We start from the raw sequence: 72,089 nt of genomic DNA, 5'->3' as shown, positions 1-72,089 counted from the left end.
AACAAGCCCAAATGGAAGAAGTAGAAAAAGCTCTTACATGGACTTGTCAGAAATACTATGACAAGGGCAATAAGGCTGACAGACTTTTGGCGAGCAAACTAAGAGGTATACAGAAGCGTTCCCAGATCACAGCGATAAAAAATTAATCGTGAGAAATAATCTATAACGAACAGAAAATAGCGGAGGAATTTACCGCATTTTATATTAAACTTTATAACCTCAAGGCTCAGGGTGGGAACACGGGGACACCAAGTTCCAAAAGGCGCTATCAGGGAGACTTCCTGTGACGTCACGAGGAATGGCTGCCTGAGAGACTTGCTCCAGGGCCCCTCCAACGAATAAACTAAGATACAGCATTAAAATAAACAAACCCCCCCCCAAACCTCACAGCCCAGAACCCCAAAGACTAGCTGCGCACAGGACTCACCTTTTCGTGACATTTGGAGTGGGCTTGCCGGCGCTCTGAGAGGCCTCCTGGGAGCCCCGACCCCCGGTGGAAGTCTCCCCCTGCCCCACACACAAAATCGGAGGAGCCGTCGGGAGAAGTGGAGCGGGAGGTAGGAGGGGCGGTGGAGCTAAGCTCCGGGTGTCCCGCGGTGCCCGATCTCCCTGTGGTGTTCGGGGAAACCCCCCTCCCCTGTGAGCGGTGACTGAGGCGCGTCTGCGGCAGCCTCCCATAGCCCCACGAGGAAGCCTGAGCAGCAACACTCCGCTGCGGTGACCGCGTGCCCCCCCCCCCCCCCCCGAGACAATCAATAAATTTACCTCCATACCCCATCAGGCGATCCCGGCAGGGGAGAGCACAGGGAGAGTACCCTCTCACTGAAGGTACTGCTGGTCCCACCACGTGGCTGCAGAGGAGGAAGCGGCCATCTTAAAGGAATATCTCCCCTTAAAGGGGTACACGGCTGCCTGTCCCAATTGCCAAAAATTTGGCCCTACTGCCTGAGCCTCAGAGTGCCACAACCCACCATCCTCCGTGAATGGACGGGTAAAAGGAGAACTCCCGACACCCTCCCCAGAACGCTATTAGAACAGCACTCCAAACCGAACGAATTTCCCCCAAAAGTGTTTAACAGCCTCCCTAAGGTACCCAGGCATGACGGGGAGGAACCAAAGGAAATCGCAGAACCCCGTAACTAAGTTCTTCCACCCAGCACAGAGACAGATGGAGCTGGCAGCAAACATCAGGGATGGCGACGAAGAACACGAGGACGCCGCGGAGGCGGCCGATATGCCCCAGCACAGTCCTGCACAACAGCAAGAGCTCAACCCGGCTTTCTTTGAAGCCCTACTCCTCAGAATGCGGAAAGGTTTCACTCAAGACCTCGAGAAGGTTTTAAGGGACATTAGAGAGGATGTGAATAAATTGAACTCACGGGTAGACGAAGTGGAGGCGAAAATGGCAACGATAGCAGACTCCCACTCAAACTTGGAGGATGACATGGCGCGAATGGGCCACGAAATTGCCGAGCTAAAATCCACCATTGAAGACCACGAAAATAGGGACCGCAGGCAGAACCTGCGGTTCAGAGGTATCCCCGAGACGGTCCCCCCAGAATCACTACCAACTTACCTCAAAAACGTCTTCTTAAAGCTGGTACCTGACCTCACAGAACACGAGCTCCAACTCGACAGGGCGCACAGAGCCCTTGGCCCTAAATCGCCAGACCCAAAGCGCCCAAGGGATGTCATTATGAAGTTCCACACATACACGGCGAAAGAAAAGATCTCTGCAGCTGCGAGAAGGGACGGCGGCATCAAAATGGATACTTACACGATTCAAGTATTCAACGACCTCTCCAGATGGACCGTCCTGAAAAGACAAGGGATGAAACCCCTCACGGCAATTCTCAGGGATCGCGGAATCCCCTACCGCTGGGGCTTCCCCTTCAAGCTCGTTGTCCCGAGGAACGGGCGGTTCTTCACCATCACCGATCCTGACGACATCAAGGAGTTCCTCGAGGCGATAGGAGTCCCCAGCCGAAGAGACGGGGAGAGAGAGAGAAGCCCCCCCAGAGCACTACGAGCAGACCCGGCGGAAACACCAAGAGCGTCAGAACGAATCGCCAGCCAAAAGACCCAGGGAGCAACAAAGCCTGCCTCGCAAGAACAAGATGGCTGACCCGCGTGCTTCAACCAAACCTCCATACCACACTGACCTCTCGCCCCACTTAGTCTATCCCTCCAGCACTACCCTCTCTCAACCCTCCTTCCCACAAGCACCGGGAATTTCCCCCCCCCTCCCCCCCTAGAACCCAGTCCCCCCCGCCCCCCCCCCACTCTCCCACCCCTCCCCCCCCAAGCATCCCCTTCCCCCCACTCCCTATTGCCCTCCCCCCCACCCCTCACTCCCCCCCACCCCTCACTCCCCCCCCTCCCCTATCCTTACCTTGCCCGCCCCGAGCTGAGCCATCCGGAGCCCCAGCACAAGCCAGCAGATGACGGGCCTATCTCCGCTGAGATAGCAAAGTAGATTCATCCGCCAACGGGCCCACCATGGGACGGGGAGAAGTCGCTAACGTCATCAGCTCCGAGGAACGAGTCCCAAGATCAGGACGACAAGGCCCGCACGTGCGCAATGGCGCAATTCCACCAAGGGGGGGGGGGGAAAGGAGGGGGGAAAAAAAAAAAAGAGAAAAAGAAGCCCCCCCCTACCTCCCCCTCTCATACTATTTCTCCCCCCCGGCCATTCATCCCGAAAGCCAGGAGACCCAGCACCGAGGCGCCCGCGTGGACAGGGCCCCCGGCCCCCTGAACTCCTTTTGGGCAAGGGAATCCTCCCCCTCTCCTCCCTCCCAAGCTGAAACCACCGAGAGACAGGTCGTATGAAAATAACACCCTCACCTCCTCCCCCTCACTCCCCCCCCCCCCCGACAACCCCTAAAGGTACCGTGGATGTTCACCCAAGCACCCCTCTCCCCCTGTCCCCCCCCCAGATACACCTGGGACCCTAGAACTGCTGAGGCCCCGATCAATGGCAAGAACTCAATTAACCCCTCATGGGGTCGCGAACTGCCGCATATAGGAGATGCCCTAACAACGTGATATGCAAACCCAAATGTGTGTCCAGATATCTCCCCTTGCCCCCTCCCCCCCGCCCCCTGAAAGAACAGAATTCGCAACGGATATAATGCCTAGTAATGGGCGACAAAGACCCACAGTTGGTTAAAGAATGAGTAATAAACACTCATAACAAGGGTTTACAGCATTCACAAACGGCCAAAAAGATTTCCCATAAGTTGAAAAATTTACCTACGCCTAGAGAGATAAGCCAGCTCCCCCCCCCCCCCCCCACCTCCCCCCTTCCTTGCCTTTCCCCCCCCCTCCTACTCCCCCCGGTTCCCCTTTCAGGATAAGCATTCAGAGCAACGGGCTCTTAAATACAGCATATGCACACCCATACCCGGTCAAAATGTATTTCTCAAATATTGTGAGATTGAAGTTCCTCTCTGACAAAAAAAGAGAAATAACGAGGGAATGAGAGTCTGGAGATAAACATGGTGGTGATTTTCCTTTCTGCGCTTACCTGTGTCTAGCAATGTAACCCATTAGTCTGTACAGTGCACTGCAGTGAAATGTGTAGATGAAATGGAACAGGTCACTAAACCCCAAGCTCTCTCCTCCCCCCCCTCCAACCCCCTACCCCCCACCCAGCCCGCCTACTCCACATCCTCTCCCCCCTCCCTTCTCCCCCTCCCCCCCACACTCCTCCTCTTCCCCACTACCCCCCCATCACCCCCCACCCAGCCTGCCTACTTCACAACCTTTCCCCCCTCCCTCTACTCCCCCCCCCTACCCCCCGCCCCCCCCTTCCCCCCCTCCCCCCCCCCACCCCCCCCTTCCCCCCTCACACACACCCCCCTCCGCCCTAACCTCCCATCCCCCTCCCCTCAACCTCCTGCCCCTCCCCCACCCCCCCCCCGACTAACACACCGAAAAGAGAACCGCTCTCATTAAAGGTACCCATGATCTCCCCTAGCTTACAAAGAGGAATAACGAGGGAATGAATGTCTGGAGATACACACTGCTGTGATTTTCCTTTTTTCCTTAAGCCTTTGCCTAACAATGTAATCCAGTAATCTGTATATTGTACTGCAATGAAAAGTGTCGATGTAAAAAGACGGATCATTAAACCCAAAGCTCTCTTCTCCCCCCTTTCCAACCCCTCACTTCCCTCCCCCCCACCATTCCCCACCCAGCCTGCCTACTCCACATCCTCTCCCCCCTCCCTTCTCCCCCTCCCCCCGTTATCCCACCCCCTCCCCCCTTCCCTCCACGCATATACTCTACCCCCCCTGCCCAGATAAAGCACAGTAGAAAACCTACACACGCGCTTGGTACCCGAAATCTCACTCCATCGAGGCAATGGCTAAGACAGAGTGAAACAGGTGTCTGATAAGCACTTTAAACACAGGTGCCTAGTAAAGCAAACCTATAAAGGACATATCATTAATAAGGGAACTGCGAGGAAATCATGGGAGATATCCCTGATCTCCCCTGCACCCTAATGTCCCATTCCCCTGCCCCACCCTTCTCCTTCCCCTCCCCCCCACCCCACTTCCCCCCCCCCTCCTCCTCCCTCCCCCCCAACCATCTCACCTCCCCCACCCTTCCCTGTCCTCCCCCCCCCCACCTCCACAAAGCTCCTCAAACTAGAGAACACAAATCTCTTCCCAAGGCTATACCCAACCTCAATACCCCCCTTCCCCCCCCTCCTCACCCCCACCTGCCAATCTTTAAGTGGAGGGTGCCGGACCTCCAATCCTGGAAGTCTTCCACGACCGACGTCACGGAAAGATCTCCCGGGGACTCCCCCCTCAACCCCTGGACACGAAGGTGCCACAGGGAAAAACAAATGGGCCCTCAGAAAGCCCACTTCTTACTTTCCTCTTGTGTGCCCCCCCCCCTTCCCCCTTTCCTCCCCCCGTCCAACTCCCTCCCACCCAACCCCCCCCCGAGCTCCTCAGGACACAATGACTCACGAACCAAGCTGCGCCCCAACCAACCTCCCCCTCCCAATAATAAACAAACCAACCCCCGTCATGGGATAAATACGGGGTCCAGGCCTCTCAATCCTGGAAGCACGACCCCACAATAATGTCATCAATTAAAATCACTTCCCTAAATGTTAAAGGACTCAACTCAACTAAAAAACGTAAGTTAGCACTCCAGGAACTTAAAAAACTCCGGAGCGATATCATATGCTTACAAGAGACACATTTCAACTCTAATGATCCCCCAAACACATTCAAGCAGACCTTTCCCCAGGCCTACTACGCCTCCTCCCAGGTTAAAAAAAGAGGAGTAGCCATTCTAATAAGGAACAGTGTTTCATTTGCCCTCTCCAAGATTAACAGAGATCCAGATGGCCGATACCTGCACATTCAAGGTTCCCTCTCTGGAAACCCTATTTCTATAATAAATATATACGTCCCAAACGAAAATCAAGTTCAATTTATCCAGGTCCTGCTAGACTCCCTTGATCAATCAGCTCTAGCTTCGTTGCTCATAGTTGGCGATTTCAACATGGCCCTATCCCCCGATCAGGATAGAACCACCCAACCGTCCACCCAATATGTAGCCCAGACCCAACAAAAAGCGACAAAACTTAGAGAGGTCTTAAAAAGTTTCTCCCTCACAGATATTTGGAGGGCCCAGCACGTCGGCCAGAGGGACTATACGTTCTTCTCGGCCCCGCACCAATCATACTCGCGGATCGACTATTTCATAGGTTCCACAAATGTCCTCCAGGCGTCCTCCCACTCCAATATAGGACCAATAACGTGGTCTGACCATGCCCCGATAGATTTGACCCTAACTCTCCCGTTTGTGAAACACACCTCCTATAATTGGAAACTTAATGATACCTTACTGAACGACCCCCAAACAGTAGATACGATTCGACACAAACTAAATATGTTCTTTGAACAAAACAAAGGGTCAGTCCCCCTAGCGTCAACACTGTGGGAAGCCCACAAAGCTCAAATCAGAGGGGATCTAATCTCCCTAGCATCTTATAAAAAAAAGCAGAAACTAAAAATGCAAAAAGAGCTAACTGAAAAAATAACTACCTTGGAACACCAGCATAAAAAGTCACCCTCCAAGAAACTACTCAGAATACTTGAAAAAACTAGGACCGAACTAAGACAATCCCAATTAGAGGAGGTGGAGAGAAAACTTAAATGGTCCAACCAGAAGTTTTATGACAAAGGCAACAAAGCTGATAAACTATTAGCATCAAAACTTCGGGGCATAAAAACAAGGGGCCAAATTACTAGAATCCACACTAAAGGAGGCCACACCACTTACATCGAAAAAGAAATAGCCCAAGAATTTGCAAAATATTATACAGATCTCTACAATCTCCACCCCCCCAACCAAGACCCAGTAGACGTAGACTATATCTCGCAATTTTTAGCAAGATGTAATCTACCATCTCTCACGGAAGAGGAACTCAAAGCCCTAAATGGTAAGATCACCCAGGAGGAATTGGCACAAGCCATAAGAACCCTTAAGATAGCCAAAACCCCTGGTCCAGACGGTTTCTCAAACGCCTATTATAAAAAATTTAGCATGCCGCTCTCCCCCTTTCTACTCGATATGTTCAACTCTTTCCTAGAAGGAGCCCCGATCCCAGGCACAATTACAGCTGCCAACCTAGCAATTATACACAAGGAAGGAAGGGACCCGCTGCAATGCGGTAGCTACAGACCAATCTCCCTGCTTAACACAGACCTGAAACTCTTTAGCAAGATCCTAGCAAACCGGTTAAGCCCTATTCTCCCCAGACTAATTCATATAGACCAAGTGGGATTTGTGTCAGGAAGACAGGCCTCTGACAACACCCGCAAGATTATTAATATCATTGACCACGTGCATCTCAACAAACTTCAAGCCATGATCCTCAGTCTAGATGCCGAGAAGGCCTTTGATCGGATCAAATGGACCTTCCTAGACAAAACCCTGCTCAAATTCGGCTTCTCAGGCCCGTTTCTAGAGGGGGTCAGAGCACTCTACCAGAACCCCACGGCATATTTAAAATTACCAGGAGGACAATCCAGTCCGATCCACATTAGAAACGGAACCAGACAGGGCTGCCCCCTATCCCCCTTGCTATTCGCAATATCAATAGAACCTCTGGCGGCCCAAGTTAGAGCAGACCTGAACATCACAGGTGTTGTTCATCCTGGTTCGGCAGAATCGTCTCCGCTAAAATGAATATCCTTCCCCGACTGTTATACTATTTCCAAACCCTCCCAATCCCAATACCGTTAGCCGACCTAAAGGATATTCAAAAGCAAATAATGCAATTTATATGGAAGTATCGGAAACCCCGAGTCCCGAGGTCAGTGCTCTTAGCAGCTAAAACGAGGGGTGGACTAGGGGTACCAGATGTGGTCAGATATTACCACACGACCCAGCTCAGACAAGCAGTAGTCTGGAACAGCCCCCCGAGTACAACCTGCTGGTTAGAAATGGAGGCTAGCTACATATCCCCTCTCCCCCTCCCTATATTGCTATGGTCCCCAGAATATAAAGGAAAACCTCCCCAGAAATTTGAGTTAGGAGCAATGAAATGCACGTGGTCTATCTGGTCCAAAAACAGAGGGAAATATGGCCTAACTTCTCCCCCCTCCCAACTCACCCCCATACTTGGGAACCCTGAATTCCCTCCGGGATGCACCCAAGCCCAAATCGGTCTATTTCAGGAACTTCATATTAGCACGGTAGCGGATCTGCTGGAGAATAATGAAGCTCTGTCCTTCCAGGAGCTCAAAAACAAATTAGCGGCCCCCCACCTCCCCATTTTTGCATTCCTACAGCTACGACACTTTCTGAGAGCTCTGTCCGCCTCCTCAAAATTCCCCCCTATAACCAAATTTGAGTCCCTCTGCCAAGTGAGAGAATACCAGAAAGGACTAATTACGTCAATTTACAGAATAATCGAAAATTCCCTCCCCTCGCCCACACATGCCTATATGCAAAAATGGTGTATAGACCTGGGCATACCCCTAGACCTCGAGGAGTGGGAGGACATCTGGGAGGCAGCCCCCAAAACTTCAATCTGCACAGTAACAAAAGAAAACATATACAAAATACTATTTCAATGGTACCTGACCCCGAGTAGATTGAGCCAGATCTTCCCCGGCGCATCGGACCTGTGCTGGAGGGGATGTGGACAGAAAGGGGACATGGCCCACATATGGTGGACATGCCCCGAAATCCAGAAATTCTGGACTAGAATCCAGAGCTTGCTAGACGAGACCCTTGGCCTGGAGTTCCCGCTGGACCCTCTGACATACGTGCTGGGCAGCCCAATGGAGGACATCCCGGCCCCCGAGGCCAGACTGATGTCGGCCATACTCACGGCCGCGAGATGTACAGTTGCAGCAGCCTGGAAACAACTGAAAGCACCCTCACGAAGGACAGTAGTAAACAGAATAAACCTAGTCATGAGCATGGAAAGGCTAACAGCAATGCTCAGGCAAAAAATGCCACAATTCCACAACACCTGGGAACCATGGATAAGTCTAGGAATCTCGACACCAGACTAGACCCAACTACATACAATAACCCATCTCCCCTCACTTACCCCCCGGCACTGACAATAAGAGAGGAACTCCCCAACGCTCCCCCCCCCCCTCCTCCGACCCTCCCCGAAACTTGCCCCCCCAACCCATCTTTTGTCGTTCCCATCTATCCCCCCCCAACCTGAGTCTCCCCCTACCCATCTCTTTTTTGACATAAAACTGAGAAAAGGCTTTATTGAGACTGTCTCCATAGAACACAACCAAGTCAACTTAATCCTATCCGATTGTTAAATACTGTACTGATTGTAACCCCTGAATGTACCAACTTTTATCTGTCTCCAATAAAGGAAAAAAGATTGTTAAAAAAAAAAAAAAAAAGGCGCTATCAGACTTTGGAAAAATCTCTGGATATAAAATGAACAGCGACAAGTCACAGTCTTTTAATCTGAATCTTTCGGATCCAGAGATAAAATTACCAAAACTGAATTTCAGCTACAGATGGAGTTCCTCACATATTAAATATCTGGGAGTAAATGTGTCTAGGAACTACCACTCCCTATATCAAGGCAACTATCCACCATTGTTTGATAAGATTAAAAGGGATCTGGCAAAGTGGGAAGGATATCAGGTGTCATGGATTGGGAGAATAGTATCAGTCAAGATGAATATACTCCCTAGGTTATTATATCATTTCCAGACTCTCCCAGTCCGGATACCGGGATCCGAACTGAAAAATTTCCCAAATAGAATATTTAATTTTATTTGGAAAGGTAAAAGGCCTAGAACAGCTAGATCGGTGATGATGGCTTTAAAGACAAGAGGAGGTTTGGGTGTCCCAGATATCTCGAAATACTACCAAGCTGCCCAACTAAGGCAGGTGGTGATGTGGAACGCTGATCCAACACAATATTGTTGGTTAGCCATAGAATCCCAATATGCTAGAACGTCTTCTCTGCCAGTGTCCCTATGGGCACTGGCTAAGGAGGTGTACGCCAAAATGTTTGAGCTAGATCCGACGAGATTTACCTGGGAGAGTTGGAGCAAGTCTAAGGGCAAATTTAATCTTGTGTCTCCCGTTTCGCAACTCACTCCGCTTTTTAACAATCCCAATTTCCCCCCAGGCTGTGATTATAAACAATTCGACCAAATTAAAGCTAAACATATTAGAGTAGATGCCGACCTAGTGCATAAAGGAAAACTTTCTAGTTTCCAAGAGTTCCTAACTAGGTATGAGGCACCAGACCTTAGTATGTTTAAATATCTACAGATCAGAATTTTTTTCCAAAAATGTCCCCAAAATTAGAATTTACTCCCTTCACAAGTTTTGAAGCACTATGTAGGAGAGGTAAGTGGTGTTTATGGTGCATCACCATAGATGGCTCATTAGTATACTGATAATTCCATATACCATAATGGATCCAGGTTCAGGGACATAGAGTATAATCCACCTTGAGAGAGTCCTTTACGGACGAAACGCGTAGGTGCGCTCCTACCATTGTTCTGTTTTGCACTGACCATTAAAGTACTCTTTTAATACTCATCCCTGCTTGGAGTTACCCTCATTTTGGCGATCCACTAGCTGGTATGCTGCCAAGAAACGCTGCTGTGCTCCTCTACATCTCTGCTGCCTATGTAGGAGAGGTAGTTATCAAAAAGGTTTGATAACTAGAATAAAAGCCAGTTTGGAGGCCTTGGTCAATTCACATGATCATGACTGCATGCTCAAATGGGCAGCGGATTTGAAAATAGAAATTGACAGGGATGATTGGGAGGATATATGGGAGTTTGCTGCAAAAACTTCCATATGCACAGCAACTAAAGAAAATATATATAAAATTTTATTCATTGGTACCTCACGCCATGGAGGCTGAAGCAAATCTACCCTGTGGTGTCTGATCTGTGCTGGAGGGGTTGTGGGCAGAGAAGCGATATGGTCCACATTTGTTGAACGTGTCCGGCAATAGAAATATTGGATCGTTATCCAATCTATTAAAAAAAGAAATAACGGATGTGTCCATTTCTATGGACCCACTGACTATTTTGTTGGCTAAACCAGTTGAAGATATTGGCTGCCCGCCTTCTTGCGCCCTACCTGATCCCTCCTGAGCCTGCCTGCGCCCCCACTGTGAAGAGAGGGTCTGATCAGAGCTGTGGTCTGAATAAGAGCTTTCTGAGTAGGAGCTATCTTCATGTCATGTGTTTCAGCCTGCATTCCATCTGGATCCAAGATGGCCGCCTCCCGTTTCAGTTAAAGACACAGCTTCCCTAAAAAAAAAAACCACAGCCAGATCCTAAGTTGTCTATGACAATACTGAATGTTGATGATCCATTAAAAATGTGCTAAAGGGATGGGTTTCCGATGATGTCATCAGGAATGGGGGTGTAGGAGGGGAGCTCCGCAGACCCACCGGCTAAAACTTAATAAATAACGCTCCCAAACCAGAAATTCAAGGCTCAAAAACATACCCCCATTACTTGGAGAGATCGGAGCATGTCCAAACACACAAAGAAGCCCGCAGCACCGGCGGTGTCACGATTCTTCTCCCCGACACAGAAGAGTCCAGCAAACCAAGAGGGTGGCGGACCACGAGGCTCACAAGAGCCGCAAGCAGCTCTAAATATGGGTACGAAAGCCCATGCAACTCTTGAAATGGAGATAGAGGAACCGATCACCCGATCCTACCTGGAGAGCCTATTCTCCACCATGCATGTCAAGCTCCAAACATCCCTGCAGGCAGAAATCAAAGCAGCAGTAGCGGAGATTAAACAGGAGATGTCTGGCCTAACAGAGAGGACAACTACTCTGGAAAGTGGACTGGAGGAGTCCCTGGCAAGAGCAGCCGAGGAAGAAATCATCCGCCTAGGAGAGGAGATCTCCCGTCTCAAAGACGGGCAGGAAGACCAAGAAAATAGGGACAGGCGCCAGAATCTGCGCATAAGAAATGTACCGGAGACGGTCTTACCTGGCCAGCTTCGTCCCTATCTTGCGGAACTGTTCACATCGCTCTGCGGCCCGCTAGAGGACATGGACCTAGAGATGGATAGGGCCCACCGGGCGGTAGCTCCCAGATCAGAAGATCCCAACCGGCGACGCGATGTAATCATAAGATTACACAGCTATACAGTAAAGGAGAAGATCATCACCGCCTGCAGAGGGAAAGAGTCACTACCTTTCCAAAATGAAACTCTCCAAATTTTCAACGACCTGTCACGGATAACAGTCGACCGAAGGAGAGAAATGAAGCCCTTGACCTCATTCCTCCGGGAGGAGGTGAAGTACCGCTGGGGCTTTCCGTTCAAGCTTACGGTAAGCTATGACGGCAAATTCCTAACCATCCGACGCCCTGAGGACATGGCCCCATTCGTGAAAGCCCTGGGTCTGACCCCGCCGCTTTCCTGGACAGGACTACTACAAGCAACTACAAGACCCACCGCACCGGGAGGACGCGGAACCACGCAGCACCCGTCCCGCGAGGAGAACGGCGGCGCCAAGGCAGTCTAAGAACAGATGAGAAGCACCGTAGTCCACAGCGAAGACGGGAGCACATGACGGCTCAAGAACCACACCAGACCAATAGCTTCTGAATCCGACCCCTGACGATCGGAGGCAACCCACAGCTGAAGCTACTATAACTTTTGACGCTGACCGAATGGCAGTTGAAGAGTGCTGAGGTCCGGCTGGGCTTTAGGGGTTGGCGGGGGGAATAGGAGGGGAGCGCGATGCTCCGACAACAGCACTGCGATCTACTAACTGTAAGTAGCAAAATTTAATCTGTCTAAGGCCCGGATACAGGACTATGGACCCCAGGCTCGGTTCGCACGACTGTTGCTACCCTCCCCACCCCCCGGACTAGGAAATACTAGTTAACTGGGAAGCTGCCTAATGAGCCCTGCACAAGACAGGAAGCCCAAATGACTTCGATAATGGAAGCAGCGGCAGTGACACTATTACAGTAACTGGCAGTCTAGATTAGCAGGCCACATGGATCTAGTGCTAAGCCGTCCCTATGCCACAGTTGAGTTATGTAAAAAAAAAAAAACCTGTTCCTCAGTTGATGAATGTTGAAGTTGAGAAAAGTTGTATGTGTTATAATATAATGTACTCCCTTTTCTCTCCCCCCCTTCCCCCTCCCCCCCTCACGCTCCAAAGCCCATAAGCCTGCCTTCCGCCGCAGAAGATATGGCCGCACGGCCCCATACTAATGATGCTGCCTGCAGTAATAAAATACGTTGTCAAACCCTCTGAGGAAGGCACACGGCGGGCCACATAGATCAAATAGAAATGTCATAAGGATCCTCGGATATTAACTTCACTAAATGTAAGAGCCCCATCCCTCCCCCCCTCTTCCCCGACCAGCAAGCGTAGGAAGTATTCCGTTTATGTTCAGCATGATACCTAAAAACATTAATGCAATGTGCTGTTGTGTTACCTGTCAACCCAGGTCTCCCCCTCCCCCCTATCTCCCCCCCCCCCATCTCCCCCCCTTTTCCCAGGTCCAAAACCTATAAGCTTGACCGACTGACAAAAAGAGAGGTTATAATGCTTTTCATGTACTGAGCTTGTTAAGAGTTGTTCTCACGTTTATTACACTGGTTTTAAGGATTGTCAGAAAGATCTCCATGTTATGGCTATGCTAGGAGTTTTCCCTCCCCTCCCCACGCCTTCCCCATGTCCAAAACCTATAAGCTTGACCGTAGTGGGTGAGGGATATTATCCCAAAATTCAGGGCTCTGCTGTCCTAGGAACATACATGCATATTCAGAGTAATAAAATATGTAACCAAGGCATTAGAGCATGTATAAGAGCTAAGGAGACTCATTAGGATGATATAAACATAGGAGTGTACTAGTTACGCTGGACGGCTAACACAGATCTCTATATATACCATAAAGGTCCTGTATAGACCCCCAGCAAAACAAAAGTACATACCAATCAAACGATCAATGTGAGGAACTCCCTTGAAGAACAGCTCAGTCCTTGATTAGTGGGTGCGTCATGCCAAACGTAATTGCAGAGAGTAGTCCCATAGGGTACAGTGGCGGAGCACAACCGTGCAAACAATGGGGGCTGCAAACCAGTATCGGATATAAAAAGGTTTATTAAGTGGTCAAAAGGAGTACATAGTAACTCTGACGCGTTTCGGACCTGCGTCCCTTTGACCCCTTTCCCCCCCTCCCCCCCCTCTTAAACTAAGGTAGAGCTTACACTAAGCAAGTACAAGGGTCCGCACCTTCCCTGCACGCCCATGCCTGAACCATCGGATTCCCCCCCCATTGGGCCTTAAGCCCAAATGCCGGTAGCCAATCCCGGCCGTACTTATTGGAGGTCCTTAGCTGACCTCGTCCCACTTTGCCTCTTGCTGCTGACCCTGTCCCAGCAGCCTATTCCCCCCCCCCCCTCTCGACCTTCCCTGCCCTCCTCCCACCCAGCCCCTCGTCGGGCGGGCCTGACACCCATACTCAAACAGCACCATCAAGAAGCGTTAAAAAGGTTCTCTGAACCAACGAACCAGGATCTCCCCGGTGGGAAGGGCGAGACCCAGATGGACACTAAACTCTCTCACCCAAATGGCTAGTCAGTCCGCAATTAAACTTGTATCACTAAACGTAAAGGGCCTGAATAATAATAGAAAAAGACGACTGGCGCTCCAAGAGCTGAAAAAGTCCAAGGGAGATATTATCTTCCTCCAAGAGATGCACTTTACATCCCAAGAGCTGCCCAAATTGATTAGCAATGTATTCCCTACGGGTTTCTTCTCGTCATTTAACAGTAAAAAGCGGGGAGTAGCGTTCCTGCTCCGACAAGGAACCCCATTCAGTATCACCAAAACCACTTCAGACCCAGAGGGTAGATTTCTAATGGTATATGGCTCACTGGCTGGATTGCCGGTCGCTCTGATCAACATCTACGCGCCAAATGATAATCAAATGGAATTCCTGAAAGCAGTGTTAGAAAAGGTTGACCCTGCCTACATATCTTCGTTGATTGTGGGCGGAGACTTTAATATGGCCATAAACTCTGCGGAGGACAGAACCTCAGGCCAACAAGGCCAACACAGAGCTCCACCTCAGAGGAAGGAGAAACAATTTAAAACAATCACCAAGGAATATTCCTTAATGGACATCTGGAGAATCCAACACCAGGGCCAAAAAGATTACACATTCTATTCCGCACCCCACCAGTCATACTCTCGTATAGACTATTTTTTTGCTACCAAATATATCCTGGAAGCCTGCACAAATTCGGACTTAGGCCCCATTACATGGTCAGATCACGCCCCCATCACATTAACCCTATCCACCCCATTTCATAAATTAACCGCCTACACTTGGAAGCTGAACGACTCCCTACTGAACCACCCGGAGGTAGAAAAAGAAATTAAAAAGGCTCTTAGGGAGTACTTCGCTCTCATCTGGGGCATAGTAGACTCTCCGGCGGTTCTGTGGGATGCCCATAGGGCAGCAATTAGGGGAACTTTTATTTCAATTGCATCCCACAGAAAGGCCAAGGTGAAATTAATAACAGATCTGACAACTAAAATAATTATACATATATAAGGAGACAAAGGATGCTCCTAAAAAGATCCCACTTTAATGCACAGCAAAGCCGAAAATAGTCCACAGGTATAGTAACCCACTAGAGTAATGGTAAGGCTATAAGGGTACAATTAAGTAACCGCTCCCAACACTGTGGGAGGACAATTGCCACTAAAATGCCCTAGGGCAAAAATAATAAATGATTTATTGATATTCAGAAGTCGACGCAGTAACACACACTCAAAATAACCATAAAAACAATTAAAACATAAATCACGGGTGAGGCTGAACCTTGAGAAAGCGCCAGCCCCTTATGCGCGAAACGATCGTCGGCATGACGTCACCACGTTGACGTCGTGTAGGAGGAGTCACGGGTGAGACTGTTCCTGGTAGTTTGTGTGGGGTTGTTCGAGTTGTTAACTGCCTAGCAGAGGTAGTTTATGCATATATCAGGTCCGGTTTTTGATGCACATGCCGCGGTTCATTTATATAATGTGGTATAATGTGCACTAATGATTTACTGAATCATTGATCATGTGACCTAGTACCTATATAGGTTTTGTGATATATGACAGTGGCACATTTATTTGCATTCACTACTCTGCATGCATCACTACCTACTGTCAGTGTGATATCCAACTATTGATACTGAGCAGATCAATCACAGCATGCAATGATTAGTGCAACCTCCACCATACCCTGAGACCAGAGGCTCTAGCATTCTCTATTGCCTATCATTTGTATTTACCATTGTGTCTCACACTACCACCTGGTACTGGTAAGGGGACATACACTAATATTTGGGAATTCATCTTATAATAATATCCCCTTACCCTGCCTCACCCGTGATTTATGTTTTAATTGTTTTTATGGTTATTTTGAGTGTGTGTTACTGCGTCGACTTCTGAATATCAATAAATCATTTATTATTTTTGCCCTAGGGCATTTTAGTGGTAATTGTCCTCCCACAGTGTTGGGAGCGGTTACTTAATTGTACCCTTATAGCCTTACCATTACTCTAGTGGGTTACTATACCTGTGGACTATTTTCGGCTTTGCTGTGCATTAAAGTGGGATCTTTTTAGGAGCATCCTTTGTCTCCTTATATATGTATGTCTGTCATCCCTATCATAGAGTTGGTATTCAATATTGAGGTGAGCGGTATGTCACTAGTTGTTACAACTAAAATAATTAAGCTGGAACAACAGCACAAACCCAACCCCTCGAAAAAGATTTATAAAACCTTGACCGCAGCCAGGAATGAGCTAAAACAAGCCCAAATGGAAGAAGTAGAAAAAGCTCTTACATGGACTTGTCAGAAATACTATGACAAGGGCAATAAGGCTGACAGACTTTTGGCGAGCAAACTAAGAGGTATACAGAAGCGTTCCCAGATCACAGCGACAAAAAATTAATCGTGAGAAATAATCTATAACGAACAGAAAATAGCGGAGGAATTTACCGCATTTTATATTAAACTTTATAACCTCAAGGCTCAGGGTGGGAACACGGGGACACCAGCCACTGAACCTATTAGTAATTACCTGTCCGATTGCCTCCTACCAACACTGACAGAGGAGGAGAATCAAATGCTTAACGCAAAAATTACCCAAAAAGAGCTGGCGGACGCAATAAAAACATTAAAAATCTCAAAAGCCGGAGACTTCCGGTGACGTCAAGGGGAATGGCAGCTTGAAAGAGACGCTCCCGACCCCCTCTGAATGAATAGCACTAACGAAGCATATTAAATAATAAAATAATCAAGAGAAGCGGAGGAATCCCTAAGTGAACCCCCAAAGACTTTGCTCCGGTGACTAGCTGGGCTCCGAAGTGGCTGGCTCCGGCGTCCCGGAGAGCTGTGTCGGAGACCCCCTGCCCCCGGTGCGGGACTTTCCCCTCTGCAGCCCGCAAAATTCAAATCTGACGGAGAGACTCCGGAGACGAGAGGCGACGGGACTCCGCGCGCCCCGAGGAGCCAAGAATAGAGGGGAATCAGCGGTGATCGGGGACGGAACCCCCGACCCCCTGTGGGGTAAGAGAAGCGCCCGCTGTGGCCGCCTGAGGCCGTGAGGAAAGGCGCGAGCAGAGACCCCCCGTTACGGGTCCAGCGCCCCCCCCCCCCAGGACGGCACACGTAAATAAAAGGTACAAACCTGACCTAGGGCCCTGCTGGGAGTGAAGAACACCGGGAGGGGACCCACTAGTGAAGGGAGCCATAGGCCTCAGTAGCGTGGTGAGGGAGGAGGCGGCCATCTTGGGGGAGCACCACCACGTGGAAGCACCACCACCACACAAAGGTGCCTCAGAGAGAACGACCTGCAGGTCAGAAACACAGCCCTAAGGCCAGAACCCCTGGGTCCAATAACCCCATATCTACCCAGACAAGCTGTACTAGAATAAACAAACAATCCTATCCTACTGCACTAAAAAGACCCCACAGTTCCTGCGGCATCTCTACATCTAAACCCCCCCAATAAATACATACAAGCGGAGGGGAAGGTAGCCAGCATGAGCGGCAAAAATAAGAAGGCAGCTCAGCAGTCAGTGACGAGCTACTTCCCACAAAGCCAGCGGACCGCGGGGAGTTGCGAGACCTCCCAAGATGGCGGCTCAGCCGACACGCGGGAGGGCCCGAACAGGGCGCACGAGCAGGAAATTGAAAACATAGATGTGAACAAAACATATTTAGAGAACCTCTTCACCAGAATGAGGAAGGAGTTTCTGGATGATTTGGGTAAAGCCATTAACACCCTAAGGGCGGACTTGAATCTCCAGAATGAGGAAGGAGTTTCGGGATGATTTGGGTAAAGCCATTAACACCCTAAGGGCGGACTAGATTCTCCTAACGGCCAAAACAGATGGGCTGGCAAACACAGTGGAAACACTGGAGCAGGCTCAGTCCTCCGCGGAGGACGAGATCAACCGCCTGCACTGGGAGATCAGAGGGCTCAAGGAAAGTGCCGAGGACCAGGAAAACCGCGATCGGCGGCAGAAATTGAGACTGAGGTATGTCCCAGAAACAGTGGAGACTGAACAGCTGCACACATACCTATCAGACCTCTTTATTCATCTGGTACCTGACCTAACTCCTTAAAAGCTAGAGATGGACAGAGCCCATAGGGCCCTCGGACCTAGGTCCACGGACCCCAAGAGGACCAGAGATATACTGGTCAGGTTCCATTATTACTCCACAAAGGAGAAAATACTGACGGCGAGCAGGGAGAAAGGACACATCCAGTTCCGGAATGTACATATTGAGATATACAGTGATCTCTCAAAACGTACAGTAGACCGCAGGAGAGAGCTCAGACCCCTCACACTAAAATTAAGGGACAACAAGATTAAATATCGCTGGGGATTCCCTTTTAAAATTGTGGCCCAGGCTGGAGGCAAATTCCACACCCTTTCCTACCCGGAAGAGATACCAAGATTCCTAAAGGGGCTCGGTGTCCCCCACAAGAATGGAGGTGGAATTGCCCCTGAAGATACGGACGGAGACCCAGATCACAGGCCAACAGAGAGGGGACCACGCTCCTCTCAGAGAATAGCAACCCAACGTAACCAGGCAGGTGAGGACTGAGAAATGTCACCTGGAGAGGAAAAGACTACTCCCGGCAAAATTTATATGTTTGGACGACCTATTGCCCCCCTCCCCCCTTACGAGCTTCTGAGACACATACGAGATGAGGAACGCTTGTCTGCCCCCGGCGGGGAACACATACCTACCTGTCCACAAAGAGGGCGCATGCCCCTGGAGCTACAAGGATCTACACATCCCAGCGCAGCAAAGAAGTGGAGACCCCTTTGACCTGGTGAAAGGATTTGAACGCAGAGCCTAAAGCTTATGGGAAAGAGGGGACCCGACTGTATCCGGAAAGCCCTGGAGCTGTTTGCTGGATGGCTCCGAAAATGGCTCCAAATACAACACTTAAACTAGTGTCCCTAAATGTTAGGGGACTTAACTCAGCAATCAAAAGAAAGCTCGCCTTACAAGAATTAAAAAAAACAAAAGGAGATGTGCTATTCTTACAAGAAACGCACTTTAATATGATATCGCCCCCTAACACCTTTCAGAGATACTACCCCCAGGCATATTATGCATCCTGCTCCACTAAAAAAAAAGGGGTAGCCATCTTATTTAGACAAAATGTCAAATTCACACTTCAAAAACAGACCGTAGACCCAGAAGGTAGATTCCTCATTCTGCAAGGCACACTATCAGATGTGGAGATTACCCTTGTTAATATATACGCCCCAAATGAGGGTCAAGCTGACTTTTTGAGAGATCTATGTGACAAGCTAGCCCCCCAACCTAGAACTACGCTATTGATAGCAGGAGATTTTAATATGGTTGTAGCACCTGATCAAGATAGGACAAGCCCACTGGGTACTCCCCACCCACGCATTACGACCACAAATGCCAAAAGGTTTCAGAACATACTGAAAGAGTTTTCGCTGATAGATATTTGGCGGGCGCAGCATCAGGGCCAGAGGAACTATTCGTATTTTTCTCCCCCGCACGAGACCTATTCAAGGATTGATTATTTTCTGGGTACTAAAGATATCTTTCAGGCAACCTCCCAGTCGGACATAGGTTCTATAACATGGTCGGACCACGCTCCGGTCTCGCTGACGCTCTCCCTCCCCTTCTATAAATATAATCAATATAATTGGAAACTAAACGATTCTGTTAAACCAAATAGATGTAGAGATAGAGATTAAGCAAAAGCTCAGAGAATATTTTGCGCTGAACAAGGGCTCTGTAAAGTCATCAGCGATGCTATGGGAGGCCCATACGGCCACGATTCGAGGGAATATAATTTCCATAGCATCATATAAGAAAAAGCAAAAACAGAAATTGTACGACGAATTAGCGGAGAAAGTTAAACTCCTAGAACATAAACATAAAGCTAATCCCTCAAAACAACTACGCAAAGTACTGGACAAGGCTAGATCTGATTTCAGGCAGATACAAATAGATGAAGTGGAGAGGGCGCTGAGGTGGACGAAGCAGAAATATTATGACAAAGGAAATAAGGCCGACCGGTTATTAGCATCTAAATTAAGAGGTCTGAGAACCAAATCCCAAATATCCGTCATACAAACAAAGACGGGAATCAAAACATATTGCGAAAAACAGATAACGGCCACATTCTCAGACTTCTACTCCAAACTATATAATTTGAACTTCCCCCAAAACAGCTCCTCAAATGCAGAAGCTATTACTAAGTACCTAGCGTCATGTAACCTTCCAAGCCTTTCAGAAGCTGACTTGCTAGAGCTAAATAAAGAAATCGCGAAGGATGATTTACTAGAAGCCATCTCACAACTAAAACCTAGTAAAACGCCAGGCCCGGATGGGTTTTCCAATCAATACTATAAAAAATTTAAATTGATCTTGGCACCACATCTCCTGGATATGTTTAATGAGTTTCTGGAGGGAACGGCTATCCCCGCTTCTATGTCTAGAGCGAATTTGGCACTCATACCAAAGGAAGGGAGAGACCCACTACAGTGTGGTAATTATCGCCCCATAGCCCTCCTTAATTCGGACCTAAAACTTTATAGCAAAATCCTAGCTAACAGACTAACTCCCATTCTCCCAGGCCTGATCCACAAGGACCAAGTCGTATTTATTTCAGGCAGACAAGCCTCAGATAATACGAGAAAAATTATAAACCTAATCGACCATGTACATCTCTCATCCACGAAAGCCATCCTGTTACGTTTAGACGCGGAAAAGGCGTTTGACAGGATCAGATGGGAATTTTTAGACCAAACATTAATTAAATTCGGATTTAAGGGCCCATATCTTGAGGGGGTTAAAGCCCTCTATAAAACTCCCACGGCTGTAGTGAAACTCCCAGGAGGAAACTCGAATCCTATAAACATTAGGAATGGTACTAGACAGGGATGTCCCTTGTCTCCACTTCTGTTTGCCCTCTCTATAGAACCCTTGGCAACAACAATCAGAGAGGACAACAATTTAAGTGGCATTACAATTGGAGATACGGATTACAAGATATCCCTTTTTGCTGACGACATTATCCTAACTCTAGCCAACCCCTTGACTTCACTCCCGAATTTACATTCACAATTAGATACATTTAGCAAAATCTCGGGGTATAAAATCAATATGGATAAGTCGGAAGCATTAAATGTATCTCTACCTAATCCCGAGGCCAAACTGCTACAATTAAATTTTAATTATAAGTGGAGTTCCACGAAAATCAAATACTTGGGAATCCAAATAACACGGGAGTACAAATCACTATATCAATATAACTATCTGCCCCTATTTGAGAGGCTAAAAAAAGACTTACAGAGCTGGAATGTATACCAGATATCTTGGTTAGGCAGAATAGCTACGGTCAAAATGAATATCCTGCCAAGACTTCTGTATTACTTCCAGACTCTCCCAATTGATATCCCAATGTCGGAATTAAAGAATATACAAAACAGAATTTTTCAATTCATTTGGCAAAACAAAAGACCAAGAGTAGCTAGAACCATAATGTTAGCACCAAAAGAATGTGGAGGCTTGGCAGTCCCAGATATCATTAAATATTATTTGGCGGCCCAACTGAAACAAGTGATAATGTGGAACAATGACCCAACTACAAGCTGTTGGACAGGGATAGAGTTTTCCTACGCGAGACCCCTCTCACTCCCGGCCACCCTGTGGACTGTGCGGGGTAGAGAGATCCTCTCGGAAACATTAAAACTGGGAGCAATGAAATGTACATGGAGAGTATGGACCAAAAATAAAGACAAATATGGCTTGACGGCTCACCCCTCCCTATTAACACCCATATTCGATAACCCAGAATTTCCCCCCGGCGGGTTCCCACAGAGACTCAGTAAATTTAAACAGCTGAAGATGATGATAGCAGAGGATTTCTCAGGGCAAGGTAGGCTCTTGCTGACCCAAGAACTGGAAAAAAAATATCAAACGACAAACCTCCCAATATTTGGCTTTTTACAAATCAGGCACTACCTGCAAACAGTATCCAAAGATAAGGCTTTCCAGCAGCTAACAAATTTTGAACGACTGTGCAGGAAAGGGTACTATGCTAAAGGATTGATCTGGGAAATATATCTGGGCCTGGCGCGATCAACAGGCTGTTCCCAACACAGGTATATGTCCAAATGGGCGGAGGATTTAAATATAGAGATTGATAGAGAAGACTGGGAGGCAGCATCCAAAACATCGATTTGTACTACCATTAAAGAGAACATCTATAAAATTATATTTTACTGGTACCTAACCCCGAATAGGTTGAGCCAGATCTTTCCCGGGACCCCAGATTTGTGTTGGAGGGGTTGCGGGCAAAGAAGAGACATGGCTCATATCTGGTGGAACTGCCCCAAGACTCAGGTGTTCTGGGTCATGATTCAAACACTAATCCGAGAGTACCTGGGGGTAGAGATTGAGGTGGACCCGCTGACCATGGTGCTGGCCAAGCCAATTGACGAATTAGACACAGCAGAGAGTAAGATGGTGAGCCATGTGCTCACGGCGGCACGTTGTTCCGTTGCTGCAGCGTGGAAGAAGGTGAATGCCCCTGCTAAACAGACCGTACTCCGCAGAATGCGAGAAATAAAGACAATGGAACTTCTTACGGCAAAACTGACCCAAAAGATGGATAAGTTCCATAAGACATGGGAAATTTGGTCAGGTACATAATAAATTCCTAAAGGAAAAGGCAGGATATATACAAAACTGGACGCCATCCCGCAGCACCTCTCCCCCCCACCCTTATCTCCCTTCTTTTTTCTCTCCTCTCTCTTTCTCTGCTCTCCACCTTTTCTTTTCTCTACTATACTACTAAAAACAGGACACACGGAAGCGGCAGCTTCCTAGTTAGAACCATAACAGCAGAAACGTACAAGCATTCAGACATACAAACATTTAGATAAACACCTATCTGAATAAAGAAAACGGAATACGGATGTTTTTATTAATATATGCAAATATCAATGTTTATCCAATCTATGTACAACAAAGTTTACTATCTGTTGTGTACCCTGATAAAACAATAAAAAAATTGAAACAAAAAAAAATATCTCAAAAGCCCCTGGCCCCGACGGCTTCTCCAATGTTTATTACAAAAGATTCTCCCCGATCCTAACTAAACACCTACTCAGCTTATTCAATTCATTCATGGAGGGCAGCCCAATCCCCCCATCAATGACCCAGGCCAATCTCGCCATCATCCACAAAGAGGGTAGGGACCCACTGCTATGTGGGAGCTACCGACTAATCTCCCTACTAAATAACGATCTTAAGCTATACAGCAAAATCCTGGCAAATAGACTGAATTCCATCCTACCGAGATTAATTCACAACGACCAGGTGGGGTTTGTATCTGGCAGACAAGCCTCAGACAACACCCGCAAAATTATAAATATAGTTGATCATGCCCACCTCACAGCTACCAAAGCGCTTCTGTTAAGCCTGGACGCAGAGAAGATGTTCGATAGAATTGATTGGCTATTTCTTGACAAAACAATGCAGAAATTCGGCTTAAAAGATGCGTATCTAGCGGGAGTCCGAGCGCTGTACTGCTGCCCGTCTGCAGTGGTGAAACTCCCGGGGGGTACAGCAAAAAAATTTGAAATGAAAAATGGAACGAGACAGGGATGCCTTTTGTCCCCTCTCCTCTTCGCCCTAACAATCGAACCACTAGCGTCTAAAATACGAGACAATATAAATATACAGGGGGTACCAATTGGCGGAATAAACTATAAAGTCTCATTGTTCGCAGACGATATCATATTAACATTAACGCAGCCCCAGATCTCCCTTCCCAACTTACACAAAGAATTAAAGGAATTGGCAAAATATCAGGATACAAAATTAACAGTGATAAGTCAGAAGCCCTCAACTTAAATCTATCAGAACCAGAGATGCGGACATTGAAATCAAACTTTAATTATAAGTGGAGCCCTATATACATCAAATACCTGGGAGTACATGTATCGAGGCACTATTGCTCCCTATACCAAAATAATTATCCCAACCTATTTAGGAAAATTAAAAAAGATCTGGATAAATGGGAAAAATACCAGATCTCATGGATCGGGAGAATGATCTCAGTTAAAATGAATATACTCCCCCGATTATTATATTATTTCCAGACGCTCCCGATCCATGTCCCTGGTTCTGAATTAAAAACTATCCAAAATAAAATCCTCCAATTTATTTGGAACGGAAGGAGACCCCGGGTAGCTAGGTCGGTTCTTATGGCGTCTAGGACAAAAGGAGGACTGGGGGTCCCAGACATTAATAGATATTACCAAGCTGCCCAATTAAAACAGGCGGTAATGTGGAACTCGGACCCAGACAAGCTATGTTGGCTAGCAATTGAATCTCATTACTCCAGAACGCCTTCTCTACCAGCTTTTCTCTGGAGCGGTGACAGGGGAAATGACATGGCGCCCAAATTCGGGCTGGGGGCAATGAAACATACTTGGGACATATGGGCAAAAACTAAAACTAAATTCTTACTCTCGTCCCCTTGCTCTCAGCTCATTCCAATATTTGACAACCCTAAATTCCCACCAGGGTGTGAAACCCGACAATTCGACCTATTTAAAACAATGGGGATCAGAGCGATCGCGGACCTGCTGAGCGATGGACAGTTCCTGAGTCTCCAAGAATTGCGAACCAAATTAAAATTACCCCACCTGGATACATTTAAGTTTCTCCAAATTCGACACTTTCTACAAAAAATGTCCCCATCATTGAAATTCCCCCCTCTCACAAAATTTGAGAAACTCTGTCGCGAAGGAGTACATCAAAAAGGTCTAATAACACAAATATATGCCGGCATGGAGAATCCGGTGAACTCTACCGCTCACGACTATATGCTTAAATGGGAAGCGGAATTGGACATAGTTATTGACAGAGAGGACTGGGAGGAAATATGAGACGCAGCCTCGGGAACTTCCATCTGTACCACGGTGAAGGAAAACATCTATAAAATAATGTATCATTGGTATCTTACCCCAGTGAGGTTAAAACAAATCTACCCTCTGGCCTCAGATCTATGCTGGAGAGGCTGTGGACATAGAGGGGACATGGCCCATATCTGGTGGTCATGTCCAGAAATTCAGAAATACTGGCTTACGGTACAAGATTTGATAAAAGAGGTCACAGGCCTCACAATTCCTATAGATCCACTGACCTTCCTACTGGGCAGGCCGATAGAGGACATCGATCGCCCAGTATGGAAATTAATCTCCTTTATTCTAACAGCAGCAAGGTGTTCAGTCGCATACTCTTGGAAGAAGATAGCGCCCCCCACCAAACAGCTAGTGAAAAAAAGAGTTAACGATGTTATGAGTTTGGAAAAACTCACGGCCTTCTTGAACTGCTCAACTGAAGGTTTCTATAAAATCTGGGAACCCTGGTTAACCCATTAATCCGAACCAAATCAGGATACAACCCCAGACGGATCTGAACCACAGTAGAGCCGTGAAGGATGGATGCCGGGACCCGGCCGGACGAGGGTGGAATGACTCCCTCTCTCCCCCCCCCCCTTCCTCTCTTTCTTTTTCCACACCCCAGAGACCATGACGTGGCCTTAGGGGATCTTTCCTTTCTTTCTCTCTCCCCCCACATGAACAAGGAAAATACAACTGTATTAGGCCAACACTGATAATGTAAAACCAATGTCTGTAAAGATGATTATGCCTAATAAAAATGTTTGGGGAAATTTTTTTTTTTAAATGGTACGAGACAAGGGTACCAATTATCTCCTCCTCTCTTCGCTCTAACGATTGAGCCATTGGCTGCTAAAATAAGAGCAAATAGTAATATACATTGTATATAGTGATTGGGAAAACAAATGATAAAATCTCATTATTCGCAGACGATATTATTCTGACTTTAGCAAGCCCTCAGACTTCTTTACCCAACCTCCAAAAGGCGCTATCAGACTTTGGAAAAATCTCTGGATATAAAATGAACAGCGACAAGTCACAGTCTTTTAATCTGAATCTTTCGGATCCAGAGATAAAATTACCAAAACTGAATTTCAGCTACAGATGGAGTTCCTCACATATTAAATATCTGGGAGTAAATGTGTCTAGGAACTACCACTCCCTATATCAAGGCAACTATCCACCATTGTTTGATAAGATTAAAAGGGATCTGGCAAAGTGGGAAGGATATCAGGTGTCATGGATTGGGAGAATAGTATCAGTCAAGATGAATATACTCCCTAGGTTATTATATCATTTCCAGACTCTCCCAGTCCGGATACCGGGATCCGAACTGAAAAATTTCCCAAATAGAATATTTAATTTTATTTGGCACGGCAAAAGGCCTTGTAAGCTAGATCGGTGATGATGGCTTTAAAGACAAGAGGAGGTTTGGGTGTCCCAGATATCTCGAAATACTACCAAGCTGCCCAACTAAGGCAGGTGGTGATGTGGAACGCTGATCCAACACAATATTGTTGGTTAGCCATAGAATCCCAATATGCTAGAACGTCTTCTCTGCCAGTGTCCCTATGGGCACTGGCTAAGGAGGTGTACGCCAAAATGTTTGAGCTAGATCCGACGAGATTTACCTGGGAGAGTTGGAGCAAGTCTAAGGGCAAATTTAATCTTGTGTCTCCCGTTTCGCAACTCACTCCGCTTTTTAACAATCCCAATTTCCCCCCAGGCTGTGATTATAAACAATTCGACCAAATTAAAGCTAAACATATTAGAGTAGTTGCCGACCTAGTGCATAAAGGAAAACTTTCTAGTTTCCAAGAGTTCCTAACTAGGTATGAGGCACCAGACCTTAGTATGTTTAAATATCTACAGATCAGAATTTTTTTCCAAAAATGTCCCCAAAATTAGAATTTACTCCCTTCACAAGTTTTGAAGCACTATGTAGGAGAGGTAAGTGGTGTTTATGGTGCATCACCATAGATGGCTCATTAGTATACTGATAATTCCATATACCATAATGGATCCAGGTTCAGGGACATAGAGTATAATCCACCTTGAGAGAGTCCTTTACGGACGAAACGCGTATGTGCGCTCCTACCATTGTTCTGTTTTGCACTGACCATTAAAGTACTCTTTTAATACTCATCCCTGCTTGGAGTTACCCTCATTTTGGCGATCCACTAGCTGGTATGCTGCCAAGAAACGCTGCTGTGCTCCTCTACATCTCTGCTGCCTATGTAGGAGAGGTAGTTATCAAAAAGGTTTGATAACTAGAATAAAAGCCAGTTTGGAGGCCTTGGTCAATTCACATGATCATGACTGCATGCTCAAATGGGCAGCGGATTTGAAAATAGAAATTGACAGGGATGATTGGGAGGATATATGGGAGTTTGCTGCAAAAACTTCCATATGCACAGCAACTAAAGAAAATATATATAAAATTTTATTCATTGGTACCTCACGCCATGGCGGCTGAAGCAAATCTACCCTGTGGTGTCTGATCTGTGCTGGAGGGGTTGTGGGCAGAGAAGCGATATGGTCCACATTTGGTGAACGTGTCCGGCAATAGAAATATTGGATCGTTATCCAATCTATTAAAAAAAGAAATAACGGATGTGTCCATTTCTATGTACCCCCTGACTATTTTGTTGGCTAAACCAGTTGAAGATATTGGCTGCCCGCCTTCTTGCGCCCTACCTGATCCCTCCTGAGCCTGCCTGCGCCCCCACTGTGAAGAGAGCGTCTGATCAGAGCTGTGGTCTGAATAAGAGCTTTCTGAGTAGGAGCTATCTTCATGTCATGTGTTTCAGCCTGCGTTCCATCTGGATCCAAGATGGCCGCCTCCCGTTTCAGTTAAAGACACAGCTTCCCTAAAAAAAAAAACCACAGCCAGATCCTAAGTTGTCTATGACAATACTGAATGTTGATGATCCATTAAAAATGTGCTAAAGGGATGGGTTTCCGATGATGTCATCAGGAATGGGGGTGTAGGAGGGGAGCTCCGCAGACCCACCGGCTAAAACTTAATAAATAACGCTCCCAAACCAGAAATTCAAGGCTCAAAAACATACCCCCATTACTTGGAGAGATCGGAGCATGTCCAAACACACAAAGAAGCCCGCAGCACCGGCGGTGTCACGGTTCTTCTCTCCAACACAGAAGAGTCCAGCAAACCAAGAGGGTGGCGGACCACGAGGCTCACAAGAGCCGCAAGCAGCTCTAAATATGGGTACGAAAGCCCATGCAACTCTTGAAATGGAGATAGAGGAACCGATCACCCGATCCTACCTGGAGAGCCTATTCTCCACCATGCATGTCAAGCTCCAAACATCCCTGCAGGCAGAAATCAAAGCAGCAGTAGCGGAGATTAAACAGGAGATGTCTGGCCTAACAGAGAGGACAACTACTCTGGAAGGTGGACTGGAGGAGTCCCTGGCAAGACAAACAGCAGCCGAGGAAGAAATCATCCGCCTAGGAGAGGAGATCTCCCGTCTCAAAGACGGGCAGGAAGACCAAGAAAAAAGGGACAGGCGCCAGAATCTGCGCATAAGAAATGTACCGGAGACGGTCTTACCTGGCCAGCTTCGTCCCTATCTTGCGGAACTGTTCACATCGCTCTGCGGCCCGCTAGAGGACATGGACCTAGAGATGGATAGGGCCCACCGGGCGGTAGCTCCCAGATCAGAAGATCCCAACCGGCGACGCGATGTAATCATAAGATTACACAGCTATACAGTAAAGGAGAAGATCATCACCGCCTGCAGAGGGAAAGAGTCACTACCTTTCCAAAATGAAACTCTCCAAATTTTCAACGACCTGTCACGGATAACAGTCGACCGAAGGAGAGAAATGAAGCCCTTGACCTCATTCCTCCGGGAGGAGGTGAAGTACCGCTGGGGCTTTCCGTTCAAGCTTACGGTAAGCTATGACGGCAAATTCCTAACCATCCGCCGCCCTGAGGACATGGCCCCATTCGTGAAAGCCCTGGGTCTGACCCCGCCGCTTTCCTGGACAATGGAGCAACTACAAGACCCACCGCACCGGGAGGACGCGGAACCACGCAGCACCCGTCCCGCGAGGAGAACGGCGGCGCCAAGGCAGTCTAAGAACAGATGAGAAGCACCGTAGTCCACAGCGAAGACGGGAGCACATGACAGCTCAAGAACCACACCAGACCCAGCCAGACGCATAGCTTCTGAATCTGACCCCTGACGATCGGAGGCAACCCACAGCTGAAGCTACTATAACTTTTGACGCTGACCGAATGGCAGTTGAAGAATGCTGAGGTCCGGCTGGGCTTTAGGGGTTGGCGGGGGGAATAGGAGGGGAGCGCGATGCTCCGACAACAGCACTGCGATCTACTAACTGTAAGTAGCAAAATTTCATCTGTCTAAGGCCCGGGTACAGGACTATGGACCCCAGGCTCGGTTCGCACGACTGTTGCTACCCTCCCCACCCCCCGGACTAGGAAATACTAGTTAACTGGGAAGCTGCCTAATGAGCCCTGCACAAGACAGGAAGCCCAAATGACTTCGATAATGGAAGCAGCGGCAGTGACACTATTACAGTAACTGGCAGTCTAGATTAGCAGGCCACATGGATCTAGTGCTAAGCCGTCCCTATGCCACAGTTGAGTTATGTAAAAAAAAAAAAACCTGTTCCTCAGTTGATGAATGTTGAAGTTGAGAAAAGTTGTATGTGTTATAATATAATGTACTCCCTTTTCTCTCCCCCCCTTCCCCCTCCCCCCCTCACGCTCCAAAGCCCATAAGCCTGCCCTTCCGCCGCAGAAGATATGGCCGCACGGCCCCATACTAATGATGCTGCCTGCAGTAATAAAATACGTTGTCAAACCCTCTGAGGAAGGCACACGGCGGGCCACATAGATCAAATAGAAATGTCATAAGGATCCTCGGATATTAACTTCACTAAATGTAAGAGCCCCATCCCTCCCCCCCGACCAGCAAGCGTAGGAAGTATTCCGTTTATGTTCAGCATGATACCTAAAAACATTAATGCAATGTGCTGTTGTGTTACCTGTCAACCCAGGTCTCCCCCTCCCCCCTATCTCCCCACCCCCCCATCTCCCCCCCTTTTCCCAGGTCCAAAACCTATAAGCTTGACCGACTGACAAAAAGAGAGGTTATAATGCTTTTCATGTACTGAGCTTGTTAAGAGTTGTTCTCACGTTTATTACACTGGTTTTAAGGATTGTCAGAAAGATCTCCATGTTATGGCTATGCTAGGAGTTTTCCCTCCCCTCCCCACGCCTTCCCCATGTCCAAAACCTATAAGCTTGACCGTAGTGGGTGAGGGATATTATCCCAATATTCAGGGCTCTGCTGTCCTAGGAACATACATGCATATTCAGAGTAATAAAATATGTAACCAAGGCATTAGAGCATGTATAAGAGCTAAGGAGACTCATTAGGATGATATAAACATAGGAGTGTACTAGTTACGCTGGACGGCTAACACAGATCTCTATATATACCATAAAGGTCCTGTATAGACCCCCAGCAAAACAAAAGTACATACCAATCAAACGATCAATGTGAGGAACTCCCTTGAAGCACAGCTCAGTCCTTGATTAGTGGGTGCATCATGCCAGACGTAATTGCAGAGAGTAGTCCCATAGGGTACAGTGGCGGAGCACAACCATGCAAACAATGGGGGCTGCAAACCAGTATCGGATATAAAAAGGTTTATTAAGTGGTCAAAAGGAGTACATAGTAACTCTGACGCGTTTCGGGACCTGCGTCCCTTTGACCCCTTTCCCCCCCTCCCATTTCCCCCCTCTCCCCCCCTCTTAAACTAAGGTAGAGCTTACACTAAGCAAGTACAAGGGTCCGCACCTTCCCTGCACGCCCATGCCTGAACCATCGGATTCCCCCCCCATTGGGCCTTAAGCCCAAATGCCGGTAGCCAATCCCGGCCTTACTCATTGGAGGTCCTTAGCTGACCTCGTCCCACTTTGCTTCTTGCTGCTGACCCTGTCCCAGCAGCCTATTCCCCCCCCCCTCTTGACCTTCCCTGCCCTCCTCCCACCCAACCCCTCGTCGGGCGGGCCTGACACCCATACTCAAACAGCACCATCAAGAAGCGTTAAAAAGGTTCTCTGAACCAACGAACCAGGATCTCCCCGGTGGGAAGGGCGAGACCCCGATGGACACTAAACTCTCTCACCCAAATGGCTAGTCAGTCCGCAATTAAACTTGTATCACTAAACGTAAAGGGCCTGAATAATAATAGAAAAAGACGACTGGCGCTCCAAGAGCTGAAAAAGTCCAAGGGAGATATCATCTTCCTCCAAGAGACGCACTTTACATCCCAAGAGCTGCCCAAATTGATTAGCAATGTATTCCCTACGGGTTTCTTCTCGTCATTTAACAGTAAAAAGCGGGGAGTAGCGATCCTGCTCCGACAAGGAACCCCATTCAATATCACCAAAACCACTTCAGACCCAGAGGGTAGATTTCTAATGGTATATGGCTCACTGGCTGGCTCGCCGGTCGCTCTGATCAACATCTACGCGCCAAATGATAATCAAACGGAATTCCTGAAAGCAGTGTTAGAAAAGGTTGACCCTGCCTACCTATCTTCGTTGATTGTGGGCAGAGACTTTAATATGGCCATAAACTCTGCGGAGGACAGAACCTCAGGCCAACAAGGCCAACACAGAGCTCCACCTCAGAGGATGGAGAAACAATTTAAAACAATCACCAAGGAATATTCCTTAATGGACATCTGGAGAATCCAACACCAGGGCCAAAAAGATTACACATTCTATTCCGCACCCCACCAGTCATACTCTCGTATAGACTATTTTTTTGCTACCAAATATATCCTGGAAGCCTGCACAAATTCGGACTTAGGCCCCATTACATGGTCAGATCACGCCCCCATCACATAAACCCTATCCACCCCATTTCATAAATTAACCGCCTACACTTGGAAGCTGAACGACTCCCTACTGAACCACCCAGAGGTAGAAAAAGAAATTAAAAAGGCTCTTAGGGAGTACTTCGCTCTCAACTGGGGCATAGTAGACTCTCCGGCGGTTCTGTGGGAAGCCCATAGGGCAGCAATTAGGGGAAATTTTATTTCAATTGCATCCCACAGAAAGGCCAAGGTGAAATTAATAACAGATCTGACAACTAAAATAATTATACATATATAAGGAGACAAAGGATGCTCCTAAAAAGATCCCACTTTAATGCACAGCAAAGCCGAAAATAGTCCACAGGTATAGTAACCCACTAGAGTAATGGTAATGCTATAAGGGTACAATTAAGTAACTGCTCCCAACACTGTGGGAGGACAATTGCCACTAAAATGCCCTAGGGCAAAAATAATAAATGATTTATTGATATTCAGAAGTCGACGCAGTAACACACACTCAAAATAACCATAAAAACAATTAAAACATAAATCACGGGTGAGGCTGAACCTTGAGAAAGCGCCAGCCCCTTATGCGCGAAACGATCGTCGGCATGACGTCACCACGTTGACGTCGTGTAGGAGGAGTCACGGGTGAGACTGTTCCTGGTAGATTGTGTGGGGTTGTTCGAGTTGTTAACTGCCTAGCAGAGGTAGTTTATGCATATATCAGGTCCGGTTTTTGATGCACATGCCGCGGTTCATTTATATAATGTGGTATAATGTGCACTAATGATTTACTGAATCATTGATCATGTGACCTAGTACCTATATAGGTTTTGTGATATATGACAGTGGCACATTTATTTGCATTCACTACTCTGCATGCATCACTACCTACTGTCAGTGTGATATCCAACTATTGATACTGAGCAGATCAATCACAGCATGCAATGATTAGTGCAACCTCCACCATACCCTGAGACCAGAGGCTCTAGCATTCTCTATTGCCTATCATTTGTATTTACCATTGTGTCTCACACTACCACCTGGTACTGGTAAGGGGACATACATTAATATTTGGGAATTCATCTTATAATAATATCCCCTTACCCTGCCTCACCCGTGATTTATGTTTTAATTGTTTTTATGGTTATTTTGAGTGTGTGTTACTGCGTCGACTTCTGAATATCAATAAATCATTTATTATTTTTGCCCTAGGGCATTTTAGTGGTAATTGTCCTCCCACAGTGTTGGGAGCGGTTACTTAATTGTACCCTTATAGCCTTACCATTACTCTAGTGGGTTACTATACCTGTGGACTATTTTCGGCTTTGCTGTGCATTAAAGTGGGATCTTTTTAGGAGCATCCTTTGTCTCCTTATATATGTATGTCTGTCATCCCTATCATAGAGTTGGTATTCAATATTGAGGTGAGCGGTATGTCACTAGTTGTTACAACTAAAATAATTAAGCTGGAACAACAGCACAAACCCAACCCCTCGAAAAAGATTTATAAAACCTTGACCGCAGCCAGGAATGAGCTAAAACAAGCCCAAATGGAAGAAGTAGAAAAAGCTCTTACATGGACTTGTCAGAAATACTATGACAAGGGCAATAAGGCTGACAGACTTTTGGCGAGCAAACTAAGAGGTATACAGAAGCGTTCCCAGATCACAGCGACAAAAAAATAATCGTGAGAAATAATCTATAACGAACAGAAAATAGCGGAGGAATTTACCGCATTTTATATTAAACTTTATAACCTCAAGGCTCAGGGTGGGAACACGGGGACACCAGCCACTGAACCTATTAGTAATTACCTGTCCGATTGCCTCCTACCAACACTGACAGAGGAGGAGAATCAAATGCTTAACGCAAAAATTACCCAAAAAGAGCTGGCGGACGCAATAAAAACATTAAAAATCTCAAAAGCCGGAGACTTCCGGTGACGTCAAGGGGAATGGCAGCTTGAAAGAGATGCTCCCGACCCCCTCTGAATGAATAGCACTAACGAAGCATATTAAATAATAAAATAATAAGGAGAAGCAGAGGAATCCCTAAGTGAACCCCCAAAGACTTTGCTCCGGTGACTAGCTGGGTTCCGAAGTGGCTGGCTCCGGCGTCCCGGAGAGCTGTGTCGGAGACCCCCTGCCCCCAGTGCGGGACTTTCCCCTCTGCAGCCTGCAAAATTCAAATCTGACGGAGAGACTCCGGAGACGAGAGGCGACGGGACTCCGCGCGCCCCGAGGAGCCAAGAATAGAGGGGAATCAGCGGTGATCGGGGACAGAACCCCCGACCCCCTGTGGGGTAAGAGAAGCGCCCGCTGTGGCCGCCTGAGGCCGTGAGGAAAAGCGCGAGCGGAGACCCCCCGTTACGGATCCAGCTCCCCCCCCCCCCAGGACGGCACACGTAAATAAAAGGTACAAACCTGACCTAGGGCCCTGCTGGGAGTGAAGAACACCGGGAGGGGACCCACTAGTGAAGGGAGCCATAGGCCTCAGTAGCATGGTGAGGGAGGAGGCGGCCATCTTGGGGGAGCACCACCACGTGGAAGCACCACCACCACACAAAGGTGCCTCAGAGAGAACGACCTGCAGGTCAGAAACACAGCCCTAAGGCCAGAACCCCTGGGTCCAATAACCCCATATCTACCCAGACAAGCTGTACTAGACTAAACAAACAATCCTATCCTACTGCACTAAAAAGACCCCACAGTTCCTGCGGCATCTCTACATCTAAACCCCCCCAATAAATACATACAAGCGGAGGGGAAGGTAGCCAGCATGAGCGGCAAAAATAAGAAGGCAGCTCAACAGTCAGTGACGAGCTACTTCCCACAAAGCCAGCGGACCGCGGGGAGTTGCGAGACCTCCCAAGATGGCGGCTCAGCCGACACGCGGGAGGGCCCGAGCGGGGCGCACGAGCAGGAAATTGAAAACATAGATGTGAACAAAACATATTTAGAAAACCTCTTCACCAGAATGAGGAAGGAGTTTCGGGATGATTTGGGTAAAGCCATTAACACCCTAAGGGCGGACTAGATTCTCCTAACGGCCAAAACAGATGGGCTGGCAAACACAGTGGAAACACTGGAGCAGGCTCAGTCCTCCGCGGAGGACGAGATCAACCGCCTGCACTGGGAGATCAGAGGGCTCAAGGAAAGTGCCGAGGACCAGGAAAACCGCGATCGGCGGCAGAAATTGAGACTGAGGTATGTCCCAGAAACAGTGGAGACTGAACAGCTGCACACATACCTATCAGACCTCTTTATTCATCTGGTACCTGACCTAACTCCTTAAAAGCTAGAGATGGACAGAGCCCATAGGGCCCTCGGACCTAGGTCCACGGACCCCAAGAGGACCAGAGATATACTGGTCAGGTTCCATTATTACTCCACAAAGGAGAAAATACTGACGGCGAGCAGGGAGAAAGGACACATCCAGTTCCGGAATGTACATATTGAGATATACAGTGATCTCTCAAAACGTACAGTAGACCGCAGGAGAGAGCTCAGACCCCTCACACTAAAATTAAGGGACAACAAGATTAAATATCGCTGGGGATTCCCTTTTAAAATTGTGGCCCAGGCTGGAGGCAAATTCCACACCCTTTCCTACCCGGAAGAGATACCAAGATTCCTAAAGGGGCTCGGTGTCCCCCACAAGAATGGAGGTGGAATTGCCCATGAAGATACGGACGGAGACCCAGATCACAGGCCAACAGAGAGGGGACCACGCTCCTCTCAGAGAATAGCAACCCAACGTAACCAGGCAGGTGAGGACTGAGAAATGTCACCTGGAGAGGAAAAGACTACTCCCGGCAAAATTTATATGTTTGGACGACCTATTGCCCCCCTCCCCCCTTACGAGCTTCTGAGACACATACGAGATGAGGAACGCTTGTCTGCCCCCGGCGGGGAACACATACCTACCTGTCCACAAAGAGGGCGCATGCCCCTGGAGCTACAAGGATCTACACATCCCAGCGCAGCAAAGAAGTGGAGACCCCTTTGACCTGGTGTAAGGATTTGAACACAGAGCCTAAAGCTTATGGGAAAGAGGGGACCCGACTGTATCCGGAAAGCCCTGGAGCTGTTTGCTGGATGGCTCCGAAAATGGCTCCAAATACAACACTTAAACTAGTGTCCCTAAATGTTAGGGGACTTAACTCAGCAATCAAAAGAAAGCTCGCCTTACAAGAATTAAAAAAAACAAAAGGAGATGTGCTATTCTTACAAGAAACGCACTTTAATACGATATCGCTCCCTAACACTTTTCAGAGATACTACCCCCAGGCATATTATGCATCCTGCTCCACTAAAAAAAAAGGGGTAGCCATCTTATTTAGACAAAATGTCAAATTCACACTTCATAAACAGACCGTAGACCCAGAAGGTAGATTCCTCATTCTGCAAGGCACACTATCAGATGTGGAGATTACCCTTGTTAATATATACGCCCCAAATGAGGGTCAAGCTGACTTTTTGAGAGATCTATGTGACAAGCTAGCCCCCCAACCTAGAACTACGCTATTGATAGCAGGAGATTTTAATATGGTTGTAGCACCTGATCAAGATAGGACAAGCCCACTGGGTACTCCCCACCCACGCATTACGACCACAAATGCCAAAAGGTTTCAGAACATACTGAAAGAGTTTTCGCTGATAGATATTTGGTGGGCGCAGCATCAGGGCCAGAGGGACTATTCGTATTTTTCTCCCCCGCACCAGACCTATTCAAGGATTGATTATTTTCTGGGTACTAAAGATATCTTTCAGGCAACCTCCCAGTCGGACATAGGTTCTATAACATGGTCGGACCACGCTCCGGTCTCGCTGACGCTCTCCCTCCCCTTCTATAAATATAATCAATATAATTGGAAACTAAACGATTCTGTTAAACCAAATAGATGTAGAGATAGAGATTAAGCAAAAGCTCAGAGAATATTTTGCGCTGAACAAGGGCTCTGTAAAGTCATCAGCGATGCTATGGGAGGCCCATACGGCCACGATTCGAGGGAATATAATTTCCATAGCATCATATAAGAAAAAGCAAAAACAGAAATTGTACGACGAATTAGCGGAGAAAGTTAAACTCCTAGAACATAAACATAAAGCTAATCCCTCAAAACAACTACGCAAAGTACTGGACAAGGCTAGATCTGATTTCAGGCAGATACAAATAGATGAAGTGGAGAGGGCGCTGAGGTGGACGAAGCAGAAATATTATGACAAAGGAAATAAGGCCGACCGGTTATTAGCATCTAAATTAAGAGGTCTGAGAACCAAATCCCAAATATCCGTCATACAAACAAAGACGGGCATCAAAACATATTGCGAAAAACAGATAGCGGCCACATTCTCAGACTTCTACTCCAAACTATATAATTTGAACTTCCCCCAAAACAGCTCCTCAAATGCAGAAGCTATTACTAAGTACCTAGCGTCATGTAACCTTCCAAGCCTTTCAGAAGCTGACTTGCTAGAGCTAAATAAAGAAATCGCGCAGGATGATTTACTAGAAGCCATCTCACAACTAAAACCTAGTAAAACGCCAGGCCCGGATGGGTTTTCCAATCAATACTATAAAAAATTTAAATTGATCTTGGCACCACATCTCCTGGATATGTTTAATGAGTTTCTGGAGGGAACGGCTATCCCCGCTTCTATGTCTAGAGCGAATTTGGCACTCATACCAAAGGAAGGGAGAGACCCACTACAGTGTGGTAATTATCGCCCCATTGCCCTCCTTAATTCGGACCTAAAACTTTATAGCAAAATCCTAGCTAACAGACTAACTCCCATTCTCCCAGGCCTGATCCACAAGGACCAAGTCGTATTTATTTCAGGCAGACAAACCTCAGATAATACGAGAAAAATTATAAACCTAATCGACCATGTACATCTCTCATCCACGAAAGCCATCCTGTTACGTTTAGACGCGGAAAAGGCGTTTGACAGGATCAGATGGGAATTTTTAGACCAAACATTAATTAAATTCGGATTTAAGGGCCCATATCTTGAGGGGGTTAGAGCCCTCTATAAAACTCCCACGGCTGTAGTGAAACTCCCAGGAGGAAACTCGAATCCTATAAACATTAGGAATGGTACTAGACAGGGCTGTCCCTTGTCTCCACTTCTGTTTGCCCTCTCTATAGAACCCTTGGCAACAACAATCAGAGAGGACAACAATTTAAGTGGCATTACAATTGGAGATACGGATTACAAGATATCCCTTTTTGCTGACGACATTATCCTAACTCTAGCCAACCCCTTGACTTCACTCCCGAATTTACATTCACAATTAGATACATTTAGCAAAATCTCGGGGTATAAAATCAATATGGATAAGTCGGAAGCATTAAATGTATCTCTACCTAATCCCGAGGCCAAACTGCTACAATTAAATTTTAATTATAAGTGGAGTTCCACGAAAATCAAATACTTGGGAATCCAAATAACACGGGAGTACAAATCACTATATCAATATAACTATCCGCCCCTATTTGAGAGGCTAAAAAAAGACTTACAGAGCTGGAATGAATACCAGATATCTTGGTTAGGCAGAATAGCTACGGTCAAAATGAATATCCTGCCAAGACTTCTGTATTACTTCCAGACTCTCCCAATTGATATCCCAATGTCGGAATTAAAGAATATACAAAACAGAATTTTTCAATTCATTTGGCAAAACAAAAGACCAAGAGTAGCTAGAACCATAATGTTAGCACCAAAAGAATGTGGAGGCTTGGCAGTCCCAGATATCATTAAATATTATTTGGCGGCCCAACTGAAACAAGTGATAATGTGGAACAATGACCCAACTACAAGCTGTTGGACAGGGATAGAGTTTTCCTACGCGAGACCCCTCTCACTCCCGGCCACCCTGTGGACTGTGCGGGGTAGAGAGATCCTCTCGGAAACATTAAAACTGGGAGCAATGAAATGTACATGGAGAGTATGGACCAAAAATAAAGACAAATATGGCTTGACGGCTCACCCCTCCCTATTAACACCCATATTCGATAACCCAGAATTTCCCCCCGGCGGGTTCCCACAGAGACTCAGTAAATTTAAACAGCTGAAGATGATGATAGCAGAGGATTTCTCAGGGCAAGGTAGGCTCTTGCTGACCCAAGAACTGGAAAAAAAAAATATCAAACGACAAACCTCCCAATATTTGGCTTTTTACAAATCAGGCACTACCTGCAAACAGTATCCAAAGATAAGGCTTTCCAGCAGCTAACAAATTTTGATCGACTGTGCAACAAAGGGTACTATGCTAAAGGATTGATCTCGGAAATATATCTGGGCCTGGCGCGATCAACAGGCTGTTCCCAACACAGGTATATGTCCAAATGGGCGGAGGATTTAAATATAGAGATTGATAGAGAAGACTGGGAGGATATCTGGGAGGCAGCATCCAAAACATCGATTTGTACTACCATTAAAGAGAACATCTATAATATTATATTTTACTGGTACCTAACCCCGAATAGGTTGAGCCAGATCTTCCCCGGGACCCCAGATTTGTGTTGGAGGGGTTGCGGGCAAAGAGGAGACATGGCTCATATCTGGTGGAACTGCCCCAAGACTCAGGTGTTCTGGGTCATGATTCAAACACTAATCCGAGAGTACCTGGGGGTAGAGATTGAGGTGGACCCGCTGACCATGATGCTGGCCAAGCCAATTGACGAATTAGACACAGCAGAGAGTAAGATGGTGAGCCATGTGCTCACGGCGGCACGTTGTTCCGTTGCTGCAGCGTGGAAGAAGGTGAATGCCCCTGCTAAACAGACCGTACTCCGCAGAATGCGAGAAATGAAGACAATGGAACTTATTACGGCAAAACTGACCCAAAAGATGGATAAGTTCCATAAGACATGGGAAATTTGGTCAGGTACATAATAAATTCCTAAAGGAAAAGGCAGGATATATACAAAACTGGACGCCATCCCGCAGCACCTCTCCCCCCCCCCCTTATCTCCCTTCATTTTTCTCTCCTCTCTCTTTCTCTGCTCTCCACCTTTTCTTTTCTCTACTATACTACTAAAAACAAGACACACGGAAGCGGCAGCTTCCTAGTTAGAACCATAACAGCAGAAACGAACGAGCATTCAGACATACAAACATTTAGATAAACACCTACAGTATCTGAATAAAGAAAACGGAATACGGATGTTTTTATTAATATATGCAAATATCAATGTTTATCCAACCTATGTACAACAAAGTTTACTATCTGTTGTGTACCCTGATAAAACAATAAAAAAATTGAAACAAAAAAAAATATCTCAAAAGCCCCTGGCCCCGACGGCTTCTCCAATGTTTATTACAAAAGATTCTCCCCGATCCTAACTAAACACCTACTCAGCTTATTCAATTCATTCATGGAGGGCAGCCCAATCCCCCCATCAATGACCCAGGCCAATCTCGCCATCATCCACAAAGAGGGTAGGGACCCACTGCTATGTGGGAGCTACCGACTAATCTCCCTACTAAATAACGATCTTAAGCTATACAGCAAAATCCTGGCAAATAGACTGAATTCCATCCTACCGAGATTAATTCACAACGACCAGGTGGGGTTTGTATCTGGCAGACAAGCCTCAGACAACACCCGCAAAATTATAAATATAGTTGATCATGCCCACCTCACAGCTACCAAAGCGGTTCTGTTAAGCCTGGACGCAGAGAAGACGTTCGATAGAATTGATTGGCTATTTCTTGACAAAACAATGCAGAAATTCGGCTTAAAAGATGCGTATCTAGCGGGAGTCCGAGCGCTGTACTGCTGCCCGTCTGCAGTGGTGAAACTCCCGGGGGGTACAGCAAAAAAATTTGAAATGAAAAATGGAACGAGACAGGGATGCCTTTTGTCCCCTCTCCTCTTCGCCCTAACAATCGAACCACTAGCGTCTAAAATACGAGACAATATAAATATACAGGGGGTACCAATTGGCGGAATAAACTATAAAGTCTCATTGTTCGCAGACGATATCATATTAACATTAACGCAGCCCCAGATCTCCCTTCCCAACTTACACAAAGAATTAAAGGAATTGGCAAAATATCAGGATACAAAATTAACAGTGATAAGTCAGAAGCCCTCAACTTAAATCTATCAGAACCAGAGATGCGGACATTGAAATCAAACTTTAATTATAAGTGGAGCCCTATATACATCAAATACCTGGGAGTACATGTATCGAGGCACTATTGCTCCCTATACCAAAATAATTATCCCAACCTATTTAGGAAAATTAAAAAAGATCTGGATAAATGGGAAAAATACCAGATCTCATGGATCGGGAGAATGATCTCAGTTAAAATGAATATACTCCCCCGATTATTATATTATTTACAGACGCTCCCGATCCATGTCCCTGGTTCTGAATTAAAAACTATCCAAAATAAAATCCTCCAATTTATTTGGAACGGAAGGAGACCCCGGGTAGCTAGGTCGGTTCTTATGGCGTCTAGGACAAAAGGAGGACTGGGGGTCCCAGACATTAATAGATATTACCAAGCTGCCCAATTAAAACAGGTGGTAATGTGGAACTCGGACCCAGACAAGCTATGTTGGCTAGCAATTGAATCTCATTACTCCAGAACGCCTTCTCTACCAGCTTTTCTCTGGAGCGGTGACAGGGGAAATGACATGGCGCCCAAATTCGGGCTGGGGGCAATGAAACATACTTGGGACATATGGGCAAAAACTAAAACTAAATTCTTACTCTCGTCCCCTTGCTCTCAGCTCATTCCAATATTTGACAACCCTAAATTCCCACCAGGGTGTGTAACCCGACAATTCGACCTATTTAAAACAATGGGGATCAGAGCGATCGCGGACCTGCTGAGCGATGGACAGTTCCTGAGTCTCCAAGAATTGCGAACCAAATTAAAATTACCCCACCTGGATACATTTAAGTTTCTCCAAATTCGACACTTTCTACAAAAAATGTCCCCATCATTGAAATTCCCCCCTCTCACAAAATTTGAGAAACTCTGTCGCGAAGGAGTACATCAAAAAGGTCTAATAGCACAAATATATGCCGGCATGGAGAATCCGGTGAACTCTACCGCTCACGACTATATGCTTAAATGGGAAGCGGAATTGGACATAGTTATTGACAGAGAGGACTGGGAGGAAATATGAGACGCAGCCTCAGGAACTTCCATCTGTACCACGGTGAAGGAAAACATCTATAAAATAATGTATCATTGGTATCTTACCCCAGTGAGGTTAAAACAAATCTACCCTCTGGCCTCAGATCTATGCTGGAGAGGCTGTGGACATAGAGGGGACATGGCCCATATCTGGTGGTCATGTCCAGAAATTCAGAAATACTGGCTTACGGTACAAGATTTGATAAAAGAGGTCACAGGCCTCACAATTCCTATAGATCCACTGACCTTCCTACTGGGCAGGCCGATAGAGGACATCGATCGCCCAGTATGGAAATTAATCTCCTTTATTCTAACAGCAGCAAGGTGTTCAGTCGCATACTCTTGGAAGAAGATAGCGCCCCCCACCAAACAGCTAGTGAAAAAAAGAGTTAACGATGTTATGAGTTTGGAAAAACTCACGGCCTTCTTGAACTGCTCAACTGAAGGTTTCTATAAAATCTGGGAACCCTGATTAACCCATTAATCCGAACCAAATCAGGATACAACCCCAGACGGATCTGAACCACAGTAGAGCCGTGAAGGATGGATGCCGGGACCCGGCCGGACGAGGGTGGAATGACGCCCTCTCTCCCCCCCCCCCCTTCCTCTCTTTCTTTTTCCACACCCCAGAGACCATGACGTGGCCTTAGGGGATCTTTCCTTTCTTTCTCTCTCCCCCCACATGAACAAGGAAAATACAACTGTATTAGGCCAACACTGATAATGTAAAACCAATGTCTGTAAAGATGATTATGCCTAATAAAAATGTTTGGGGAATTTTTTTTTTTTAAATGGTACGAGACAAGGGTACCCATTATCTCCTCCTCTCTTCGCTCTAACGATTGAGCCATTGGCTGCTAAAATAAGAGCAAATAGTAATATACATTGTATATAGTGATTGGGAAAACAAATGATAAAATCTCATTATTCGCAGACGATATTATTCTGACTTTAGCAAGCCCTCAGCGCCTTTTGGAGGTTGGGTAAAGAAGTCTATCAGACTTTGGAAAAATCTCTGGATATAAAATGAACAGCGACAAGTCACAGTCTTTTAATCTGAATCTTTCGGATCCAAAGATAAAATTACCAAAACTGAATTTCAGCTACAGATGGAGTTCCTCACATATTAAATATCTGGGAGTAAATGTGTCTAGGAACTACCACTCCCTATATCAAGGCAACTATCCACCATTGTTTGATAAGATTAAAAGGGATCTGGCAAAGTGGGAAGGATATCAGGTGTCATGGATTGGGAGAATAGTATCAGTCAAGATGAATATACTCCCTAGGTTATTATATCATTTCCAGACTCTCCCAGTCCGGATACCGGGATCCGAACTGAAAAATTTCCCAAATAGAATATTTAATTTTATTTGGCAAGGTAAAAGGCCTAGAACAGCGAGATCGGTGATGATGGCTTTAAAGACAAGAGGAGGTTTGGGTGTCCCAGATATCTCGAAATACTACCAAGCTGCCCAACTAAGGCAGGTGGTGATGTGGAACGCTGATCCAACACAATATTGTTGGTTAGCTATAGAATCCCAATATGCTAGAACGTCTTCTCTGCCAGTGTCCCTATGGGCACTGGCTAAGGAGGTGTACGCCAAAATGTTTGAGCTAGATCCGACGAGATTTACCTGGGAGAGTTGGAGTAAGTCTAAGGGCAAATTAAATCTTGTGTCTCCCGTTTCGCAACTCACTCCGCTTTTTAACAATCCCAATTTCCCCCCAGGCTGTGATTATAAACAATTCGACCAAATTAAAGCTAAACATATTAGAGTAGTTGCCGACCTAGTGCATAAAGGAAAACTTTCTAGTTTCCAAGAGTTCCTAACTAGGTATGAGGCACCAGACCTTAGTATGTTTAAATATCTACAGATCAGAATTTTTTTCCAAAAATGTCCCCAAAATTAGAATTTACTCCCTTCACAAGTTTTGAAGCACTATGTAGGAGAGGTAAGTGGTGTTTATGGTGCATCACCATAGATGGCTCATTAGTATACTGATAATTCCATATACCATAATGGATCCAGGTTCAGGGACATAGAGTATAATCCACCTTGAGAGAGTCCTTTACGGACGAAACGCGTAGGTGCGCTCCTACCATTGTTCTGTTTTGCACTGACCATTAAAGTACTCTTTTAATACTCATCCCTGCTTGGAGTTACCCTCATTTTGGCGATCCACTAGCTGGTATGCTGCCAAGAAACGCTGCTGTGCTCCTCTACATCTCTGCTGCCTATGTAGGAGAGGTAGTTATCAAAAAGGTTTGATAACTAGAATAAAAGCCAGTTTGGAGGCCTTGGTCAATTCACATGATCATGACTGCATGCTCAAATGGGCAGCGGATTTGAAAATAGAAATTGACAGGGATGATTGGGAGGATATATGGGAGTTTGCTGCAAAAACTTCCATATGCACAGCAACTAAAGAAAATATATATAAAATTTTATTCATTGGTACCTCACGCCATGGCGGCTGAAGCAAATCTACCCTGTGGTGTCTGATCTGTGCTGGAGGGGTTGTGGGCAGAGAAGCGATATGGTCCACATTTGGTGAACGTGTCCGGCAATAGAAATATTGGATCGTTATCCAATCTATTAAAAAAAGAAATAACGGATGTGTCCATTTCTATGGACCCACTGACTATTTTGTTGGCTAAACCAGTTGAAGATATTGGCTGCCCGCCTTCTTGCGCCCTACCTGATCCCTCCTGAGCCTGCCTGCGCCCCCACTGTGAAGAGAGGGTCTGATCAGAGCTGTGGTCTGAATAAGAGCTTTCTGAGTAGGAGCTATCTTCATGTCATGTGTTTCAGCCTGCGTTCCATCTGGATCCAAGATGGCCGCCTCCCGTTTCAGTTAAAGACACAGCTTCCCTAAAAAAAAAAACCACAGCCAGATCCTAAGTTGTCTATGACAATACTGAATGTTGATGATCCATTAAAAATGTGCTAAAGGGATGGGTTTCCGATGATGTCATCAGGAATGGGGGTGTAGGAGGGGAGCTCCGCAGACCCACCGGCTAAAACTTAATAAATAACGCTCCCAAACCAGAAATTCAAGGCTCAAAAACATACCCCCATTACTTGGAGAGATCGGAGCATGTCCAAACACACAAAGAAGCCCGCAGCACCGGCGGTGTCACGATTCTTCTCCCCGACACAGAAGAGTCCAGCAAACCAAGAGGGTGGCGGACCACGAGGCTCACAAGAGCCGCAAGCAGCTCTAAATATGGGTACGAAAGCCCATGCAACTCTTGAAATGGAGATAGAGGAACCGATCACCCGATCCTACCTGTAGAGCCTATTCTCCACCATGCATGTCAAGCTCCAAACATCCCTGCAGGCAGAAATCAAAGCAGCAGTAGCGGAGATTAAACAGGAGATGTCTGGCCTAACAGAGAGGACAACTACTCTGGAAGGTGGACTGGAGGAGTCCCTGGCAAGACAAACAGCAGCCGAGGAAGAAATCATCCGCCTAGGAGAGGAGATCTCCCGTCTCAAAGACGGGCAGGAAGACCAAGAAAATAGGGACAGGCGCCAGAATCTGCGCATAAGAAATGTACCGGAGACGGTCTTACCTGGCCAGCTTCGTCCCTATCTTGCGGAACTGTTCACATCGCTCTGCGGCCCGCTAGAGGACATGGACCTAGAGATGGATAGGGCCCACTGGGCGGTAGCTCCCAGATCAGAAGATCCCAACCGGCGACGCGATGTAATCATAAGATTACACAGCTATACAGTAAAGGAGAAGATCATCACCGCCTGCAGAGGGAAAGAGTCACTACCTTTCCAAAATGAAACTCTCCAAATTTTCAACGACCTGTCACGGATAACAGTCGACCGAAGGAGAGAAATGAAGCCCTTGACCTCATTCCTCCGGGAGGAGGTGAAGTACCGCTGGGGCTTTCCGTTCAAGCTTACGGTAAGCTATGACGGCAAATTCCTAACCATCCGCCGCCCTGAGGACATGGCCCCATTCGTGAAAGCCCTGGGTCTGACCCCGCCGCTTTCCTGGACAACGGAGCAACTACAAGACCCACCGCACCGGGAGGACGCGGAACCACGCAGCACCCGTCCCGCGAGGAGAACGGCGGCGCCAAGGCAGTCTAAGAACAGATGAGAAGCACCGTAGTCCACAGCGAAGACGGGAGCACATGACGGCTCAAGAACCACACCAGACCCAGCCAGACGCATAGCTTCTGAATCCGACCCCTGACGATCGGAGGCAACCCACAGCTGAAGCTACTATAACTTTTGACGCTGACCGAATGGCAGTTGAAGAGTGCTGAGGTCTGGCTGGGCTTTAGGGGTTGGCGGGGGGAATAGGAGGGGAGCGCGATGCTCCGACAACAGCACTGCGATCTACTAACTGTAAGTAGCAAAATTTCATCTGTCTAAGGCCCGGGTACAGGACTATGGACCCCAGGCTCGGTTCGCACGACTGTTGCTACCCTCCCCACCCCCCGGACTAGGAAATACTAGTTAACTGGGAAGCTGCCTAATGAGCCCTGCACAAGACAGGAAGCCCAAATGACTTCGATAATGGAAGCAGCGGCAGTGACACTATTACAGTAACTGGCAGTCTAGATTAGCAGGCCACATGGATCAAATAGAAATGTCATAAGGATCCTCGGATATTAACTTCACTAAATGTAAGAGCCCCATCCCTCCCCCCCTCTTCCCCGACCAGCAAGCGTAGGAAGTATTCCGTTTATGTTCAGCATGATACCTAAAAACATTAATGCAATGTGCTGTTTTGTTACCTGTCAACCCAGGTCTCCCCCTCCCCCCTATCTCCCCACCCCCCCCCCATCTCCCCCCCTTTTCCCAGGTCCAAAACCTATAAGCTTGACCGACTGACAAAAAGAGAGGTTATAATGCTTTTCATGTACTGAGCTTGTTAAGAGTTGTTCTCACGTTTATTACACTGGTTTTAAGGATTGTCAGAAAGATCTCCATGTTATGGCTATGCTAGGAGTTTTCCCTCCCCTCCCCACGCCTTCCCCATGTCCAAAACCTATAAGCTTGACCGTAGTGGGTGAGGGATATTATCCCAATATTCAGGGCTCTGCTGTCCTAGGAACATACATGCATATTCAGAGTAATAAAATATGTAACCAAGGCATTAGAGCATGTATAAGAGCTAAGGAGACTCATTAGGATGATATAAACATAGGAGTGTACTAGTTACGCTGGACGGCTAACACAGATCTCTATATATACCATAAAGGTCCTGTATAGACCCCCAGCAAAACAAAAGTACATACCAATCAAACGATCAATGTGAGGAACTCCCTTGAAGCACAGCTCAGTCCTTGATTAGTGGGTGCGTCATGCCAGATGTAATTGCAGAGAGTAGTCCCATAGGGTACAGTGGCGGAGCACAACCGTGCAAACAATGGGGGCTGCAAACCAGTATCGGATATAAAAAGGTTTATTAAGTGGTCAAAAGGAGTACATAGTAACTCTGACGCGTTTCGGGACCTGTGTCCCTTTGACCCCTTTCCCCCCCTCCCCCCCCTCTTAAACTAAGGTAGAGCTTACACTAAGCAAGTACAAGGGTCCGCACCTTCCCTGCACGCCCATGCCTGAACCATCGGATTCCCCCCCCATTGGGCCTTAAGCCCAAATGCCGGTAGCCAATCCCGGCCGTACTTATTGGAGGTCCTTAGCTGACCTCGTCCCACTTTGCCTCTTGCTGCTGACCCTGTCCCAGCAGCCTATTCCCCCCCCCCTCTTGACCTTCCCTGCCCTCCTCCCACCCAACCCCTCGTCGGGTGGGCCTGACACCCATACTCAAAGAGCACCATCAAGAAGCGTTAAAAAGGTTCTCTGAACCAACGAACCAGGATCTCCCCGGTGGGAAGGGCGAGACCCCGATGGACACTAAACTCTCTCACCCAAATGGCTAGTCAGTCCGCAATTAAACTTGTATCACTAAACGTAAAGGGCCTGAATAATAATAGAAAAAGACGACTGGCGCTCCAAGAGCTGAAAAAGTCCAAGGGAGATATCATCTTCCTCCAAGAGACGCACTTTACATCCCAAGAGCTGCCCAAATTGATTAGCAATGTATTCCCTACGGGTTTCTTCTCGTCATTTAACAGTAAAAAGCGGGGAGTAGCGATCCTGCTCCGACAAGGAACCCCATTCAATATCACCAAAACCACTTCAGACCCAGAGGGTAGATTTCTAATGGTATATGGCTCACTGGCTGGCTCGCCGGTCGCTCTGATCAACATCTACGCGCCAAATGATAATCAAACGGAATTCCTGAAAGCAGTGTTAGAAAAGGTTGACCCTGCCTACCTATCTTCGTTGATTGTGGGCAGAGACTTTAATATGGCCATAAACTCTGCGGAGGACAGAACCTCAGGCCAACACAGAGCTCCACCTCAGAGGATGGAGAAACAATTTAAAACAATCACCAAGGAATATTCCTTAATGGACATCTGGAGAATCCAACACCAGGGCCAAAAAGATTACACATTCTATTCCGCACCCCACCAGTCATACTCTGGTATAGACTATTTTTTTGCTACCAAATATATCCTGGAAGCCTGCACAAATTCGGACTTAGGCCCCATTACATGGTCAGATCACGCCCCCATCACATTAACCCTATCCACCCCATTTCATAAATTAACCGCCTACACTTGGAAGCTGAACGACTCCCTACTGAACCACCCGGAGGTAGAAAAAGAAATTAAAAAGGCTCTTAGGGAGTACTTCGCTCTCAACTGGGGCATAGTAGACTCTCCGGCGGTTCTGTGGGAAGCCCATAGGGCAGCAATTAGGGGAACTTTTATTTCAATTGCATCCCACAGAAAGGCCAAGGTGAAATTAATAACAGATCTGACAACTAAAATAATTATACATATATAAGGAGACAAAGGATGCTCCTAAAAAGATCCCACTTTAATGCACAGCAAAGCCGAAAATAGTCCACAGGTATAGTAACCCACTAGAGTAATGGTAAGGCTATAAGGGTACAATTAAGTAACCGCTCCCAACACTGTGGGAGGACAATTGCCACTAAAATGCCCTAGGGCAAAAATAATAAATGATTTATTGATATTCAGAAGTCGACGCAGTAACACACACTCAAAATAACCATAAAAACAATTAAAACATAAATCACGGGTGAGGCTGAACCTTGAGAAAGCGCCAGCCCCTTATGCGCGAAACGATCGTCGGCATGACGTCACCACGTTGACGTCGTGTAGGAGGAGTCACGGGTGAGACTGTTCCTGGTAGTTTGTGTGGGGTTGTTCGAGTTGTTAACTGCCTAGCAGAGGTAGTTTATGCATATATCAGGTCCGGTTTTTGATGCACATGCCGCGGTTCATTTATATAATGTGGTATAATGTGCACTAATGATTTACTGAATCATTGATCATGTGACCTAGTACCTATATAGGTTTTGTGATATATGACAGTGGCACATTTATTTGCATTCACTACTCTGCATGCATCACTACCTACTGTCAGTGTGATATCCAACTATTGATACTGAGCAGATCAATCACAGCATGCAATGATTAGTGCAACCTCCACCATACCCTGAGACCAGAGGCTCTAGCATTCTCTATTGCCTATCATTTGTATTTACCATTGTGTCTCACACTACCACCTGGTACTGGTAAGGGGACATACACTAATATTTGGGAATTCATCTTATAATAATATCCCCTTACCCTGCCTCACCCGTGATTTATGTTTTAATTGTTTTTATGGTTATTTTGAGTGTGTGTTACTGCGTCGACTTCTGAATATCAATAAGTCATTTATTATTTTTGCCCTAGGGCATTTTAGTGGTAATTGTCCTCCCACAGTGTTGGGAGCGGTTACTTAATTGTACCCTTATAGCCTTACCATTACTCTAGTGGGTTACTATACCTGTGGACTATTTTCGGCTTTGCTGTGCATTAAAGTGGGATCTTTTTAGGAGCATCCTTTGTCTCCTTATATATGTATGTCTGTCATCCCTATCATAGAGTTGGTATTCAATATTGAGGTTAGCGGTATGTCACTAGTTGTTACAACTAAAATAATTAAGCTGGAACAACAGCACAAACCCAACCCCTCGAAAAAGATTTATAAAACCTTGACCGCAGCCAGGAATGAGCTAAAACAAGCCCAAATGGAAGAAGTAGAAAAAGCTCTTACATGGACTTGTCAGAAATACTATGACAAGGGCAATAAGGCTGACAGACTTTTGGCGAGCAAACTAAGAGGTATACAGAAGCGTTCCCAGATCACAGCGATAAAAAATTAATCGTGAGAAATAATCTATAACGAACAGAAAATAGCGGAGGAATTTACCGCATTTTATATTAAACTTTATAACCTCAAGGCTCAGGGTGGGAACACGGGGACACCAGCCACTGAACCTATTAGTAATTACCTGTCCGATTGCCTCCTACCAACACTGACAGAGGAGGAGAATCAAATGCTTAACGCAAAAATTACCCAAAAAGAGCTGGCGGACGCAATAAAAACATTAAAAATCTCAAAAGCCGGAGACTTCCGGTGACGTCAAGGGGAATGGCAGCTTGAAAGAGATGCTCCCGACCCCCTCTGAATGAATAGCACTAACGAAGCATATTAAATAATAAAATAATCAGGAGAAGCGGAGGAATCCCTAAGTGAACCCCCAAAGACTTTGCTCCGGTGACTAGCTGGGTTCCGAAGTGGCTGGCTCCGGCGTCCCGGAGAGCTGTGTCGGAGACCCCCTGCCCCCAGTGCGGGACTTTCCCCTCTGCAGCCCGCAAAATTCAAATCTGACGGAGAGACTCCGGAGACGAGAGGCGACGGGACTCCGCGCGCCCCGAGGAGCCAAGAATAGAGGGGAATCAGCGGTGATCGGGGACAGAACCCCCGACCCCCTGTGGGGTAAGAGAAGCGCCCGCTGTGGCCGCCTGAGGCCGTGAGGAAAGGCGCGAGCGGAGACCCCCCGTTACGGGTCCAGCTCCCCCCCCCCCAGGACGGCACACGTAAATAAAAGGTACAAACCTGACCTAGGGCCCTGCTGGGAGTGAAGAACACCGGGAGGGGACCCACTAGTGAAGGGAGCCATAGGCCTCAGTAGCGTGGTGAGGGAGGAGGCGGCCATCTTGGGGGAGCACCACCACGTGGAAGCACCACCACCACACAAAGGTGCCTCAGAGAGAACGACCTGCAGGTCAGAAACACAGCCCTAAGGCCAGAACCCCTGGGTCCAATAACCCCATATCTACCCAGACAAGCTGTACTAGACTAAACAAACAATCCTATCCTACTGCACTAAAAAGACCCCACAGTTCCTGCGGCATCTCTACATCTAAACCCCCCCAATAAATACATACAAGCGGAGGGGAAGGTAGCCAGCATGAGCGGCAAAAATAAGAAGGCAGCTCAGCAGTCAGTGACGAGCTACTTCCCACAAAGCCAGCGGACCGCGGGGAGTTGCGAGACCTCCCAAGATGGCGGCTCAGCCGACACGCGGGAGGGCCCGAGTGGGGCGCACGAGCAGGAAATTGAAAACATAGATGTGAACAAAACATATTTAGAAAACCTCTTCACCAGAATGAGGAAGGAGTTTCGGGATGATTTGGGTAAAGCCATTAACACCCTAAGGGCGGACTTGAATCTCCAGAATGAGGAAGGAGTTTCGGGATGATTTGGGTAAAGCCATTAACACCCTAAGGGCGGACTAGATTCTCCTAACGGCCAAAACAGATGGGCTGGCAAACACAGTGGAAACACTGGAGCAGGCTCAGTCCTCCGCGGAGGACGAGATCAACCGCCTGCACTGGGAGATCAGAGGGCTCAAGGAAAGTGCCGAGGACCAGGAAAACCGCGATCGGCGGCAGAAATTGAGACTGAGGTATGTCCCAGAAACAGTGGAGACTGAACAGCTGCACACATACCTATCAGACCTCTTTATTCATCTGGTACCTGACCTAACTCCTTAAAAGCTAGAGATGGACAGAGCCCATAGGGCCCTCGGACCTAGGTCCACGGACCCCAAGAGGACCAGAGATATACTGGTCAGGTTCCATTATTACTCCACAAAGGAGAAAATACTGACGGCGAGCAGGGAGAAAGGACACATCCAGTTCCGGAATGTACATATTGAGATATACAGTGATCTCTCAAAACGTACAGTAGACCGCAGGAGAGAGCTCAGACCCCTCACACTAAAATTAAGGGACAACAAGATTAAATATCGCTGGGGATTCCCTTTTAAAATTGTGGCCCAGGCTGGAGGCAAATTCCACACCCTTTCCTACCCGGAAGAGATACCAAGATTCCTAAAGGGGCTCGGTGTCCCCCACAAGAATGGAGGTGGAATTGCCCCTGAAGATACGGACGGAGACCCAGATCACAGGCCAACAGAGAGGGGACCACGCTCCTCTCAGAGAATAGCCACCCAACGTAACCAGGCAGGTGAGGACTGAGAAATGTCACCTGGAGAGGAAAAGACTACTCCCGGCAAAATTTATATGTTTGGACGACCTATTGCCCCCCCCTTACGAGCTTCTGAGACACATACGAGATGAGGAACGCTTTTCTGCCCCCGGAGGGGAACACATACCTACCTGTCCACAAAGAGGGCGCATGCCCCTGGAGCTACAAGGATCTACACATCCCAGCGCAGCAAAGAAGTGGAGACCCCTTTGACCTGGTGAAAGGATTTGAACGCAGAGCCTAAAGCTTATGGGAAAGAGGGGACCCGACTGTATCCGGAAAGCCCTGGAGCTGTTTGCTGGATGGCTCCGAAAATGGCTCCAAATACAACACTTAAACTAGTGTCCCTAAATGTTAGGGGACTTAACTCAGCAATCAAAAGAAAGCTCGCCTTACAAGAATTAAAAAAAACAAAAGGAGATGTGCTATTCTTACAAGAAACGCACTTTAATAAGATATCGCCCCCTAACACCTTTCAGAGATACTACCCCCAGGCATATTATGCATCCTGCTCCACTAAAAAAATAGGGGTAGCCATCTTATTTAGACAAAATGTCAAATTCACACTTCAAAAACAGACCGTAGACCCAGAAGGTAGATTCCTCATTCTGCAAGGCACACTATCAGATGTGGAGATTACCCTTGTTAATATATATGCCCCAAATGAGGGTCAAGCTGACTTTTTGAGAGATCTATGTGACAAGCTAGCCCCCCAACCTAGAACTACGCTATTGATAGCAGGAGATTTTAATATGGTTGTAGCACCTGATCAAGATAGGACAAGCCCACTGGGTACTCCCCACCCACGCATTACGACCACAAATGCCAAAAGGTTTCAGAACATACTTAAAGAGTTTTCGCTGATAGATATTTGGTGGGCGCAGCATCAGGGCCAGAGGGACTATTCGTATTTTTCTCCCCCGCACGAGACCTATTCAAGGATTGATTATTTTCTGGGTACTAAAGATATCTTTCAGGCAACCTCCCAGTCGGACATAGGTTCTATAACATGGTCGGACCACGCTCCGGTCTCGCTGACGCTCTCCCTCCCCTTCTATAAATATAATCAATATAATTGGAAACTAAACGATTCTGTTAAACCAAATAGATGTAGAGATAGAGATTAAGCAAAAGCTCAGAGAATATTTTGCGCTGAACAAGGGCTCTGTAAAGTCATCAGCGATGCTATGGGAGGCCCATACGGCCACGATTCGAGGGAATATAATTTCCATAGCATCATATAAGAAAAAGCAAAAACAGAAATTGTACGATGAATTAGCGGAGAAAGTTAAACTCCTAGAACATAAACATAAAGCTAATCCCTCAAAACAACTACGCAAAGTACTGGACAAGGCTAGATCTGATTTCAGGCAGATACAAATAGATGAAGTGGAGAGGGCGCTAAGGTGGACGAAGCAGAAATATTATGACAAAGGAAATAAGGCCGACCGGTTATTAGCATCTAAATTAAGAGGTCTGAGAACCAAATCCCAAATATCCGTCATACAAACAAAGACGGGAATCAAAACATATTGCGAAAAACAGATAATGGCCACATTCTCAGACTTCTACTCCAAACTATATAATTTGAACTTCCCCCAAAACAGCTCCTCAAATGCAGAAGCTATTACTAAGTAACTAGCGTCATGTAACCTTCCAAGCCTTTCAGAAGCTGACTTGCTAGAGCTAAATAAAGAAATCGCGCAGGATGATTTACTAGAAGCCATCTCACAACTAAAACCTAGTAAAACGCCAGGCCCGGATGGGTTTTCCAATCAATACTATAAAAAAATTAAATTGATCTTGGCACCACATCTCCTGGATATGTTTAATGAGTTTCTGGAGGGAACGGCTATCCCCGCTTCTATGTCTAGAGCGAATTTGGCACTCATACCAAAGGAAGGGAGAGACCCACTACAGTGTGGTAATTATCGCCCCATAGCCCTCCTTAATTCGGACCTAAAACTTTATAGCAAAATCCTAGCTAACAGACTAACTCCCATTCTCCCAGGCCTGATCCACAAGGACCAAGTCGTATTTATTTCAGGCAGACAAGCCTCAGATAATACGAGAAAAATTATAAACATAATCGACCATGTACATCTCTCATCCACGAAAGCCATCCTGTTACGTTTAGACGCGGAAAAGGCGTTTGACAGGATCAGATGGGAATTTTTAGACCAAACATTAATTAAATTCGGATTTAAGGGCCCATATCTTGAGGGGGTTAAAGCCCTCTATAAAACTCCCACGGCTGTAGTGAAACTCCCAGGAGGAAACTCGAATCCTATAAACATTAGGAATGGTACTAGACAGGTATGTCCCTTGTCTCCACTTCTGTTTGCCCTCTCTATAGAACCCTTGGCAACAACAATCAGAGAGGACAACAATTTAAGTGGCATTACAATTGGAGATACGGATTACAAGATATCCCTTTTTGCTGACGACATTATCCTAACTCTAGCCAACCCCTTGACTTCACTCCCGAATTTACATTCACAATTAGATACATTTAGCAAAATCTCGGGGTATAAAATCAATATGGATAAGTCGGAAGCATTAAATGTATCTCTACCTAATCCCGAGGCCAAACTGCTACAATTAAATTTTAATTATAAGTGGAGTTCCACGAAAATCAAATACTTGGGAATCCAAATAACACGGGAGTACAAATCACTATATCAATATAACTATCCGCCCCTATTTGAGAGGCTAAAAAAAGACTTACAGAGCTGGAATGAATACCAGATATCTTGGTTAGGCAGAATAGCTACGGTCAAAATGAATATCCTGCCAAGACTTCTGTATTACTTCCAGACTCTCCCAATTGATATCCCAATGTCGGAATTAAAGAATATACAAAACAGAATTTTTCAATTCATTTGGCAAAACAAAAGACCAAGAGTAGCTAGAACCATAATGTTAGCACCAAAAGAATGTGGAGGCTTGGCAGTCCCAGATATCATTAAATATTATTTGGCGGCCCAACTGAAACAAGTGATAATGTGGAACAATGACCCAACTACAAGCTGTTGGACAGGGATAGAGTTTTCCTACGCGAGACCCCTCTCACTCCCGGCCACCCTGTGGACTGTGCGGGGTAGAGAGATCCTCTCGGAAACATTAAAACTGGGAGCAATGAAATGTACATGGAGAGTATGGACCAAAAATAAAGACAAATATGGCTTGACGGCTCACCCCTCCCTATTAACACCCATATTCGATAACCCAGAATTTCCCCCCGGCGGGTTCCCACAGAGACTCAGTAAATTTAAACAGCTGAAGATGATGATAGCAGAGGATTTCTCAGGGCAAGGTAGGCTCTTGCTGACCCAAGAACTGGAAAAAAAATATCAAACGACAAACCTCCCAATATTTGGCTTTTTACAAATCAGGCACTACCTGCAAACAGTATCCAAAGATAAGGCTTTCCAGCAGCTAACAAATTTTGAACGACTGTGCAGGAAAGGGTACTATGCTAAAGGATTGATCTGGGAAATATATCTGGGCCTGGCGCGATCAACAGGCTGTTCCCAACACAGGTATATGTCCAAATGGGCGGAGGATTTAAATATAGAGATTGATAGAGAAGACTGGGAGGATATCTGGGAGGCAGCATCCAAAACATCGATTTGTACTACCATTAAAGAGAACATCTATAAAATTATATTTTACTGGTACCTAACCCCGAATAGGTTGAGCCAGATCTTCCCCGGGACCCCAGATTTGTGTTGGAGGGGTTGCGGGCAAAGAGGAGACATGGCTCATATCTGGTGGAACTGCCCCAAGACTCAGGTGTTCTGGGTCATGATTCAAACACTAATCCGAGAGTACCTGGGGGTAGAGATTGAGGTGGACCCGCTGACCATGGTGCTGGCCAAGCCAATTGACGAATTTGACACAGCAGAGAGTAAGATGGTGAGCCATGTGCTCACGGCGGCACGTTGTTCCGTTGCTGCAGCGTGGAAGAAGGTGAATGCCCCTGCTAAACAGACCGTACTCCGCAGAATGCGAGAAATAAAGACAATGGAACTTCTTACGGCAAAACTGACCCAAAAGATGGATAAGTTCCATAAGACATGGGAAATTTGGTCAGGTACATAATAAATTCCTAAAGGAAAAGGCAGGATATATACAAAACTGGACGCCATCCCGCAGCACCTCTCCCCCCCCCCCTTATCTCCCTTCTTTTTTCTCTCCTCTCTCTTTCTCTGCTCTCCACCTTTTCTTTTCTCTACTATACTACTAAAAACAGGACACACGGAAGCGGCAGCTTCCTAGTTAGAACCATAACAGCAGAAACGTACGAGCATTCAGACATACAAACATTTAGATAAACACCTATCTGAATAAAGAAAACGGAATACGGATGTTTTTATTAATATATGCAAATATCAATGTTTATCCAATCTATGTACAACAAAGTTTACTATCTGTTGTGTACCCTGATAAAACAATAAAAAAATTGAAACAAAAAAAAATATCTCAAAAGCCCCTGGCCCCGACGGCTTCTCCAATGTTTATTACAAAAGATTCTCCCCGATCCTAACTAAACACCTACTCAGCTTATTCAATTCATTCATGGAGGGCAGCCCAATCCCCCCATCAATGACCCAGGCCAATCTCGCCATCATCCACAAAGAGGGTAGGGACCCACTGCTATGTGGGAGCTACCGACTAATCTCCCTACTAAATAACGATCTTAAGCTATACAGCAAAATCCTGGCAAATAGACTGAATCCCATCCTACCGAGATTAATTCACAACGACCAGGTGGGGTTTGTATCTGGCAGACAAGCCTCAGACAACACCCGCAAAATTATAAATATAGTTGATCATGCCCACCTCACAGCTACCAAAGCGCTTCTGTTAAGCCTGGACGCAGAGAAGACGTTCGATAGAATTGATTGGCTATTTCTTGACAAAACAATGCAGAAATTCGGCTTAAAAGATGCGTATCTAGCGGGAGTCCGAGCGCTGTACTGCTGCCCGTCTGCAGTGGTGAAACTCCCGGGGGGTACAGCAAAAAAATTTGAAATGAAAAATGGAACGAGACAGGGATGCCTTTTGTCCCCTCTCCTCTTCGCCCTAACAATCGAACCACTAGCGTCTAAAATACGAGACAATATAAATATACAGGGGGTACCAATTGGCGGAATAAACTATAAAGTCTCATTGTTCGCAGACGATATCATATTAACATTAACGCAGCCCCAGATCTCCCTTCCCAACTTACACAAAGAATTAAAGGAATTTGGCAAAATATCAGGATACAAAATTAACAGTGATAAGTCAGAAGCCCTCAACTTAAATCTATCAGAACTAGAGATGCGGACATTGAAATCAAACTTTAATTATAAGTGGAGCCCTATATACATCAAATACCTGGGAGTACATGTATCGAGGCACTATTGCTCCCTATACCAAAATAATTATCCCAACCTATTTAGGAAAATTAAAAAAGATCTGGATAAATGGGAAAAATACCAGATCTCATGGATCGGGAGAATGATCTCAGTTAAAATGAATATACTACCCCGATTATTATATTATTTCCAGACGCTCCCGATCCATGTCCCTGGTTCTGAATTAAAAACTATCCAAAATAAAATCCTCCAATTTATTTGGAACGGAAGGAGACCCCGGGTAGCTAGGTCGGTTCTTATGGCGTCTAGGACAAAAGGAGGACTGGGGGTCCCAGACATTAATAGATATTACCAAGCTGCCCAATTAAAACAGGCGGTAATGTGGAACTCGGACCCAGACAAGCTATGTTGGCTAGCAATTGAATCTCATTACTCCAGAACGCCTTCTCTACCAGCTTTTCTCTGGAGCGGTGACAGGGGAAATGACATGGCGCCCAAATTCGGGCTGGGGGCAATGAAACATACTTGGGACATATGGGCAAAAACTAAAACTAAATTCTTACTCTCGTCCCCTTGCTCTCAGCTCATTCCAATATTTGACAACCCTAAATTCCCACCAGGGTGTGAAACCCGACAATTCGACCTATTTAAAACAATGGGGATCAGAGCGATCGCGGACCTGCTGAGCGATGGACAGTTCCTGAGTCTCCAAGAATTGCGAACCAAATTAAAATTACCCCACCTGGATACATTTAAGTTTCTCCAAATTCGACACTTTCTACAAAAAATGTCCCCATCATTGAAATTCCCCCCTCTCACAAAATTTGAGAAACTCTGTCGCGAAGGAGTACATCAAAAAGGTCTAATAACACAAATATATGCCGGCATGGAGAATCCGGTGAACTCTACCGCTCACGACTATATGCTTAAATGGGAAGCGGAATTGGACATAGTTATTGACAGAGAGGACTGGGAGGAAATATGAGACGCAGCCTCAGGAACTTCCATCTGTACCACAGTGAAGGAAAACATCTATAAAATAATGTATCATTGGTATCTTACCCCAGTGAGGTTAAAACAAATCTACCCTCTGGCCTCAGATCTATGCTGGAGAGGCTGTGGACATAGAGGGGACATGGCCCATATCTGGTGGTCATGTCCAGAAATTCAGAAATACTGGCTTACGGTACAAGATTTGATAAAAGAGGTCACAGGCCTCACAATTCCTATAGATCCACTGACCTTCCTACTGGGCAGGCCGATAGAGGACATCGATCGCCCAGTATGGAAATTAATCTCCTTTATTCTAACAGCAGCAAGGTGTTCAGTCGCATACTCTTGGAAGAAGATAGCGCCCCCCACCAAACAGCTAGTGAAAAAAAGAGTTAACGATGTTATGAGTTTGGAAAAACTCACGGCCTTCTTGAACTGCTCAACTGAAGGTTTCTATAAAATCTGGGAACCCTGGTTAACCCATTAATCCGAACCAAATCAGGATACAACCCCAGACGGATCTGAACCACAGTAGAGCCGTGAAGGATGGATGCCGGGACCCGGCCGGACGAGGGTGGAATAACTCCCTCTCTCCCCCCCCCCCCTCCTCTCTTTCTTTTTCCACACCCCAGAGACCATGACGTGGCCTTAGGGGATCTTTCCTTTCTTTATCTCTCCCCCCACATGAACAAGGAAAATATAACTGTATTAGGCCAACACTGATAATGTAAAACCAATGTCTGTAAAGATGATTATGCCTAATAAAAATGTTTGGGGAAATTTTTTTTTTTAAATGGTACGAGACAAGGGTACCCATTATCTCCTCCTCTCTTCGCTCTAACGATTGAGCCATTGGCTGCTAAAATAAGAGCAAATAGTAATATACATTGTATATAGTGATTGGGAAAACAAATGATAAAATCTCATTATTCGCAGACGATATTATTCTGACTTTAGCAAGCCCTCAGACTTCTTTACCCAACCTGCAAAAGGCGCTATCAGACTTTGGAAAAATCTCTGGATATAAAATGAACAGCGACAAGTCACAGTCTTTTAATCTGAATCTTTCGGATACAGAGATAAAATTACCAAAACTGAATTTCAGCTACAGATGGAGTTCCTCACATATTAAATATCTGGGAGTAAATGTGTCTAGGAACTACCACTCCCTATATCAAGGCAACTATCCACCATTGTTTGATAAGATTAAAAGGGATCTGGCAAAGTGGGAAGGATATCAGGTGTCATGGATTGGGAGAATAGTATCAGTCAAGATGAATATACTCCCTAGGTTATTATATCATTTCCAGACTCTCCCAGTCCAGATACCGGGATCCGAACTGAAAAATTTCCCAAATAGAATATTTAATTTTATTTGGCAAGGTAAAAGGCCTAGAACAGCTAGATCGGTGATGATGGCTTTAAAGACAAGAGGAGGTTTGGGTGTCCCAGATATCTCGAAATACTACCAAGCTGCCCAACTAAGGCAGGTGGTGATGTGGAACGCTGATCCAACACAATATTGTTGGTTAGCTATAGAATCCCAATATGCTAGAACGTCTTCTCTGCCAGTGTCCCTATGGGCACTGGCTAAGGAGGTGTACGCCAAAATGTTTGAGCTAGATCCGACGAGATTTACCTGGGAGAGTTGGAGCAAGTCTAAGGGCAAATTAAATCTTGTGTCTCCCGTTTCGCAACTCACTCCGCTTTTTAACAATCCCAATTTCCCCCCAGGCTGTGATTATAAACAATTCGACCAAATTAAAGCTAAACATATTAGAGTAGTTGCCGACCTAGTGCATAAAGGAAAACTTTCTAGTTTCCAAGAGTTCCTAACTAGGTATGAGGCACCAGACCTTAGTATGTTTAAATATCTACAGATCAGAATTTTTTTCCAAAAATGTCCCCAAAATTAGAATTTACTCCCTTCACAAGTTTTGAAGCACTATGTAGGAGAGGTAAGTGGTGTTTATGGTGCATCACCATAGATGGCTCATTAGTATACTGATAATTCCATATACCATAATGGATCCAGGTTCAGGGACATAGAGTATAATCCACCTTGAGAAAGTCCTTTACGGACGAAACGCGTAGGTGCGCTCTTACCATTGTTCTGTTTTGCACTGACCATTAAAGTACTCTTTTAATACTCATCCCTGCTTGGAGTTACCCTCATTTTGGCGATCCACTAGCTGGTATGCTGCCAAGAAACGCTGCTGTGCTCCTCTACATCTCTGCTGCCTATGTAGGAGAGGTAGTTATCAAAAAGGTTTGATAACTAGAATAAAAGCCAGTTTGGAGGCCTTGGTCAATTCACATGATCATGACTGCATGCTCAAATGGGCAGCGGATTTGAAAATAGAAATTGACAGGGATGATTGGGAGGATATATGGGAGTTTGCTGCAAAAACTTCCATATGCACAGCAACTAAAGAAAATATATATAAAATTTTATTCATTGGTACCTCACGCCATGGCGGCTGAAGCAAATCTACCCTGTGGTGTCTGATCTGTGCTGGAGGGGTTGTGGGCAGAGAAGCGATATGGTCCACATTTGGTGAACGTGTCCGGCAATAGAAATATTGGATCGTTATCCAATCTATTAAAAAAAGAAATAACGGATGTGTCCATTTCTATGGACCCACTGACTATTTTGTTGGCTAAACCAGTTGAAGATATTGGCTGCCCGCCTTCTTGCGTCCTACCTGATCCCTCCTGAGCCTGCCTGCGCCCCCACTGTGAAGAGAGGGTCTGATCAGAGCTGTGGTCTGAATAAGAGCTTTCTGAGTAGGAGCTATCTTCATGTCATGTGTTTCAGCCTGCGTTCCATCTGGATCCAAGATGGCCGCCTCCCGTTTCAGTTAAAGACACAGCTTCCCTAAAAAAAAAAAACACAGCCAGATCCTAAGTTGTCTATGACAATACTGAATTTTGATGATCCATTAAAAATGTGCTAAAGGGATGGGTTTCCGATGATGTCATCAGGAATGGGGGTGTAGGAGGGGAGCTCCGCAGACCCACCGGCTAAAACTTAATAAATAACGCTCCCAAACCAGAAATTCAAGGCTCAAAAACATACCCCCATTACTTGGAGAGATCGGAGCATGTCCAAACACACAAAGAAGCCCGCAGCACCGGCGGTGTCACGATTCTTCTCCCCGACACAGAAGAGTCCAGCAAACCAAGAGGGTGGCGGACCACGAGGCTCACAAGAGCCGCAAGCAGCTCTAAATATGGGTACGAAAGCCCATGCAACTCTTGAAATGGAGATAGAGGAACCGATCACCCGATCCTACCTGGAGAGCCTATTCTCCACCATGCATGTCAAGCTCCAAACATCCCTGCAGGCAGAAATCAAAGCAGCAGTAGCGGAGATTAAACAGGAGATGTCTGGCCTAACAGAGAGGACAACTACTCTGGAAGGTGGACTGGAGGAGTCCCTGGCAAGACAAACAGCAGCCGAGGAAGAAATCATCCGCCTAGGAGAGGAGATCTCCCGTCTCAAAGACAGGCAGGAAGACCAAGAAAATAGGGACAGGCGCCAGAATCTGCGCATAAGAAATGTACCGGAGACGGTCTTACCTGGCCAGCTTCGTCCCTATCTTGCGGAACTGTTCACATCGCTCTGCGGCCCGCTAGAGGACATGGACCTAGAGATGGATAGGGCCCACCGGGCGGTAGCTCCCAGATCAGAAGATCCCAACCGGCGACGCGATGTAATCATAAGATTACACAGCTATACAGTAAAGGAGAAGATCATCACCGCCTGCAGAGGGAAAGAGTCACTACCTTTCCAAAATGAAACTCTCCAAATTTTCAACGACCTGTCACGGATAACAGTCGACCGAAGGAGAGAAATGAAGCCCTTGACCTCATTCCTCCGGGAGGAGGTGAAGTACCGCTGGGGCTTTCCGTTCAAGCTTACGGTAAGCTATGACGGCAAATTCCTAACCATCCGCCGCCCTGAGGACATGGCCCCATTCGTGAAAGCCCTGGGTCTGACCCCGCCGCTTTCCTGGACAACGGAACAACTACAAGACCCACCGCACCGGGAGGACGCGGAACCACGCAGCACCCGTCCCGCGAGGAGAACGGCGGCGCCAAGGCAGTCTAAGAACAGATGAGAAGCACCGTAGTCCACAGCGAAGACGGGAGCACATGACGGCTCAAGAACCACACCAGACCCAGCCAGACGCATAGCTTCTGAATACGACCCCTGACGATCGGAGGCAACCCACAGCTGAAGCTACTATAACTTTTGACGCTGACCGAATGGCAGTTGAAGAGTGCTGAGGTCTGGCTGGGCTTTAGGGGTTGGCGGGGGGAATAGGAGGGGAGCGCGATGCTCCGACAAACAGCACTGCAATCTACTAACTGTAAGTAGCAAAATTTAATCTGTCTAAGGCCCGGGTACAGGACTATGGACCCCAGGCTCGGTTCGCACGACTGTTGCTACCCTCCCCACCCCCCGGACTAGGAAATACTATTTAACTGGGAAGCTGCCTAATGAGCCCTGCACAAGACAGGAAGCCCAAATGACTTCGATAATGGAAGCAGCGGCAGTGACACTATTACAGTAACTGGCAGTCTAGATTAGCAGGCCACATGGATCTAGTGCTAAGCCGTCCCTATGCCACAGTTGAGTTATGTAAAAAAAAAAAAACCTGTTCCTCAGTTGATGAATGTTGAAGTTGAGAAAAGTTGTATGTGTTATAATATAATGTACTCCCTTTTCTCTGCCCCCCTTCCCCCTCCCCCCCCCCACGCTCCAAAGCCCATAAGCCTGCCCTTCCGCCGCAGAAGATATGGCCGCACGGCCCCATACTAATGATGCTGCCTGCAGTAATAAAATACGTTGTCAAACCCTCTGAGGAAGGCACACGGCGGGCCACATAGATCAAATAGAAATGTCATAAGGATCCTCGGATATTAACTTCACTAAATGTAAGAGCCCCATCCCTCCCCCCCTCTTCCCCGACCAGCAAGCGTAGGAAGTATTCCGTTTATGTTCAGCATGATACCTAAAAACATTAATGCAATGTGCTGTTGTGTTACCTGTCAACCCAGGTCTCCCCCTCCCCCCTATCTCCCCACCCCCCCCCCCATCTCCCCCCCTTTTCCCAGGTCCAAAACCTATAAGCTTGACCGACTGACAAAAAGAGAGGTTATAATGCTTTTCATGTACTGAGCTTGTTAAGAGTTGTTCTCACGTTTATTACACTGGTTTTAAGGATTGTCAGAAAGATCTCCATGTTATGGCTATGCTAGGAGTTTTCCCTCCCCTCCCCACGCCTTCCCCATGTCCAAAACCTATAAGCTTGACCGTAGTGGGTGAGGGATATTATCCCAAAATTCAGGGCTCTGCTGTCCTAGGAACATACATGCATATTCAGAGTAATAAAATATGTAACCAAGGCATTAGAGCATGTATAAGAGCTAAGGAGACTCATTAGGATGATATAAACATAGGAGTGTACTAGTTACGCTGGACGGCTAACACAGATCTCTATATATACCATAAAGGTCCTGTATAGACCCCCAGCAAAACAAAAGTACATACCAATCAAACGATCAATGTGAGGAACTCCCTTGAAGCACAGCTCAGTCCTTGATTAGTGGGTGCGTCATGCCAGACGTAATTGCAGAGAGTAGTCCCATAGGGTACAGTGGCGGAGCACAACCGTGCAAACAATGGGGGCTGCAAACCAGTATCGGATATAAAAAGGTTTATTAAGTGGTCAAAAGGAGTACATAGTAACTCTGACGCGTTTCGGGACCTGCGTCCCTTTGACCCCTTTCCCCCCCTCCCATTTCCCCCCCTCCCCCCCCCTCTTAAACTAAGGTAGAGCTTACACTAAGCAAGTACAAGGGTCCGCACCTTCCCTGCACGCCCATGCCTGAACCATCGGATTCCCCCCCCATTGGGCCTTAAGCCCAAATGCCTGTAGCCAATCCCGGCCGTACTTATTGGAGGTCCTTAGCTGACTTCGTCCCACTTTGCCTCTTGCTGCTGACCCTGTCCCAGCAGCCTATTCCCCCCCCCCCTCTTGACCTTCCCTGCCCTCCTCCCACCCAACCCCTCGTCGGGCGGGCCTGACACCCATACTCAAACAGCACCATCAAGAAGCGTTAAAAAGGTTCTCTGAACCAACGAACCAGGATCTCCCCGGTGGGAAGGGCGAGACCCCGATGGACACTAAACTCTCTCACCCAAATGGCTAGTCAGTCCGCAATTAAACTTGTATCACTAAACGTAAAGGGCCTGAATAATAATAGAAAAAGACGACTGGCGCTCCAAGAGCTGAAAAAGTCCAAGGGAGATATCATCTTCCTCCAAGAGACGCACTTTACATCCCAAGAGCTGCCCAAATTGATTAGCAATGGATTCCCTACGGGTTTCTTCTCGTCATTTAACAGTAAAAAGCGGGGAGTAGCGATCCTGCTCCGACAAGGAACCCCATTCAATATCACCAAAACCACTTCAGACCCAGAGGGTAGATTTCTAATGGTATATGGCTCACTGGCTGGCTCGCCGGTCGCTCTGATCAACATCTACGCGCCAAATGATAATCAAACGGAATTCCTGAAAGCAGTGTTAGAAAAGGTTGACCCTGCCTACTTATCTTCGTTGATTGTGGGCGGAGACTTTAATATGGCCATAAACTCTGCGGAGGACAGAACCTCAGGCCAACAAGGCCAACACAGAGCTCCACCTCAGAGGATGGAGAAACAATTTAAAACAATCACCAAGGAATATTCCTTAATGGACATCTGGAGAATCCAACACCAGGGCCAAAAAGATTACACTTTCTATTCCGCACCCCACCAGTCATACTCTCGTATAGACTATTTTTTTGCTACCAAATATATCCTGGAAGCCTGCACAAATTCGGACTTAGGCCCCATTACATGGTCAGATCACGCCCCCATCACATTAACCCTATCCACCCCATTTCATAAATTAACCGCCTACACTTGGAAGCTGAACGACTCCCTACTGAACCACCCGGAGGTAGAAAAAGAAATTAAAAAGGCTCTTAGGGAGTACTTCGCTCTCAACTGGGGCATAGTAGACTCTCCGGCGGTTCTGTGGGAAGCCCATAGGGCAGCAATTAGGGGAACTTTTATTTCAATTGCATCCCACAGAAAGGCCAAGGTGAAATTAATAACAGATCTGACAACTAAAATAATTATACATATATAAGGAGACAAAGGATGCTCCTAAAAAGATCCCACTTTAATGCACAGCAAAGCCGAAAATAGTCCACAGGTATAGTAACCCACTAGAGTAATGGTAAGGCTATAAGGGTACAATTAAGTAACCGCTCCCAACACTGTGGGAGGACAATTGCCACTAAAATGCCCTAGGGCAAAAATAATAAATGATTTATTGATATTCAGAAGTCGACGCAGTAACACACACTCAAAATAACCATAAAAACAATTAAAACATAAATCACGGGTGAGGCTGAACCTTGAGAAAGCGCCAGCCCCTTATGCGCGAAACGATCGTCGGCATGACGTCACCACATTGACGTCGTGTAGGAGGAGTCACGGGTGAGACTGTTCCTGGTAGTTTGTGTGGGGTTGTTCGAGTTGTTAACTGCCTAGCAGAGGTAGTTTATGCATATATCAGGTCCGGTTTTTGATGCACATGCCGCGGTTCATTTATATAATGTGGTATAATGTGCACTAATGATTTACTGAATCATTGATCATGTGACCTAGTACCTATATAGGTTTTGTGATATATGACAGTGGCACATTTATTTGCATTCACTACTCTGCATGCATCACTACCTACTGTCAGTGTGATATCCAACTATTGATACTGAGCAGATCAATCACAGCATGCAATGATTAGTGCAACCTCCACCATACCCTGAGACCAGAGGCTCTAGCATTCTCTATTGCCTATCATTTGTATTTACCATTGTGTCTCACACTACCACCTGGTACTGGTAAGGGGACATACACTAATATTTGGGAATTCATCTTATAATAATATCCCCTTACCCTGCCTCACCCGTGATTTATGTTTTAATTGTTTTTAGGGTTATTTTGAGTTTGTGTTACTGCGTCGACTTCTGAATATCAATAAATCATTTATTATTTTTGCCCTAGGGCATTTTAGTGGTAATTGTCCTCCCACAGTGTTGGGAGCAGTTACTTAATTGTACCCTTATAGCCTTACCATTACTCTAGTGGGTTACTATACCTGTGGACTATTTTCGGCTTTGCTGTGCATTAAAGTGGGATCTTTTTAGGAGCATCCTTTGTCTCCTTATATATGTATGTCTGTCATCCCTATCATAGAGTTGGTATTCAATATTGAGGTGAGCGGTACTGCACCGACACACTTTATTCGAGCAAATACCCAGTATGTACCTGGCAGATACCTGGAATGCGCCGCTCCTCACCTCTGACAAGCCCCATTGCGTTTGCCTTCCCAGCCTGGGTTCATGCCTGGCTGACGGGCGGCTGATCTGTTAAATGATAATGATTAGAATTTAATAGGCTGCAATGCTTCGCGTGTCTACCAGATGGCATAAATTCATGAATTGTAATGCAGTATATATATATATATACTGTGCAGTATTGCAGCCAGCGGGAATAAAATGCTTCAATCCCTGCCTGGAAAATACCTCAATGCACTCGGGCAGAATACAGTCACAAACCTCAATACACCCGGGCATACCCGAATTCGTGGGACTAGCCGAGCTCGAATAAAGTGTGTCGCCAGTGTATGTCACTAGTTGTTACAACTAAAATAATTAAGCTGGAACAACAGCACAAACCCAACCCCTCGAAAAAGATTTATAAAACCTTGACCGCAGCCAGGAATGAGCTAAAACAAGCCCAAATGGAAGAAGTAGAAAAAGCTCTTACATGGACTTGTCAGAAATACTATGACAAGGGCAATAAGGCTGACAGACTTTTGGCGAGCAAACTAAGAGGTATACAGAAGCGTTCCCAGATCACAGCGATAAAAAATTAATCGTGAGAAATAATCTATAACGAACAGAAAATAGCGGAGGAATTTACCGCATTTTATATTAAACTTTATAACCTCAAGGCTCAGGGTGGGAACACGGGGACACCAAGTTCCAAAAGGCGCTATCAGGGAGACTTCCTGTGACGTCACGAGGAATGGCTGCCTGAGAGACTTGCTCCAGGGCCCCTCCAACGAATAAACTAAGATACAGCATTAAAATAAACAAATCCCCCCCCAAACCTCACAGCCCAGAACCCCAAAGACTAGCTGCGCACAGGACTCACCTTTTCCTGACATTTGGAGTGGGCTTGCCGGCGCTCTGAGAGGCCTCCTGGGAGCCCCGACCCCCGGTGGAAGTCTCCCCCTGCCCCACACACAAAATCGAAGGAGCCGTCGGGAGAAGCGGAGCGGGAGGTAGGAGGGGCGGTGGAGCTAAGCTCCGGGTGTCCCGCGGTGCCCGATCTCCCTGTGGTGTTCGGGGAAACCCCCCTCCCCCCGTGAGCGGTGACTGAGGCGCGTCTGCGGCAGCCTCCCATAGCCCCACGAGGAAGCCTGAGCAGCAACACTCCGCTGCGGTGACCGCGTGCCCCCCCCCCCCCCCCCGAGACAATCAATAAATTTACCTCCATACCCCATCAGGCGATCCCGGCAGGGGAGAGCACAGGGAGAGTACCCTCTCACTGAAGGTACTGCTGGTCCCACCACGTGGCTGCAGAGGAGGAAGCGGCCATCTTAAAGGAATATCTCCCCTTAAAGGGGTACACGGCTGCCTGTCCCAATTGCCAAAAATTTGGCCCTACTGCCTGAGCCTCAGAGTGCCACAACCCACCATCCTCCGTGAATGGACGGGTAAAAGGAGAACTCCCGACACCCTCCCCAGAACGCTATTAGAACAGCACTCCAAACCGAACGAATTTCCCCCAAAAGTGTTTAACAGCCTCCCTAAGGTACCCAGGCATGACGGGGAGGAACCAAAGGAAATCGCAGAACCCCGTAACTAAGTTCTTCCACCCAGCACAGAGACAGATGGAGCGGGCAGCAAACATCCAGGATGGCGACGAAGAACACGAGGACGCCGCGGAGGCGGCCGATATGCCCCAGCACAGTCCTGCACAACAGCAAGAGCTCAACCCGGCTTTCTTTGAAGCCCTACTCCTCAGAATGCGGAAAGGTTTCACTCAAGACCTCGAGAAGGTTTTAAGGGACATTAGAGAGGATGTGAATAAATTGAACTCACGGGTAGACAAAGTGGAGGCGAAAATGGTAACGATAGCAGACTCCCACTCAAACTTGGAGGATGACATGGCGCGAATGGGCCACGAAATTGCCGAGCTAAAATCCACCATTGAAGACCACGAAAATAGGGACCGCAGGCAGAACCTGCGGTTCAGAGGTATCCCCGAGACGGTCCCCCCAGAATCACTACCAACTTACCTCAAAAACGTCTTCTTAAAGCTGGTACCTGACCTCACAGAACACGAGCTCCAACTCGACAGGGCGCACAGAGCCCTTGGCCCTAAATCGCCAGACCCAAAGCGCCCAAGGGATGTCATTATGAAGTTCCACACATACACGGCGAAAGAAAAGATCTCTGCAGCTGCGAGAAAAGACGGCGGCATCAAAATGGATACTTACACGATTCAAGTATTCAACGACCTCTCCAGATGGACCGTCCTGAAAAGACAAGGGATGAAACCCCTCACGGCAATTCTCAGGGATCGCGGAATCCCCTACCGCTGGGGCATCCCCTTCAAGCTCGTTGTCCCGAGGAACGGGCGGTTCTTCACCATCACCGATCCTGACGACATCAAGGAGTTCCTCGAGGCGATAGGAGTCCCCAGCCGAAGAGACGGGGAGAGAGAGAGAAGCCCCCCCAGAGCACTACGAGCAGACCCGTCGGAAACACCAAGAGCGTCAGAACGAATCGCCAGCCAAAAGACCCAGGGAGCAACAAAGCCTGCCTCGCAAGAACAAGATGGCTGACCCGCGTGCTTCAACCAAACCTCCATACCACACTGACCTCTCGCCCCACTTAGTCTATCCCTCCAGCACTACCCTCTCTCAACCCTCCTTCCCACAAGCACCGGGAATTTCCCCCCCCCCTCCCCCCCTAGAACCCAGTCCCCCCCGCCCCCCCCCCCCACTCTCCCCCTCCCTCCCCCCCCCCAAGCCTCCCCTTCCCCCCACTCCCTATTGCCCTCCCCCCCACCCCTCACTCCCCCCCTCCCCTATCCTTACCTTGCCCGCCCCGAGCCGAGCCATCCGGAGCCCCAGCACAAGCCAGCAGATGACGGGCCTATCTCCGCTGAGATAGCAAAGTAGATTCATCCGCCAGCGGGCCCACCATGGGACGGGGAGAAGTCGCTAACGTCAATAGCTTCGAGGAACGAGTCCCAAGATCAGGACGACAAGGCCCGCACGTGCGCAATGGCGCAATTCCACCAAGGGGGGGGGGGGGAAAGAAGGGGGGAAAAAAAAAAAAAAGAGAAAAAGAAGCCCCCCCCCCTACCTCCCCCCCTCATACTATTTCTCCCCCCCGGCCATTCATCCCGAAAGCCAGGAGACCCAGCACCGAGGCGCCCGCGTGGACAGGGCCGCCGGCCCCCTGAACTCCTTTTGGGCAAGGGAATCCTCCCCCTCTCCTCCCTCCCAAGCTGAAACCACCAAGAGACAGGTCGTATGAAAATAACACCCTCACCTCCTCCCACTCACTCCCCCCCCCCCCCCGACAACCCCTAAAGGTACCGTGGATGTTCACCCAAGCGCCCCCCCCCCACTGTCCGTCCCCCCGATACACCTGGGACCCTAGAACTGCTGAGGCCCCGATCAATGGCAAGAACTCAATTAACCCCTCATGGGGTCGCGAACTGCCGCATATAGGAGATGCCCTAACAACGTGATATGCAAACCCAAATGTGTGTCCAGATATCTCCCCTTGCCCCCTCCCCCCCGCCCCCTGAAAGAACAGAATTCGCAACCGATATAATGCCTAGTAATGGGCAACAAAGACCCACAGTTGGTTAAAGAATGAGTAATAAACACTCATAACAAGGGTTTACAGCATTCACAAACGGCCAAAAAGATTTCCCATAAGTTGAAAAATTTAACTACGCCTAGAGAGATAAGCCCCCCTACCCCCCCTCGCCCCACCCCTCCCCCCCCGCCCCCCCCCCTTCCCCACACCCTCCCCTCCCCCCCCACCCCCCCTCACACACACCCCCCTCCGCCCCAACCTCCCATCCCCCTCCCCTCAACCTCCTGCCCCCCCCGCCCCCCCGACTAACACACCGAAAAGAGAACCGCTCTCATTAAAGGTACCCATGATCTCCCCAAGCTTACAAAGAGGAATAACGAGGGAATGAATGTCTGGAGATACACACTGCTGTGATTTTCCTTTTTTCCTTAAGCCTTTGCCTAACAATGTAATCCAGTAATCTGTATATTGTACTGCAATGAAAAGTGTCGATGTAATCATTAAACCCAATGATCATTAAACCCAAAGCTCTCTTCTCCCCCCTTTCCAACCCCTCACTCCCCTTCCCCCCACCATTCCCCACCCAGCCCGCCTACTCCACATCCTCTCCCCCCTCCCTTCTCCCCCTCCCCCCCCGTTATCCCACCCCCTCCCCTCCCCCCTTCCCTCCACGCATATACCCTACCCCCCCTGCCCAGATAAAGCACAGTAGAAAACCTACACACGCGCTTGGTACCCGAAATCTCACTCCATCGAGGCAATGGCTAAGACAGAGTGAAACAGGTGTCTGATAAGCACTTTAAACACAGGTGCCTAGTAAAGCAAACCTATAAAGGACATATCATTACGAAGGGAACTGCGAGGAAATCATGGGAGATATCCCTGATCTCCCCTGCACCCTAATGTCCCATTCCCCTGCCCCACCCTTCTCCTTCCCCTCCCCCCCACCCCACTTCCCCCCCCCCCTCCTCCTCCCTCCCCCCCAACCATCTCACCTCCCCCACCCTTCCCTGTCCTCCCCCCCCCCACCTCCACAAAGCTCCTCAAACTAGAGAACACAAATCTCTTCCCAAGGCTATACCCAACCTCAATACCCCCCTTCCCCCCCCTCCTCACCCCCACCTGCCAATCTTTAAGTGGAGGGTGCCGGACCTCCAATCCTGGAAGTCTTCCACGACCGACGTCACGGAAAGATCTCCCGGGGACTCCCCCCTCAACCCCTGGACACGAAGATGCCA

This window comes from Ascaphus truei, chromosome 1, assembly GCF_040206685.1.
Source record: "Ascaphus truei isolate aAscTru1 chromosome 1, aAscTru1.hap1, whole genome shotgun sequence".
NCBI lineage: Eukaryota > Metazoa > Chordata > Amphibia > Anura > Ascaphidae > Ascaphus > Ascaphus truei.
Note: the sequence above shows the minus strand (reverse complement) of the source record.